Source organism: Canis aureus, chromosome 14 (genome assembly GCF_053574225.1).
Source record: "Canis aureus isolate CA01 chromosome 14, VMU_Caureus_v.1.0, whole genome shotgun sequence".
In the NCBI taxonomy this organism is placed as follows: Eukaryota; Metazoa; Chordata; class Mammalia; order Carnivora; family Canidae; genus Canis; species Canis aureus.
The window spans coordinates 34,177,256-34,249,344 of record NC_135624.1 but is presented as its reverse complement, the minus strand read 5'-3'; positions in this window follow the sequence as shown (position 1 = coordinate 34,249,344).

The following is a 72,089-nucleotide window of genomic DNA, read 5'->3' as shown; positions in this document are numbered from 1 at the left end:
TCTGTCCCTCAGCCGGGCACATTTCACACAGACACGGTGTCATGGAGCATTTATGTCCAAGGAAATCCTGATATAACCATGAAAAATAATTTGAGGTCTCTCTACCTCCCATATTGGAGAATTTACCAATTAAGGGGGGTTGGCAGAGTTTTGAGGTGGAGTAAATTGGTGGGGAGTTAAAGCAGCCAAAGCCTTGGGCCACAAGTGATGCACCTGGTCAGGGTAGCTGACTCACTCTGCATGTATATTCGTCCTTCTGTAGCCATGTCAATGAGCATGTCTCACACACTGGACCAAAACATGAATGGATGAACTCTGCTTCTGTATATGCATAGAAGATGTGTCGTGCATATGTGCCTCTACACATGTGCATGAGTTATAGTCTATATCCTTGAGGTCATCTTTGTGAGTGTACAAAGATGTTACAGGGTTATCTATGCTTGCACGTAGGAATTGAAATGTAGCATGCCTATGTATAGTTAATCAGGACAAGTAACCTCTTACAGCTGCACTCAAATCTCAATGAAGTCACATCAGACCAAGAGAGTCGTTGCTACAATTCTCCCTTCAAGGGACCAAGAGCCCCCTTCTTGTACGCCACTATCCTAATGTACAACTTGGAAAGTTGCTGCAGCAAGGAAAGAGAGAACAGGAGAACCAGGGCATTTTTAAGGAAGTAGTTTATCAATTCTAAACATCCCATTGACCAAAACGCAGTCCATGACCATGGACCATGATCTAACTCCAGTGGAGACTGTCTGTGCCGAGGCATAGGAAAATGAAACCGAGTGGAAATCAGCTAGTATTGTCCCTGCCATGCTGTCCTTCACTTTGCACCATCACCCATCTCCACCAGAAGAAAGGGGAAAAAAAGCCAGTCAAAGGCTTTTTGCGTCCTCCCCATCCTACTGGCAGAGTAAAAAGCCCCTAGTGCCACTGACTGCCAGGTGGTCATTTACAGGAGTCAGGCCCCAGCCTGATGGAGTCATCTCAAAACAGACCCCAAGGGAAGGAGAACTGCTTAGAGCTAATGGACCATTCTAAAAGGGCAGAAGCAGAGAAAAATCCCTCCTTGGTTAATGAGAGGAGAGGGACTACAAGCTCATTGGGAGTTTGATGACAATTTCTCTCTTGGGGGATGAAGGGTGGCACTAATTCATTCCTTATGTCCTCAATTCCCATTGCTTCACAACCTGCTTATCCAGGTAAAACCAGGCTAGAACAAAACCTCTCTGGGCTGCCCTCAAGCAAGAAAAAGTTTACAAAAGCCCCTTTCCTGACCTTTCACATAAAGTTAGATGGTCTCCCCTCTGTAACTGTGAAGCATCTACAATGCCTCTACTATAACAGTAAATTGAAATCGTTTATTTTCAGATCTGCCTTCCCTGTGAAATGCAGGGTTGCTTCCCTTGGGAAGGGCATGGGCTCTGGAGTGTGGAATATGGACCCCATGTTTGACACCCTCTACAAAGAACTAACAGTTCAGACCTTTCTAACCTTTATTTCCACATGCTTAAAGGACATAATTTCCTCTTGACAGTTGCCATGAATGTAAAACAGTGGTTTACAACCCTACTGCAGAATAGTCCCACCTTAAGATTCTGGTTTAATTGCCCTGAGTTTTAAAGATTTCTTACAGCTTTCTAGGTAGCTCTTATTGTCAGCCAGGGTTAAGAACCATGAATGTAAAGAGAAGACACTAAATCTCACCATTCTTGGAGTCTTCATCTAACCAGGGTCCCAACAACACTCTCCACTTAGAGAGATGGGTTGGAGACCAGGTTCAACATTTGACCTGGTCCTTTAAAAAAACAAAAAAACAGAAAACAGAGTTGGAAATTCAAAGTTCCTATTGTTCTTCATGTCACTGGGTGAAATTCTGAGCAAGATGGATTAAGTAAAAAAAAAAAAGTAGGAAGCAATGGCTTCCTACTTATGGACAGTGAAGTACCATAGCAATATGGAAGATGAGGACTACAAAAAAAAGGTGAAAATAAAGTGATTCTGTGCAGTCATGTGAGAGGAACTTGGAAGCAGTCCTCTGATCGCTCCAGATTATGAAATTTGGCAGACCCAGAAAACCCAAGAAACAGGAGAGAGGAGAGAAAAATCACCATGAGAAGAGGGGACTGGGAATAGCAGAAGTGTAGAGTCCAGCAAGAGAAAATTCCTGTGTACTGGGAATGAACTGTTGAATGTTTAGCATCAGTGAATGAGGTTTGACATTTGATTCAAAGTTGATTTCTGCACAGAGTATTTTTGCCATTCTCCTCCAAACTGTCATTTACAGCCCTATACACAGCAAACAGGGAGTTTTGGTGCCCTGAGGGAACTAAAGTTTGCAGATGCACATGCCCAGGGTGAGGTGAAGGGACATGCAAAATTCCTTCTCTGAAGCCAGTGGGGTGGCACCAGCATAGCATCAGGGAAAGAAGGTGGCCCTGGAGTTCTAGGAGGTGGTCACTCAGGATGTAAGTGGAAGTCCAGTGGGGAGATGAAATGGGGAGACAGTGACAGCAGAGATGTGGGGGTAGTACTCATTGTCCAGAGAGGAGGGAGGCCACTCAATCATTCACTCAGCAAATATTTTTTGAGCACACTTATTATAGGCTAGATAAATACTGTACTTAAATACTTAGGATACATCACTAAGCAGAATAAAGACCTTAAGTCTTCTGGAGCTTGCATTTCAGAGGGGACAGACAGACAATAAGTAAACTTAAAATAAGTAAATTATATGGTAGATGAGAAGGTGATCATGCCATGGGAAAACAGTAGAAATAGAAAAGGTTAAGCAGAATGAACTTTGCCATGATAGCAAAGGGGGCCAGGCAGTTGGCAATTTTGCAGAGGCTTATCAGGGAGGCCGTGCAGAGGAGGTGAGGCCTGAGGAAGAGATGTGATGGGGTGAGGGAGCCCATCTGGAGGATCTCTGGGGGATCAGCCAGAGAGGAGCATAGCACAGAGGTCCTACAGGGGGATTGCTGGGTGTGTTTAGAAAACACAAGATGAGTGGGGCCAGAGCACAGCAGACAAGGATAGTGCCCACTGCCATTTTTACTTAAACATACATGAGAATTATAGCTCTTAGCAATGAGATGAAACTAAGTTTTTCCATTACACAGGAAAAACAATTTCACACAGCTGATATACACATTATTTGAGAATTAAATGAAATGATGTGTGTTAAGTATCTGACACACAGCAACTTCTCAGGATGGACAAGTTTCTTCTCCCCTTTAGACATTTTACATGTTTTTGTCAGAAATTGGAGGACAGGGTTCTGTACCCAAATATAACCCATATTCCCCTGTGGGGGTTCTGAAAGCAGATAATTCTTAGGAAATAACAACAGGAATGGGAACAACAACAACAAAAATGGCTTTGAGTTCAAAGCTGGATCAGATGTGGGCCCAGGTGCAACCCACCACTCACAATGCACAGCTCAACCTCAGGCACTGTGGCTTCTCCAGAGCAGGCCCCAAGCTCACTCCCCTGGACAGCCTGAGGGAAATGACTACAAGAAGGCCTCACACCCAAAGCACCAACTGACGAGAGAGAAAAGACCATTCAATGCAATGGTCACGCCTTCCAGTAAAATGTGGATCCGTGAGAAGCCTAGCCTCTGAATGCTCATGGTCATCGCTGTGCCCACCCCCACCCCGTTGCAAGAGGAGGGCTAGAGGGAGGGAAGAGTGGCCAGGCATGTTGGCAGAAGATTCCTCTTCCATGTGCCAAGGCAGGAATGAGGTGGGCGAGGTTAGGAATTCCCGCTCTTCTGTTGCTCATCTCCTACAGTTTAGTGACCGGTGATATTCCAAGCAGCAGAGGGGATACGCATGACAGCCCCCGAAATGGCATCTGGAAAAAAGGAGTGGAACAGGTTACAAATGGTGGGAGATGAATGAATATTTCCCTTCCTCCTTCTTTCCTTCCTTCCATCCTTCCATCCTTTCTTTCTCTCATCTTCATTTTTCTTTTGTGGATTTTAAGTTTGAGATATGTATCAAGTGGAGATAGTGGGTGGGGTGAGTAGGTAGCAGTATATACAAGCCTGGCTTTCAGAGCAGAGCACCTGGCTAGGGATGTAAACTTGGAACATAACCCAGAAGAAGAGAGGATACAACAACCATGCATCCCCCACCCACAGCTAACAAAAGCTAATATTTCTCCTACATAAAAATGCAGAAATCCTCTAATGCTGATTAGAGGTCAAATCCTCCCATTTACTGATTTGACCCGACTGTTGAGAGTCCTCTGCCTTCATCCATGGTTGTAGGTGAAGATCATGATTGTGACCACCTCACCCTCTTCCCCTCTCTGCTTCCCATCGCTCTCACCAAGCAACCAAACTGGAATAAATTATAAATAATATTTTGGTATCAGGAAACACATTGCTAGAGAAATAGGAATGCCAAGAAGTGGACTGATAAGTTCTGCTATATAACTACAAGTCTAAAAAACACACCTTTGCTTCATAAGAACAAGGAAATTTGGACAAACTCCTGGTCTTGAACAGGGGTAGTCATTGACCCAATTGAACTGACAAGCAAGAAGTGATACGGGGGTAGGAGATGAGCAGGGTTGACTTGGCAGATAGAGCGCTGCTCATACCTGCACGATAGCTGGCATCTTTCACCGCAGCTCTGGCTGGAATGGAAACTTCTGTGCTGAAGGCGAAGAGCCAATGTAACCATCTTAAAAGAGGAAAGTGGTCACAGAAGGAAGCAGAGGGAGGGGGACCAGTCAATTGGCCTCTGACCTTAAGAGGTTCTGAGCCTGAAGATGATTCAAAAGAACAGAGCATCTGCTAGTTCGAGTCAGAATTTTAATTGCTCTCTCTCCACAAAAGCTTCACAAAAGGCTGAGTTAGAAGAATGTTTTCCCTGAGGTCGAGGAAGTTCTGTGGGTGTAGTACTGAAAGCACGCAAGCCTTAGAGCAATACGTCCGTGCTGTGACTTGGCCTGGCCTCACTGCTGTGTGATCTTGAAGAATTTTAAGCCCCAATCCTAATTCAGTGCATCGGAGTGTACAGACCTTCACGTAACAACACATACTGTTTCTAGCCCAGGATCTTGCCAGAAAATGTAACATTAAACTTTCTATCTATTTATTTTCAAACTCCTGATAACAAGAAATAATATGTATAGATGATTGCCTAGGATTATATGGTTTACCCATTCCTGGAGATTGAGGGGCGGGCAAACTTTTGCTATGAAGGGCCAAATGGTAAATCTTTTAGCCTTTGTGAACCATTTGGTTTTGGACACCTCTGTTCCAGATACTCAAGTCTGCTGCTGGCCCTCAAGAATCGCCATAAGCAGGAAGTCAACGTGAGAGTGAGGCCACAGCTGGCCCTTTTCTTGGCTTAGACCTAATGTCTCACTGTCCAGGAAAATTGAGTGTTAATAGTTCTGCTTCCAGGAACGGTGAAGTAGCTCGTATTGGATCAGTCTTCCCATAGTTTATACCCTCTGGATATTAGATGACAGACAGATGATAGGTAGATAGACAGACAGAGATGATATAGACACAGACATACGCGTAAGGAAAAACATGTTTGAAGCAATTATCAGGTGCTGGAAAGTGACCGAAGGCAGGCAGAGACTAGACAGGAGCCGACATGTAGGAAAGGAGAAGGACCCTGGATGAGTGTCTCATTTTTACAGCTTTTTGCCTGAAGGCAGGCCCAGTTGGCTCCTCCAGGCAACTCTAGAACTCAGATGGGAACCAGGGCTGGAATTGTTCACGCCCTATAACAATGGCTGATGTCCTTCGTATGCCAAAGACGCACAATCACCATGACTTGTATAAATTTAATTTTACCCCACTTGCTGTCATAGTTCTGACTGAGCGGCCCCCTCCTCCCCGCTCTTAATTCGAATTCTCTAGGAGTTTACCTTGGATGTATGTTTATCTAGATAAGTCATTTCCAATTTCCTACCAATCATACAGAAGGAGTGGTTGACATTTTGAATGGAGAAATGTACTAACTGTGCAGCCCAACACTGAGTTGACACTGACATTTAAATTAATTGACTTAGACTCTTAAAAAGTCTATCTGGCCAAGGTGTGATCATCTTTCTACGGAGTCCTTGCTTCAGGGGGTGAAGATGAAGAAATTGAGAGAACACTCAATCTGTCAGTCATAGAAACCCAATATTTACCTTTGGCGGAAAAAAAGGAGAATTTGGAGAGGTGGCACCAAGAAAAAGGTGCACAAATGCCAGGAAGCAAAGCCCATAGATTTCCCCTGGACAAAACTGAGGCCTGTCCAAAACCGTCTGGTTGAAAGTAGAAGTCGGGACTCAAGAGACAGTAGGTAGACTCCGTGAGCATGTGGGGACAATGGTGGGGAGCAAGATGGGAAAGAAAGGGAGCCTTGATGGCCAGGCCTGGAGCAAACCACTCCTGGGATGGTCCCAAGCCAGGTCTGTCCAGTTACTGCTTCACACTGGGGACCTGCAGAGAGGAAGAGGAGGGCCAGGCTCTGTAAGGCAGGGGGAGCATATTAGCTTCCGTAGGGCACTGTGGCACATCAGCACAAATGCAGCAGCTTCAAACAACACACATTTATAATCTTATAATTCAGCAGTGTAGAAATCCAAAATGGCTCTCCCTGGGCTCAAATCAAGGTGTCTCAAGGCTGTGTTCCTCCTGGAGTCTCTCAAGGTGAGGAGCCTCTCCTGGGGGCCTTCCCAGTATTTGTTGGCTTGTGGCCCCTCCCTCCATCTTGAAAGCCCAGCAATGATGGGCCCAGTTCCTCTCATACTGCACCTCTCACCGTCTCCTCTGCCTCTCTTTCCCACTTTTAAGGACCCTCGTGTTTACCCTGGGCCCACCCAGATAATCCAGATAATCTCCCCCTTTCAAGATCAGCTGATTTGTAAAGGATTCCACTTGCATCTTCCTTCCTCTTTGCCACGTGACCTAACATATCCACAGGTTCTGGGGATTAGACATGGACACTTCTGGGGGGCTGTTGTCCTGCCTGCCGGAGAGAATAGAGAGGTGCTAATGAAGAACATGGCTGCCCAGGACCATGGTAGAAGGAAGCCAAGAGCCACAGGCAGGACAGACCATAGAAACTCGCTAAGATTCCAGAACCCTCCTATTCTTACTCATCTTGGTCTCCTCTTCATGTCATTCACAGTCTGAATGAAGAGACACTCAAGTAAATAGTTATGGTATAAGCCACTGAGATGTGAAGCAAGGCCCAGGTGGAACTGTAGGAGGATTTCGGGGTGCACAGCACCCCCCCATGGTTAATAACCAGGCCCCATGTCCTGCAGGGCCCCAAAGCCCTTCAGACCCACGTGCTGGCCTGGTGTCCTGTGGCAGAGGACCAGACTCAGATGTGTTGTTTACCCCCAGCTGTAGCTGAAATGCAGAAGGTGGTGTTAGTGGCAGTGGTCTTCTCTTTCTTGCTCTCCTCCCCCTACCCCCTCCATTCTTCTCTTCTTCTCCTTCTCTCTCTACCTTCTCCTCCTCATCCCTCTTCATCTTTTCCTTCTGCTTGGCTTCTAGAGAACCAAGAAATAAGATCTACAATTCACCACTGGCATCGTGACATTGCAGTTAATCCAGCTGAGCTGGTGTGGGAGCTTGGCTAAGGGAGAGTGCAGGGGCAGAGTGGAAGACAGACTGCAGACCTTTGGGTGGGAGCCTCAGCATGGCCATGCTTTTCCTGAGTTTTCTCTTCCACTTCTCTGCACCACTCTGGGCTTCATCACCAACTAGGAGTTCAGAAGCTCAGGAGAGCTCTCTGCAAAGTCTGGAGGAGACTGTGTTCTTGAAGCATCCAAAACAAAGTCATTATTTCACAGCTGTCCCTCCGGCCTCCAGTTGAAGGGCACTTTGTAGCTCGCTCAATCCGTCTGCAACATTGTTCTGCAGAGGAGGAAATCCAGGCTCAGAGAAGCAAAAGGACTTGTCCAAGGTCACACCACTCACCGGTGACAGAGCCAACTCAGGTCTCCTTTCTTTTAAGACTGTGCTCCTTCCACCCTGTCATGCTGACATGTTTCTTTCCCTCTCTCATTTCAGATGTCCTAGTGCATGTTCCAACTTAATGGGTAATCAAGCATCTCTCTGCCTTGGAGCTCTCAAGGCCCTCGCTCCATCCAGCCACCTGGCAGAGAGAGCCAGGAAGGTTTAGAGCAGCCATGTGGACCTTTTCCCCAGAGAAGGTATCAGACTTTATGATTCTTCCTGCCTGGGTCAAGCTCTGCAAACTCCTGAAGCACTTGCCATAAATGGGATGACCATGAATCCCAGAGGGTGTGGAGGATGGAGGGAGAGGAGATACAACCAGTGTGAAGGTAACCAGAAGACCTAGAGGGAAACGGGTGGCCCTCCTTAAAATTCCTTTTGTCACTGAGCATTGATTTATATTAGTCTTATCCTTACAACTAAAATTCCCAAGACCAAGGTTGAGGGAGGGGATTTTTTCTTCTTTTCCCAACACATCTACCCCTTTTCCCATACTCCTTCCAAACCAATCCTAATCACCTCAACCTTCAACAAGAAAGAGCTTGAGATCTCCATTGTACTGTGAATCACAGGACTGTGTGTGTGTTTACATGTGTGCCCATGCATGTGTTTGTGTGCATGTGGGGGTGGGGAGCAAAATCTGCCCCTCCTCTGGCCATACAGAGCTCTGGGGAGAAGGGAGTATATTTGCACATGTCCAGATGCCTCCTGAGAGAGATAGACCAAGATCTGCATCCTTTCTTTCCAAAATTCAAAGTTAAAGCCCCCAATTGAATGGTCTCAATTAACAGTGACTCGGAGTCATGGAAGGAAAAAGGAATGAGCCCCTGGACTGAAACAGCTCTGAAGGTTGAGAAAGTTCTGGACCAACACGGAAGTTGACCTACGTTAGCAGACAGGATAAGGGTGTGAGGTGGAGGCTGGACACCAAATGTTTGTCTTTTGCTTGAGCTAGTTTGAATTGGATTTCTGTGGCTCTCAAGAGGAAGATTTCTGACTAACACATCTCATTACAAAACACCAGTGAGTGAATGGTGTTGTTGATCTCATTTCACCGATGTAGAAAAATGACCAAGGATCCCCAGGACTTGCAAGTCTGTCTTCAAACATACCCCATGGTGACCTCATGCTCTGCCCTCCCCGGGCTCCTGGGTTCTGGTGGAGAGACTGTGCTTTTTCCGACCAACTCCTAAGCCAAGTATTTTTCCAGATTCCAGTTGAGGCAACACCCCCTTCTTCTCCCACCACTGAATTAGCCAGGTCCCACCTGGCCAGAATTCACTCCCTGAAAAAAAACAACGTCTGAAGGTGGTCTTGTGGGTGGTTATTCCCATAGAATATTCATCAGTGTTTCACAAAAAACAGTTTCTGGAACCCATAAGTTTGGAAAATTCTGAGTAAAACAAAATTCAGCAGGTAGGAGAGTGGATTTTGCCGTCAGACTGAACCAAGTATGAATCGCAGCCAGGCTATTTATTAGCTTGGTGATTCTGCAAACTATTTCAGCTCTTTGTGACTTGGTCTTTCCACCCACAAAATAGGAATGATTAGTACCTGCATGGGCTAGTCACGGTTCGATGCAGGACACAGACAACATTGCAAGTGTTCAAAGTGGGAAGGATTCAGTATGGGGAATTAGGCGCTTGCAAAATTCCCCAAAAAGCCTGGAGGAGAAAATTCTAGGCTAGACCTGAAGGAGTGATTCCCAGAAGAGAAAGAAAGTGGGAAGCCACAATGTCAACCACAATCAGAAAGGCCAGGGTTCACTGGGCCATGCTTGAACAGCCGTGGTGGCCACCACTCAGGGCTCAGGAAGCCACTAGTGTCATTGCTGCCCTGGCCTGGCCATGGAAAAGTCAGTCCACTGACCCCACCACACCAGCATCTCTGTACCCAAAGCTGGGGTCCAGCAACTGCATGACCACGCCCACTGAATGATAAAAATAACCAACACACAAGTATATAGCTTCAGCCCCACTTCCTCCCTCCCCATCTCACCACAGGGCACTGTGCTGGTGGCACTTTTTCCTCCACTAGAATCCCATGGTAGGAGAGTGTGGACAGGCCATTTTGGAGTCCTGACCTCTGCATTTCAGGAAATTACACGGTAGGAGTATAGAGCTGTTGGGTCCCAATTGACCCTAGCCAGCACTCCCTGCTGGGTCATTGTGAGGCTAATGTGTGCAACGCACTACAACATACTAGAGCATAGAGCACTGGAGCATAGAGCCACGGATGGCTGTTGGTGTGCTGCTGGTGTTATCCCCTGCAGAACTTGTCAGGGCCTTTACTGTACTGACACATGCATGTTTCCTCCCTGATAGTAAACACTGTGTCACGGACCATGTCTTCTGCTCTGTTTTCCCAATCAAGAGACAAATTTTATTTTAATTTTTTTAATTTAAATTCAATTAGCCAACATACAGTACAACATTAGTTTCAGATGTAGTGCTCACTAATTCCTCAGTTGCGTACAACACCCAGTACCGAGAGACTAACTTTGGATTCAAGGATAGCATTTATACACTCTCATGCCTTTCTCACTTGGAGTATCTTTACTTCCTTTGTCACTTTGTAGCTTTATTTCTACCAGTTCCCTTTGAATTCTTCCTTATGTCTTAGCTTCTGGTTAGTGCTTAAAATCCTTTGCGGTACCCAGCCTGGTAGAAACAAACACATTTATTAAGTGAATTAATAAATCACTCGGGCATCAAGGCCATGACTTATAATGATGGAAATCCAGGAGGAAGGTGGTACTTTGGATGGGTCCTTTCCCCAGCGTGCTTTCCCATGGGCTTGGTCTCACATCAGCTCTGAAAGTGTCCTCGAAATGGAGGGTACGGGGGAACCACTGTCAAAGTTATACAGTTCCCCAATTTTGCCCCCAGAGGTGCTGCCCTTGTAGAGCACACCAGTGGTCTTCAGTTTTTCTGGTCACTCTTTCTTGTCAGGCAAAGAAAGTCTATTTCTGCTTTGACTTTGGTGAAACCCTTAACAGCTTTTCCCAAGCTAGCAAAATGGCAGGGCTCTCGCCTTTAGATGATCAAAACCCGTCCGGCAAGGCCAGAAGCCCTGCCTGGTGGATGCCCCAGACAGCAGAGGGTTTTGGTGTGCTCTGGGGCTGGCTTCCTTGCCCCTCACCCCCACTCATAGCATGTAAGAACATTCTGGAAACCCTTCAAAGCATCAGCCCTCCCCAGTTCCTGCTCGCCAAAGTGCCATTTCCAGAGACTCCAGCCTAGAGAGGAGCAGGGGAGAAAAATCCCTGCTCCACCAATGCAGAGTTTCATTTCCAGTCCCTGCGTAATGGGGATCATCCCAGCACAGCCTTGCTCTGTCCACTTCAGGGGGCTCTGTCTTAGTTGAAACCTGTGTGGCACCCCCACACCCCACTCCGCCCCTTTCGGTTCTGTAATGCTTTTCCTCTTTATAAGCAATAATAATAAGTACAGGTGTAAAACTTTATTCTGGATATGGGACTAGAGGTAAACAATTGGATCCCAGGGCACCCGTCATCCGTGTGTACTCGAGGACCCGGGGAAGAAACCAACACGACCACTGATCCTTGCTAGCACGGCGCTGAGTACTGTGGGTTTCCGCTCAGTGAAAAATGCCAGTGGTGCCTTGCTAGGGGTTGCACTGAATACGTAGATTTTCCTGGGTGGCATCGACATTTTAACAATACTTGTTCTTCCAGTCCATGAGCGCGAAACGTTTTCCCATTTCTTTGTGTCTTCCTCAATTCCTTTCATAAGTGTTCTGTGGATTTTAGACTACAGATTCTTTCCCTCTTTGATGAGGTTTATTCCTAGGTATCTAGGCTCTCTGGAGGAGAAAGGCCTTCCTTAGGGAGCTCACAATCAAGTCACAAGCCAAGGGAGCGAAACACAGGAATGATACCAAACACAGCCTATCAGGAGAAAGCAGATGGCAGAGGGGTTGGGGCGGGGGCTTCACATGGGCAGAGGGGCCCAGGCAAGGGCACGACTAGAAGCCAGAAGGAACATTCTAACAACACATTACTAGCTGTCCTTTTGCCATGCCCACCTTCCTGTAGGGGCAGCAGGTGATTGTGGCAAAAAAGTAGGTAAAGGTCAGCCTCTGGGGCTCTCAAATGTGACTCCAAGGAGTTGGGACTTTATCTTTTGGACAAAGTGGAGTCACATTACATCTTTGAGTGAGGGGATGGAGGCTGACGCAGTAAAAGCTAGGTGTGCTGTGTTCAGATCTCTCTGATACAGGCTTGAGGCCGGAACCAGAGCAAGACCCAGTTAATGAAACGCTCCGATTAGTGAAGTCAAAGAGAAAACTGAGCATTGAAAAACTTTGTTTCTTCTAACTACAAAATGCATGGTATTTGAATGGGACTCATGAGAGGGTATTGCCCTCCGTCTATGGATTTATAACAAAGATGGGTCCCCACACAGAACTTGCCCCCACCTCCCAGGATTGGGTTAAATTCCCGACATCCAAAATCCTACAGCTTTTAAAAAATGAAACTTACCTATTTTCCCCTCAAGCATTTGATTAGGAAAATATGATGTTACCTTGCGCTGGAGATGAGCTATGTGAGTTTCCTCCTCATGCGGTTCATTAGTGAAGGAAGATTTCCAAGAACTCCATAAATAATTGCATGCATGTCCTCACAGAACATTTAGATTTGTTTCCTTGCAATCAGTCACTTCTCTTTCTGCAAACACAGCTTCACTTTAAAACGGTATTTCATTCCAATATTTACTTCCTTTCTGTGACCAAAAGCAAACAAATTTAGAGTCATGAAAGACCTACGTCCACTTCCCCTGCACAGGGAGTCCTGGCTTAGTGGGACAAGCCATGGGAGGAGGCATGGGGGATGAGTCATCCCCACACTGTCAAAATGAGGTTAAATCTGGCTTCATTTGGCAGTTGCTTGTTTATGGATTTACTCTTTCCTAGAAAAGGCTGATGCACTGTGCCATGGCTTGGCTTCTGTGATCATGCTTGTGCACTTGTGTTCTTCTTACAGTTGCAAAGATGTAGATGCTAAGGTCTGTGGGGGTGGGCCCTTGCCTGGGTTGCTCATTGTCGTATCTTGCTTAGCACTAGGTGATGCCCAACAAACAGATGTTGAATGAATGAACGGGAGAGGCTGAGTGGTGTCAGAGACGAGACGGGGAAGGGGAGGAGCCAGTACTAGGAACGTAGCATGTGGAGTGCTGCTGTGCAGGAGCATGTGCACACCGGCCTAGATAGCTGTTCCCCCTGGGTCCATCTCATAGTATGGTTTAAAATAAGAATTCCCGCACAGCACCTGGTGGGGAGTCAATGCTAAATAAATGTCAGCAAATTAAGTTAAGGTAATTTGATGAGTTTGATTTCCATAAAGGTAATTGGATGAATTATTTTATGTTTTCATGTTCCTCTGTTGAAGAATTCCCGCAAGTTCACTTATGGATTGCTAATGGGAGAGGTGGTTCCCATCGATAATCGCACTCAAGACTTTGGTGCCAGAGAGGATAGACGAGGCCCTTTCCTGATTGTTGCAGAATGAATGTTTGTCCCTCAACCCCCGCCCAAATTCACATGTTGAAGCCCTAATCCCCAATGTGATGATATATTGGGGGTGGAGCCTTTGGAAGGTAATTAGGCTTGGATGAGGTCATGAGGGTGAGGCCCTCATAATGAGAGGAGTGTCCTTGGAGAAGAGGGAAGAGACTAGACTCTCTCTTTCTCTCTCTCTCTCTCTCTCTCTCTCCCTGTCTCTCTCTCTCTGTCTCTCACTCTCGAGATTGCTCTCCCTACCATGTGAGGACACAGCAAGAAGGTGACCGTCTACAAGCCAAGAAGAGGGTTCTCACCAGACACTGAGTCTGCCAACCCCTGATCTTGGAATTCCAGCCTCTAGAACTGTGAGAAATAAATTGTTGTTTAAGGTCCCTGCCCCCCAGCCCCAGTCTGTGGTATTTTGTTACAGCAGCCTTAACTGATAAGACACTAACCTAGGACTTAAAGATATGAAATGTGCTCAGCTTCATTAATCATAAGGAGACTCAAATTAAAGTTACTGGGACACCTGGGTGGCTCAGGGGTTGAGCGTCTGCCTTCAGCTCAGGGCGTGATCCTGGAGTCCCAGGATTGAGTCCTGCGTCGGGCTGCCTGCAGGGAGCCTGCTTCTCCCTCTGCCTGTATCTCTGCCTCTCTCTCTCTCTGTGTCTCTCATGAATAAATTAATAAAGTCTTTAAGAAAAAAATTAAAATTACCATGGGATACCATTACAACCTACAACAATAGCTAAAACTGAAACAACGGAACATAGCAACTGTTAGGAAGGTGGTCGAGCAATGGGAATGGTCATGCGCTGCTGGTGGGGATACATGAGTCCAACCACCTTGGAAGTCTATCTGGCAGTGTCTACCACAGGGAGATGCGTGCACACCCCATGACCCAGAAATTCCACTTCTAAGGGTGAACCACATAGAACTGCATGCATATCTGTACCCAAATACTACATGCATACCCTGTACCTACCAATACTAGGGACGCCTGGGTGGCTCAGTGGTTGAGCGTCTGCCTTTGGCTCAGGCCATGATCCCGGGATCCGGGATCGAGTCCCACATTGGGCTCCCTGCAGAGAGCCTGCTTCTCCCTCTGCCTGTGTCTCTGCCTCTCTCTCTGGGTCTCTCATAAATAAATAAATAAATAAATAAGATCTTTTAAAAAAAATAAGTATTAAAGTGTTCATACAAGTAACACGTGTAAAACCACAAGCTGGAAACAATCTAAATGCCCATCAGTGTAGAATGGATAAATTGTGACATATTCATATACAGAAGACTATTCACTTCAAGTGAGCTTGAACAACCTACAACCACATGCAAGAAATTCACAGACATGTTGAACAAAAGGGGCTGCCTTGTTCCAAATATCTAAGGCAGAAAACCTAATTAGGCTGTTAGGAATCAGGACAGTGGTGACTGTGGCCCGAGCACCAGAGGCGTCTTTGTGCTGTTGTGTCCGGCATCTTCATCTGGGTGCTAGTTACAGAGGTTTGTTCAGGTTGTGGCATTCATCCAACTTTTTACACTTAGGATATATGCCTTTTTCCATATGTATATTACATTTCAATAAAACATTTATAAAAGACATATCCTGTCTGGAGCAAAATCATTCTGAGAACAACTGTCTCATTGATAATAACTTGAAAGAGGCTTGACTGGCCAACAGGAATCATGCAGCCTGCAAACTGGCTGTGTGCCCCCCGGCCGGGTTGCCTCACCTCTGTACCTTAGCTTCTTCACGGGGACGGAATCTAAAAATATCTGTAAGAGCTCCTCGGAAAAGCCAAAATGAAAGTTAGCTATTGGAGGAGGAGAGAGAATATTAAATAGAAGGAGTCATGCTCATAAAGGGAAAAAATGTAATTTCAATTTGAAATATTCTCTCCTGGGGGATCTCTAGGGGCTTGTGAAGTTGAGAAACCTTCCCTCTTAATAAACTCCAATTTTCCCTTCTAAACTTCATCAGGTGACCTCTACTCTTGGCATGCAGGGCCTGGAAGGTGTATCTGTCTCTATTCTCTCTGATTCCTTGATCTCACTCTAGCTGAATTCCAAGCCTTTTACTGATGACTATTCCAACCCCTTAATTATCCTCCCTTCCTCTCAATCAATCCATTACTTCTCTCATGAACACTTTTGGTCATGAATATTTCCCCTTGCTTATCGGACCTCTGAAGGCTGGAAGTGAATGCGGCTCTTGCCAGCAATTAGCCTCCTGAGGTTTTGAGGACTTTGAATCAATTAACTCCACAAGGTAGAGAGTGCTCAGACTTTGCATCACTCATCCTTGGGAGGTTTCCAGAACTTCTCATCAGTGAAACCCAGGAGCTTCCAAATCATTCAGGCTCCTGGGCCCTGTTCATATTGTTCTAAGTGAATGAGAAGTGGCTGGAATTTCAGGCCATCTTTACTCTCATTGAGCTGCCCAAGACCGTCACCCTGTGTCGTGGAAAGACGTTATTTAATTTTCTACATTGGGGTCTACTGGACCTGTGTGTAATGATTATATGTTGAATAAAATAATGAAAGCGGCAACAAATTATAGCAACACCCCATACTGTAAGTCAGAACCTATGCTGTAACTGTAACACTGCAATGGGTCCAGGTTCTTGATATCCACATCTGGGCCGTGTCGGTAGCAAAACTTTTAGAAAAACTAGTCAGAACTCTCCTCATCCATCCATCCATTTGCTCATTCATTCATCCCCCAAACACCATAATGTCTGTCATGTGTCAAGGACTGGGGTAGGCATGTGGGTTTAGCACTGAGCGAACTTTAGTCCCTGAAATTAAGAAATCCATGCTTTGCTGGAGACGGGCATTCATTTCGATAATGCACAGTGTTGGCTTCATCAGGAATGAAGCCAACTCCCCTCATAGCCTGAGGGGAGTGTGTTTTGCTTCCTTTGGGGTTGAGGTCAGAGCAGAAGATGAGGAAGGTGTCACAGGGCAGGTGACATCATGACTGTGCTCTGGCATTGAAAGGAGATGCCTGGAGGGAGAAGGTAGAAAGCACCTCAGACAGGAGCACATGGGTAGCTCAGTGGTTGAGTGTCTGCCTTTGGCTCAGGTCATGATCCAAGGTCCTGGGATCAAGTTCCGCATCAGGCTCCCCATAGGGAGCCTGCTTCTCCCTCTACCTATGTCTCTGCCTCTCTCTCTGTCTCTCATGAATAAATAAATAAAATCTTAAAAAAAAAAAAAAAAGGAACTCAGACAGAAGGGACTCCCTCAGCAAGGTGTGAAATTATGTCTTTGTTTGGGGCTGGCCCAGAAGTGAGAGCAGTCCCATGATAAGCAATCAGACCTGACATGGGCCCAAGGCAAACAGAAAAGGGTGTGTGTCAGGCAGCAGGTCCGGTTGCCAAGGAAGGGCCTGAATTTCATGTTGAGCTTTATTCTGAATGTCATGATGGAGTTTTCAGCAGGAGACTACATGGTCACGTGTGCCTTGAAAATCTGAATGAGCAGCTCCTAGAGTATGAAATAGACATGGAGAGGTCATGGACTGAGACCTGGCAGGAGGCTCTCAGAATTGCGCAGGTGGTGTGTGACAGAGACTTAATAGGCCAGGGGCAGAAGAGGAGTGCAAGGGAGACTCTGCTGTGTCCTTGCAGAGAGTTATTGGTTGAACTGTATCCTTCAAAAAGATATGTTCAAGTCCTAGCCCTGCGTACCTTTGAATGGGACCTTATGGGGAAACAGGTCTCTGCAGATGTGATCAGTTAACTTAAAATGAGGCCATACTGGGTTCAACCCCGGAGGCTGAAACCCAATGACTGGTGTCCAGATAAGAAGGCCGCAAGGAAGAATGCCACGTGACAGTGGAGACTGAGATCAAAGTGACCCATCTGCAAGCCAAGGAAGTCCCCTGAAGCTGGAAGAGGGACATGGAATAGACCCTCCTCTCACCGCCAGAAGGAAACAATCTCGTGGACACTCTGGTTTGGACTTCTGGTTTCCAGAACTAAGAGCCAATAGCATTCTGCTGTTTTAAGTCCCTCAGTTTATGGTGCTCTGTTATGGTGGCCCCAGAAAGTTAATAAATAGAGAGCATACAGACATAACCTGGCTCCAAGGGGGTGGGAGTTGGATGGACAGAGGACTCCGGGAGAGAGAGGAGGGAAGGGTGCCTAGGTTTACAGCTTGGAGGATGGTGAAGCCATCCAGCTCACTCAGATTAAAAAGAAAGAAAGAAAAAGAAAGAAAGAAAGAAAGAAAGAAAGAAAGAAAGAAAGAAAGAAAGAAAGAAAGAAAGAAAGAAAGAGAAAGAAAGAAAGAAAGAAAGAAAGAAAGAAAGAAAGAAAGAAAGAAAGAAAGAAAGAAAGAAAGAAAGAAAGAAAGAAAGAAAGAAAGAAAGAAAGAAAGAAAGAAAGAAAGAAAGAAAGAAAGAAAGAAAGAAAGAAAGAAAGAAAGAAAAAGAAACAGTTAGGGAATTGGGTTGGAGCAGGGAAAAGTGCCCTTGGCTTTTTGCATATAGAGCCAAGGTGCCCAGAAGGTCAATGAGGGCAGATTGGGCTTCTGTGTGGAAGGATATCATGTCTCAAGATGATGAGATGTTTTCTTGCCTCTTCTTTCCTCAATCCTCCTCCAAACCCTTCTTGGTACAGGACACTTAACACCTGTCTCCAACCCCAATGGAGAACCTGGCCAGCAGCAAGCTAAGCTGATGGAATGCACCTCAAATCATTGGAGGAGAGACCTTGAAACTGTCACCATGATGCTGCCATGTGCACAGCAAGAGTTGGTCAGCATGAGCAAGAAAAAGCTTCTCTGTTGGGTCAACGTTTCACTTGGAAACTAGACCAGCAAACACCATTTTCCTTCCCACTGTGGCAGAGACTGAATTGGCCCCAATCTTACTTTCCTTCCTGCCTTAGGAATATCCCTGATTTTTAGGTGGGCACAGGCTGCCTGACATTAAGATGACATTTCCCAGCCCCTTTGGCCATGTGATTATATTCTGACCACAGAGGTGTCCTCTGGAGCTTCCCAGAAGTGACTTCAAAGGATGAGGGTGTACTTCCTAAGCCCCTCCTTCTGTACGTTGGTAGGAATGTAAACATGATGGCTGGGGCCCAAGGAGCTCTCTAGAATCATGAAATTGCAAGCCAAGCTTGGTGGAACAGTGGTCAGACAAGAACCCAGGTCTCTGATGGCACACAGGCTCTGCAGTGACCTCTGCAGGACATACGCCCATGAGAGAGAAGTAAGTCCCACCTCATTAGAGTCCCCATCCCTTTGGCTTTCTCAGTGCTGCTGAACCAGTCCTGCCCATACACTCTTCTCCTAGGAAGGAGCTGAAGGATCTGAATCTCACCCATGACTCACCTGCTCAGCTCCACTGAGAGGAGACTGGAGGGAACTGATTGACAGAAAATGGATGAGAGAGTGCCGGTGTGGGACAGCGCGGAGCACAGAGCAATGGCATGAGTTGGGGATGGTAAAGAAGAGAAAGACAGAGGAAGATGATCCCAGTACCCATCCAACACACAGATGAAGGAGCAACATGAGGGAGGAAGTAAGGACTCTTTGCAGCATCGCCTGGATGGGGTGTGTCCAACTGATCCTCTAATGGTGGGATTTTCTCTGGTCACAGAGCAAGCTTTCTTGCCCTTCCAGCACTAAGGACACCGGTGGGCAGAGATTCACAAGTCCCAGCTCAGAGGGGATTGCTCTGGAGGAGGAACATGCAGTGAGTCCTGCTATGTGCTGCTTTGGAAGCCAGAGATGTGACTTGTCTGTGGTCACAGAGGGAGTCGAACGATGGCTGAGTCAGGGACAAGCACAAATCATGAACAGTAATGTGGTCCCTGGACACGCATCCCCGGCTGGGGCAATTCTGAGATGCCTCCTCTGCTGCCACTTCTTTCATACCTGTCTGCTTTTGCACACACTGTCTGGATTCCCTCCTTCTCTCCCTCTCAACCTGGTTGCAGATAATGAAAGCTGAATAACTGAGTGGAGAAAGAGTTGATGCAAATGATCACAGGACAGTTGAAGACATAGGCTCCTGGTTCGGCTTGCAGGAGCAGCCCCATGACAGCAGGACTGGTCCGAAGAAGAGACCGTGGCAGCTACCAGCACAGCCAGAGGGAAAGGGACCCCATGCCCGCCTCCTGTGACTTCTGCTACTGGGAAAGTCCAGCATGGGGTTGGAGGGGAGGGGTTGTGGTCAGATGGACTGGCCACATCTAGGTCACCTGCAGCGAGGCTTCAAGGGAGCCTCAGAGGATGGTCTCTGGTGTTGACCTGGAGAAGATGGGACTCAGTGTGGAAAATATTAAAAATGCACAGCTGGACATAGTAATCTGCTTTATGAGGTCTTTCTTCTTGGGGATATTAATCATTCCCCAGGATGTGGCTATGATGCCACCTCTTTTGAATTTTTTTCCTTCCTGCATATTTATGTGCTTGGGTCTGTATGCTGCTTGGGTGTCTGTCTTAGGCTGCCCCCCCCTCCCCTAAGCAGACCCTGAGATGAGAACTTGTGTGTGAGGGATGGTTTATAAACTTTCTCTGAGGGGAGACTGGTTGGAGATAAGGGAGGCAGAACAGGGAGTGGAAGGACCCAAGCAAGGTTGCGATTCCAGGTCAGGTCCTGAGGAGGGTGGACTTAGAGACCAGGGAGCGGTCACAGACTAAGGACTGCTAAATGCCCAGGCCCTTCCAGTCCTCTTAGTACGAGGAGGCAAAACACTTCCAGTAGCCCGAAGGCTGTTCCCTGAGGAGTCATGGGTTCTGGCTGAGGAAGGGAGCGCACCGGGGGCATCAGATGCCAAGGACAGTTGTCCCATGGTAGATTTTCATCGGCACCTGCATTCCCTCCAGGCTCCCCATGTGTGGGGCTGTGGATTCCATGGGAGCAAAGACCACATCTCAGCACTAAGCCTGCTTTGCTGGGCCTGTCGCAGGTGCCCCCTCAACCTGAAGGAAGGAAGAGCGGAAGGGTAACTGCACTGAGGGGTCCTGCTACCAGTGTTCCCCTCCCCACCCCGCCCTCCTCATCCAGATCTCCCTTTCTCTCTGAATCACCCCGAAGCAGCCACCAAATCATAATGTAATTATTCTGGAATCTTTAGGTCAAAGGAAAGGGAAAGAAATTAACGAATCAACAACTTTAATAGACTTCTAGGCATCCACCCAACTCATTCATTAGTGAGAGAAGCAGCCTCTGTAAGCGAGGATGCTGTTCCCAGAACCCAGAACCCTGTCGACAGGGAAGGAGAGCCGGGGACATCTGCCAGGAAAAGGTGGCCAAGGCTGGAAAAGGTAGGGTTCCTGGAAGCCTGGATGCCTGTCCCACCACCCGGGGCTCGGAGATGGCATGCATGCACCTGCCCACTCTCTCGCGGGTCCTTGGCTGGAACAGCTCTGTTGCCAGGAGAGGAAGCTTGGAGTGAAGATTTGGAAGGAGCGAGGGAACATGGGGTAGAGGCAGGGCAGACAAAGAGGAGGTAGCCGTGTTAAGGCCAGCGTTGTGGGCAGATCTCTTTTTCGGGGGGACTGTTCTTCTCAGGAATGCTCATCACTATGAAGCCTGAAGTCATGTCAGGGAGACTGACCGAGCCTGTGTACAAACAGCCAAGCATGGAATAGGTGTCCCCAAACTCCAATTCTCTTTTCTTCTGTTTCCTCATCTTCACATCAACATGTCCCAGGAGCAAGAATGCATGCCCCCAAGTTTCTAGCTCCCGTGACTGCACTTGATGCTTGTCCCCGGGGGCCTGAGGGGAGAGGCGGGGGGGGGGGGTCCCACATGTCCCTTGGGAATATCACGGCTGCTGTGCCCACCCAAGTGACAGAAGAAATAAAGCCACTGCTCTTTCCTGAGCACTGCCTCTACGGCTTCATCTCATCGACTCCCTCACATTCCCCTGTAAGGTAGTCATTACTTCTGGATAAAGAAAACTGCCGTTCACAGACAAAGACACTAAAACTCATAAAAAGTTTAGGAAATGACTATGAGGTCCCAGCTATCTAACTTCCTGGGGATTTTAAAACACTGACTCATTAAAGTACCTTCTACAATTTCCAGTTGCCTATAAGATAAAACCAAAGCTTCTCATCATCATTCCTGACCCTGCAGTCAAAGTCTGGCCTCTATCTACCTCCTAGCGTTTTCAAGCTATGCTGCCCATGGCCTGCCCCAATCCCATTCACCCTACTCTCTGGTCATCAAAGCTTTCCCCTTCTCCAAACACTCCCCCACCTCACCCCAAGTCTGCACTCCTGGGTTTCTTTTTTGGTCATTTTAATGCCACATTGCTATCTGGAATGTCTAGATTTATAACTTCTTACCTTTCAGGACCACTCGATGTCAACTGGAGCAATGTTTCTGAAGGTATGATCTGTCTGAATTCACCTGGGTGCTTCGTGTCACAGTGGACATTCTGAGGTTGCTCTCCCAACTTAGTTATCCAGATTTTTAGAAGCGAGCTTGGGAATCTGCATGGTTAACCCCCAGGTGACTATTATGCTCAACAGCATGTGGGACTCGACTTCAATAGACTCCAAGTTCCAAGAGGATATGCTCAGTCCTACACCAAGTGCCTGGCACGGAGGCTGATCCACAGAAAACCCTAAATATTTGGGAGATCATTACATTGAACAGTCAGGGCCAATTAAGCACAGATGGATTTAGGTACAATTGGGTCACAGGCAGATAAATAAATAAATTGCCCAATACTGCTGTTTCTTCATCCAAGACAGTATCACTGGCCCTCAATTTCCAAGTGGCAATAGCCATGACTTTCTGGTGCTCCCGATACTATCTTGATTGGAAAACAGGGACTCCTGGCCTTCTACAGTGGTCTGTGAACTCCTTGGAGACAGAGAATGAGTGCCTTTTTTGCTTAATCCCAACACTTGACAGAGGGGTCCTGCTTCGGAGTTATTGTTCCATTAATGTGAGTGAATTCAAGCAGCAACTAATAAACTGTTAACTGAACAGATGGACATATGAATGGGAAAGCAAGGATCTGGCTGAAGGAAGAACAGACATAGGGCAGTTCGATGGGAACAAGAACCCTGAGACCTGCAGAGTTTCCTGCATTTGGCAAAAGGAAAGCACCTCTCGTCCTACCCAGTCCCCAGGGGTGGCAGCAGAGGGAGCCTCCATATGGGAAAGTGAGGACAAGATGTCTCTGGGAATAACAGATTTGAGAAAGTGGTGTCCCTAATGTGCTGGCAGCAGGGTGCTGTTGGCAATGCCCAGCTCCGCCCACCAGCCCCCGTGGAGAGCTGTACTTTCAAGAAGTGGAATCCAAAGTCTTCACAAGGCAAGATGTAGTGATGGGAAAAGAGGGCATGAACTTCGAAATCCTACAGATTTGGGTGAGAATCCCAGCTGCTCTGCTACCAGCCCTATGATTTGGGGCTTTTGCTTTCTCATCTGTAAAAATGAGCCCAAGACAGCCCTCCTATACTTCAACATCTGCCTTTGGTTAGAGTGTCCCTGTACCTAGTTTTGCTCCTAAGAGTCCCCGTGGACGCCCGTTATCCCAGTAGCATTATGAATAGTGCCACCTGGCAGCTCCAAAGCTGCCCAAGTTTGGAGAGTACATCATCTGGTCAGCCCACTTTTGGCCTACGCATCCCATCATCACGTTTTGAAGCTAGGAAGCACCTTTCTGCTGAGTCTTCTCTATAAGCTGAGAGTCTCCTCTGTAGCAGGAAATTGGTGGTTCAGAGCACAGGCTTCTGTCTCAGCAGTTCTGGATCTAAATCTAAGCTCTTCTGCTTTGTGGCCAAGTCACAGTGTCCTCCATGCAAAATGGAGGTGATAGTACTTCCCCTTCACAGTTACCAGAAGGGTTCAGTGTAAGGGCGTGAGTCAGGTACCTGGTACCGGGCTTAGCACCACACAAGCTCAGACTCTCTGGGTCTCTCTCTCTCTCTCTCTCTTCCCCCGCTCATCCCTTCCTCTCTTCCTACCTCTCATCTTTTCTCACTCTCTTTCCTTCTTTCCTCAGAGGAACCAGATCAAACTAGAAAGCTCCGTGAGATCCCAAACTTATGATACCATACCGGGAAGTCCAGAACATTACAGGGAAGGTCCTAGCCATAGCTTAAGCAAACTCTGGCTCTTTCTGAAAATATCAGTGGAGTTAGAGAGAACAGCTAAGCTTACATAACACAAGTTCTTACTGCTGAGAGGGAAAAAGTCCCTAACCCTAATTTGGGCAAGGGCCCTCTCCCTCTTTCCTCTCAGACTCAGAACTGGGATGATGTAAGCTATGCTGACCTTCAGAACAGGCTGTCTAGAGTAGAAGCCAACACAGAGAAGAGAGTGGAACTAATGGGGAAAGATAAGCTCTGAGAACATTGTCTGATATCCTGGATCCAGCCGTGCCTGAAGTTAGTTTCATATTTTACTGTTACGTAGCCTGGTAAGTTGCTTGTCAGCATAAGCTCATTTGGGTTGTTTTTTCCTGTCAAAAACAACAAAAGGAGTCCTCATAAACTAAGATCATCAGAGAGTAGGTACAAGCCGCCTGTCCTGGGACTGTCCTGAACACTGAGACAAATGCTTTTAATCTTTCCCCCGATCCTTGGCCTTCAGGTGGGGAAGGGCCAGATAAATTTTAAAGGCCAGGGACAACAGACACCAGCAGGTGACACAGGCACGTCGAAGGTACTTGCCCGGGCCACGAGAGATCCAGAAAATTTCTAAGCACTTCTACAGTGACATTTTCAAGAGTAACTCTCAGAAAAGCAATAATTGTAAAAGCATCACGCTGTTGAATCAGCAGTACTACCTAGCTTTAATTGAGCTCTAATTTTCAATACAGGCAGAAGAAAAGGAGAGCCATAAAGGGATGTTTCCTTTTGGAACTTACCCAGAGGGAATGTTAGGAGGAAAGAAAGAGTTTCTGGCCAGGGAAACCAAGTGGGGCTGTTTTCTGGGATTCTACAAAACCCGGTTTCCCAGGCACCATTCTGGATCCGCACAGTGAGACTCCCCACCCCATACAAGAGGCCAAAGCAGGGAGTGGATGGTGGGGAATGAGCACTCAGGGTTTCAGCCATACAGACCTTTCTTCAAACCCTGTCCTGCCACCACAAACCTTGACACCACGGGCATGCTATGAGCCTCTCTGAGCCCCAACCTCATCCACTCCAAAATGCAGATACCATCCACAGAGCTTGTAGGATGACTATGAAATGAGATGAGATAATTTATGTAATATTCTCAAGGTAGTTCCCGGTAGGTAGTGAGCATCTTATAAATATTAGTTCTTATTACTGTCAAACACAGAAGCTCTAGGCATATAATGTTAAATGAAGAGGAGAAAATCGGGGCTAACATTTTTTAGACAGTTTGATCATCACTATTGAAAACTAACAAAGAAAATGGGAAACTAAAAGCCTACTCACTAAAAAGCAACTAGAACAAGCACAACCCATGTCTTGACAGTGGTTACCTTTTGCCGGTGGGATCATAGGTTGCTTTTTTCAATGTCTTTCTTTGACATTTTTAAGGTGTCAAACATTTTAATGATTGCACCCTATTATTTTTATAGTAGATAAGACTATTTCATTTTTAAGAATTACTCTTCTCCTTCCTCCTTTTCATAGAAATGAGAAGCTTGCCTAAGACGTGACTTTGCTCTCTGTGGCCCAATATGGCATCCCCACTGGACAGGGCATTGGTTTCGGCTTTCACGGCAGAGTTGAGGAATTTATAACAATACCACCAATTGTACCTCCCCTTTCTGGATCCATCCACACGTTTCCAGACATTGTCCTAAGTTCAGCAGCCCAAGAGCTAACTAAGGACGGTTACAACTTCCAGAGAAGGAAATTGAAACACCAGGAGCCTAAGTAATTTGAGAGCATAATCAGACTCACCCAAGCCTCTGTAGTTCCCACATGTGCCCTGTTGGGACGGCAGGAGGGGAATAGAGAGCTGGAGGGAGGGGAATGGAAGGCTGGCAAGGTACATGGAGAGACAGGTGCCCCTGTGGCCCTTCAGGCCAAGAAGGGAGTGTGAATCTCACCTGCCCAACATGGAGAGCTCACTGAAGGATTTCCCACAGGGGACAGACATGATCATGTTGATCTTTTTAGAAGATGGACTGGCTGCTGTTTGGAAACTGAGCAAGAATGTGCACAGACAGCTGAGTAAGAGAGAAGTCAGAGCCCCAGGGGAACAAGAAGGGGAGGATGAGCCCTCCGTGGGTGTCACGGCCTTTTGTACATCTTGGATCCAAAATCCTGTGTGTTTCCAACAGGCTCGTGCTCTGCTGGCCACGTCCACTGTGAGCCCCTGCATTGGGGTGAGCTCACCTTAGGCTCTGTCTCTTGGCAGGGACCTGGAGTGAGTGGGAAGCAGAGTCCTCTTCCGAATCTCTGCAGAGTGAGTACCCAGCTTTAGCCAAGCCCCGGCCAGGCGTGCTAGTGGTAAAGGCCTCCACAGCACCACAGCAGTGCAAATCCCCACAAATGCACATTTGACATGCTAAGTATTTTTTTTTTTTAGATTTTATTTATTTATTCATGAGAGACACACACACAGAGAGAGAGAGAGGCAGAGACACAGGCAGAGGGAAAAGCAGGCTCCATGCAGGGAGCTGGACATGAGACTCGATCCCGGGACCCCAGGATCATGCCCTGGGCTGAAGGGAGGCACCCAACCGCTGAGCCACCCAGGCGTCCCAACATGCTAAGTATAAAAAAGAAAGATGGGCAGGGAAAGGAAAGGGGAGCAGAGGTGAAGGAAGGGAGGCAGGGGAAGGGAAAGGAGTAGGAGGGGAGGGGAGGAAAGAAGGGGAGAAAAGGGAAGGAAGAGGATGGAGAGGAGAGAGGAAAGGGAGGAGGAGGGAGGGAAGGAAGGGAGAGGAAGTCCCTCAGCCTTTCCACAGCTCTCCTCCACACCCCTTCGGGTGCTTCCTTCTCTCGCTTCTCTCTGTAGTCTTTCCTTCCGCTTCTCAAGAGAATAAACCAGATTTCCTGGTTTTCATCTCTAAAGCCATCTGGGCCATGCCCAGAAGAGCCCCTCGCATACCTAAGACAGAGGCTCAGGACCCTGCAGCCTCCCAGGACCAGGCACAGGCAAGCGCTCTCCTCCTGGAAACCCATGGAGGTTCCGCTCTCTCTCCTCCTTGAACGTTCTTCCTAGATCCTTACTCTTCAGGTACCAAATTCCTCCGCAAGAAGCCCTCCTGGCCGGGGCTGGCCTGGATCTCTCCCTAATACTCTGTCCCAGGAGCTGAGTTCCCTTCATTACTCATCATGACTTGAAATTACTTAGTTCTGGATTTCTTGTCCATCCATTTTGGGGGAGTCAGTGGGTTTCAACCTTGCCTGCACAGAGGTATCACTTGGGGTGCTCTGGGGAACACAGGTTCCTGGATACCCCCACCCCCACCACCAAGATGCAGTGGGTCTGGGATAAGACCAGACACCAGAGGCTTTGAAACTTCTGGAGATTCCAATGCACAGCCAAACCTTCTGCTTTAGCTGGACTTTTCTAGGGATTTTTTTGTTTGGTTGGTTGGTTGGTTTTTGTTGTGTTGTGTTGTGTTGTGTTGACACTGCTTCTTGTAGCATTTCAATTTCCCCTGAGTTGCTTTTTTTGTCAATGTTTTGGCTTCTCTTTCTCTTTGGAGGTTTTCTTCAAGCGCACAGTGATTCTTTCTTGCTGTTCATATTTATTTATTTTTAGGGTTTTTTTTAAATTTATTGGACAGAGAGATTGAGCACAAGCAGGGGAAGTGGCAGGCAGAGGGAGAGGGAGAAGCAGGCTCCTCGCTGAGCAGGGAGCCTTAGTTGCAGCCCTGATCCCTGGGACTCCAGTATCATGATCTGAGCTAAAGGCAGATGCTTAACCAACTGAGCCACCCGGGTGCCCCGGTCTGTTCATACTTAAAAGGGAAGCCACTGCAGTGCCAGGGCCTGTGGGGGCGGGGGGCAGGGCTTGCTTACCAGCTGTGTGTCTCAGCTTCAGGAAGATTGGCTAGGGCTCCAGAAGCTCTTTGGGGAGGACGATGATCTCTCCCACCTTCCTGGAGTCCAACAATGGAAAGGGTACGAGAGTTTGCCTCTGTATTCCCTCCAGTGCTTTTCCTGGTGGCTACATCTAGAGAGACTCCTGCAGAATAGACCTCCTTTTTCTGTGAGAGGGGGAAGCGGTGACTTGGTCATGTGAGTGGGACCACATCTGGGAAGGAGGTCCCTGTCCCCAGACTCATGAGTCCCTTGTGCTCATCCTCATCTTTCTCTGCACCTTGTGTCTCTAATTCCAGAGCACTTCTGAGTCTCGTGGAAGCAATTCAGCTTATTCTTTTTTGCAAGGCTCCTACTGCTTGACTGTTTTTGTTTTACTAATTCTTTCACCAACTTAGAAGTCTGGACATTAGTTGCCATCTCTCATCCCATGTCATCACCTCTCCTGGTCTTCCTTCCTGTGGGTTTTGCATATTTTGTTTCTTCACTTTCATTTTAAAACAGTTTGGGGAAGCAGAATAGGTAGGTGCCTATGCGCCTTTCATTGAAAGGAAGTCTCGAGGCTTTGTTCCTGCTCTGGTCGAAGATTGGCTGAGCTTTCTTTGCTGGTCTCACAAGTCCATTTAGGTGTCTTACAATGCAAAGTGGGAATGATTTTTATACTCACTTTACAAAATGTGGAATTTGAGGATCAGAGAGGTTAGTGACATGACCACAGGTCACACAGCTCCTAAACTTCTGCTCCTAGCCCACACTGCTTTTAATAGGCTATCTTCTACAGATCCTATGACCCCAGAATTGTCAACCTATTTTTTAAAAAGACACCAACTACAAAATTCATTTTCCTGTTACGCCCATAGTCTTCTCTTCTGTAAAATGAAGATACTAATCACAGCCTTGCCATCCATGCTGAGAGTTGGGAGGATCCAAAATGAAAGTGGTTTGGGATAGCCTCTTGTCAAAAGGAAAGCAAGATAAGGCGTGATGGCCGTGGATGTATTTTGTTGTCATCGCGATGATTGCTATTGGACAGTTTTTTGGCCCATACTTGTGAGCTTCTGACAGCAGCCAGTTACTTGAAAATACATCAGCTTTGTTGGACAGAGGAAGGAGAGTCAGCAAGGTTTGAGGAGGAGAATCTGAGCTCTGAGTTGAGACAGACATGGGTTCAGACCCCAGTTTTGTCTCTTCCTAGCTGTATGACCTTGAGAAAAATCACATAAACCTTCCCGAGCCTGTATTTGCTTCTTGACAAACTGGAAGACTGGTCCCCCTCCCACCCCCACACAAAAATGATTGAGGAGGATTATGGAGAATCACACATTGTAAGCACCTTGCAGGGAGCCCTGCAGATGACCTTGCCTTACCTCCAGGCTCCCCCATCCTCATTCAGGCCTCCTAACCCTCCCTCGGGCGGACCTTACATGTTGGAAATGAGAATACCCAGGGAAGAGGACATCTGCATTTTTAAAAAACCTATATTTTTTCATTAATGTTTCTAATAAAACCAAAACCCCAGGGAAAAATGAAACGAATTGGCTTTACTTAACCCAATAGAGAGAGGACTTCAGTGGGCCTCATAACTGCCCTAGAGTGTGGGAAGGAATATCAGATCAAAGCTGATCATCAGCAGTAATGCGCCTCAAGAATCCAGGGACTCAATTACAGCCACAAAACTCACAGACAAAAGGGAAAGCAAGGAACACAGAACGCAAGGAGAATCCTGAGGTAGAGAGCTGGGAGGCCAGCGGGGGACACGGCTGGGCAGGTGCTTCCCACCTGCTCCTGCTGTATTCCCGTCATTCAGTCGCTGACCCCATCTCCTGGCCAGGATTCTGGGGCTTGCCACTCTCATGACAAACTTGTGACCTCTCGTACCTCTGTGCCTCTGCACACAGTGCTCTCTGGCTACAGCAGCCTCCCCCTTGCACCCCGTCTGGTCCTGGCACACTCTTCCTCATCTTGCAAGTGTTCTCTGTCCGTCACTTCCTCTAGGATTCCTCTGGCACCCTTCCCTTACTCCTCCCCAGCACTCTGTACTCACCTCTATTCCAGGACCTACTATTCCAGTAAAATATGGTGTATTCTATTGTTTGCTTGCATAGATCTCCCTCACTTGATTCTGGGCTCCCACCATGCTAGCTAATTACTTACTATATGATGGAAACTCAAAACTATGTGTTGAAGGAACGAATGAGTGAATTCAGCAAGCATGACTGTCAAACTCAATGAAGTTGTCTTTCTTTGAAATGAAACGATTCCTCCTAGACTCTCCCCTCTGGCTTCCCAGATTGCAGGAGTGATGGAAAGGGGTGAGTAAGAAGTTTGGTTTAATCATTCAGGTGGGTTGTGAGCTCAGGTGGATTGTTAGCTCACTTGCAGAATTTCTCATCACTCCATGTGCACAGTCCCCATCTGCCATGCAGCCCCCGGAAGGATCCATGGAAGTTCCCCCTCAGCAATGCTGACTCCTCCTTCTAGAAAGCTCATTCCACTCCTCTCTGCTTGAATCACATCTCATCCTTCAGGACCTGGATTTGGCCAACATAACCTGGACAGAAATGGCAGTGTGCCAGCACCAAGGCCGGACAGTATGAGATCTCATGTGTTTCCTCTTTCCCTTCTGGCCACTTCAGATTCCCACCTTGGAAGGACATGCTCTGCGATTCAGCTTGGCCTGAGAATGAGAAACATAAAGGAAGCCATCTTCCCTAAGTAGCATCTGTTCCAGCAAGGATGAGTGATCCACGGAGAAGGCCTAGTCACAAGTACAGCATTAAGCCTAGAGCCCAGAGCCTACAGCCCAGCCCAGCATAGCCATGTGATGGCTGAGTGGCTTCTGGGACACAGTTGGCTCATCTCACTATTGGCCCTTCTTGCAGACCACCTATGAGTTCACTCTTGGAAATGGGGATCAGATGTATGAGTCCCTGGATCCATGGCCCTAACTTTTCTATGTGTCTGCTCCTCATCTATAAAATATGGGTACCTAATAGCATCGTGGAAAGGATAATATGATTTGTCACATGTAGAGCACTTAGAATGTGCTTTTTATGTTGTAAAATGTTAAAAAAAAAAGCAATGACTATTGTTACAGTACTATTAATATTAGGAGTATTTGATAAATGGTATATTAGCTGCCTATTGCTGTAAAACAAATTACCCCAAAACTTAGCGGCAGAAAATAACATTTATTTATTTGACAATATCTGTGGGTCAGGAATCTGAGCGTGGCTTGGCTGGAGTGTTCTGACTCTGAGTCTCTCACAATGAAGTGCAAGGAAGTGCTTTCTGTGGCTGCATTCACCACAAGGCTCACCTCGGGCACTACCTGCTTCCAAGCCCGCTCCTGTGGCTGTTGGCAGGTCATGAGCTCACCAGCTATCTGTTTAAGACCTCAGTTACTTGTCAAATGGGCCTCCCCAACATGCAGCTTGCTTCATCCAGAGGGAGACAAGAGTAGGGACAAAGTACCCATGACAGAAGTTCCCTCCTCTTTGCAACCTAATCTCAAAAGTGACATCCTGTCATTTTCAAAGCTAGTTACTAGGTCCAGCCTACAGACACCATGAGGCAGAAATGATTGGGGCCATCTTAAAGGCCTTATCACAAAAGATAAGGTACTAATCATTAGTACCTTAAGTAAGATCACTAATCTTACTAATAAATAATGATAATAATGGTGAAGGGAAAGAGTGGTGCTTTCAGTATTAGAGAGAATAGGATTCAAGTCTCAACTCTACAACCCATTTAACATGGGACCATAGGACAAGTCACTTACCTGCTAACGGTTCTGTTTCTAATTTGCAAACAGAGGGTGATTCTGCATTTTGTGAAGAAACTATGTGACATAAGTAAAATAATGGATATGAAATGCACATCTACTATTTGGCACAAAGGCAGATGGAAAATAAATGATGGCATCATTATTGCATTGTGTGGGGTTTTAGCTCCAGCTAAATGTAATTGCATTTTCTTGGCATATTTTTTCCTAAAGAATTGGCTTGTCTAAGATACTGGCCAATATGTTAGACCATAAAATAAATGCTTCAGCTGTTCCCAGTTCCTTAGACCTTAGGACTAGAGATAAACTGTCAATGATGAGGTCACGTATGCTACAGAAAACCCTAAGCATGTGCTATCCCAGGCCCTGAGCTCAAAAGCTTCCTGGAAGGCTCCAGGCCTAAAATACCACCCACCTTCTCCCAGGGAAAAGAGGGCTCCATTAGCCCAAGGTGGCACCACAGCCTCCAGCAAGGAGACCAGGAGAGCAAGGAGGTCTGTTCCCCAAAAGTATCAGCTATTTTAGTCTTAACATTTAGAAAGATACAATTATCGTGCTTTTGATATTTGTGAAGGCATTTCTCATACCCAGGTAGCCTGAGGCCATTGCAAAGTTCGAAGGATAGAGTCAATTTATTGAATCAGACATTAGAAGGGGATTTATATGCAGCTCCGGATAAAGACCAAATATTGATTTTTAAAGGAAAAAAAAATGAAATGTTTTTCCTCTTATCTAAGAAAAAACTGAAGTTGTGTAGATTTCTCATAACTTGGGGGAATTCATCTACTCCCAAGAACTTGGGGTTTGGTGTTAAAGCAGAACCAGCTCTTGGGATTTTTATTTACTTCCATGTCAGCAACAGTAGATGAGCTGGGTCTATGTGGAGTAACCACAGGAGCATTAGAAAGGCCCAGGCCCTCAAATGTCAGACCTGATTTCTGAGTTTCCACCACTTGAGCCACTTGAGAATCTTTCCATCGAAGAGACAATTTGGTCCTGAGACAGAGCATATGAATCAAAAGATAAAGGGATGAGTTACATCTCAGCTGCTTGCTGGCTATGCCAACTGGGCCTCTTGGATTTGGTTTCCTCATCTGAAAAATCAAGTGATGATAACATTCGCATCCAGAAGCTGATTATGTCAATGTGGAAATGCCCACAAAAGCATTTTGTCAATGGTGAAAAATCGATTCAGCTGTTTGTTAACTAACATTTTGAATTCTATCCTTGATATTCACTGCAATTCTTCTAGAAAGAGTAGGGTTCCTATGATTACCCTTTTACAAAAAAGAAAACTGAGGCTCAGATGGGCAATTCACCTGCCCTTTGTCAATACTAAATTTTGTGATTGTTCCTGTTGCTGATGTTACTGGATTCAATCATTACATTTCTGAGAATTACCTATAAAACACAAATGTTGCCATTGTAATTACCTTGGGTTGGTTTTTTTTTTTCAGCCCTTACCTTTCTGGTTTAAATGAGTTTTTCTCAATTTTCATTGATAATTGAACCAAAAGAATCATATGAAATGGTTTCTGAATCTACTATGAAAGTACTATTTAATGTATTGTTTATTATATCATTAAAAGGCTTTTACATACAGTATTGGGTAATAAACTCCTTTAAGAATGTCGTGTCAGGATATAAGCTTATACTTCTTTAATAACTGGTCTCCTTTCTTCTAACAAATAATAAGAGCATTTCAATCCATTGCATTTTCTCTTTTGTCTCTACCACCAAAAAGCATGTAAACCAAATGTAATCTTAAGTGACTCAAAAACACCATTCATTCATTCATTAATTCATCTTCTCACTCATTAACCAAATTTTTAATTTGGTTGATTAATTAACCTCTGTTGCAAGCATTGTTGTATGGGGTAGGGAGAACACAATGAAAAAAATCCCTTCTCTTTTAGAGCTTATATTTTGTGGAGAATACACATAAATAATAAACAAATATGTTATATAAAATACTGATAATTTTTGTGTATATTTTTTATTGGAGTTCAATTTGCCAACATATAGCATAACACCCAGTGCTCATCCTGTCAAGTGCCCCCTCAATGCCCGTCACCCAGTAACCCCATCCCCCCACCCACCTCCCTTTCCACTACCCCTTGTTCATTTCCCAGAGTTAGGAGTCTCTCATGTTCTATCACCATCTCTGATATTTCCTACTCAGTTCCCCTCCTTTCCTCTACAATCCCTTTCACTGTTTTTTTATATTCCCCATATGAATGAAACCATATAATGTTAATCTTTCTCCGATTGACTTACTTCACTCAGCATCATACCCTCCAGTTCCATCCACGTCGAAGCTAATGGTGGGTATTCATCGTTTCTAATGGCTGTGTAATATTCCATTGTATACATAGACCACATCTTCTTTATCCATTCATCTTTTGATAGACACTGAGGCTCCTTCCACAGTTTGGCTATTGTGGACATCACTGCTATAAACATCGGGGTGCAGGTGTCCCAGTGTTTCACTGCATCTGTACCTTTGGGGTAAATTCCCAGCAGTGCAATTGCTGGGTCATACGGCAGATCTATTTTTAACTCTTTGAGGAACCTCCACACAGTTTTCCAGAGTGGCTGCACCAGTTCACATTCCCACCAACAGTGCAAGAGGGTTCCCCTTTCTCCACATCCTTTCCAACATTTGTTGTTTCTTATCTTGTTAATTTTCCCCATTCTCACTGGTGTGAGGTGGTTTCTCATTGTGGTTTTGATTTGTATTTCCCTGATGGCCAGGGATGCGGAGCATTTTCTCATGTGCATGTTGGCCATGTCTATGTCTTCCTCTGTGAAATATCTGTTCATGTCTTTGGCCCATTTCATGATTGGATTGTTTATTTCTTTACTGTTGAGTTTAATAAGTTCTTTATAGATCTTGGATACTAGCTCTTTATCTGATAGGTCATCTGCAAATATCTTCTCCCATTCTGTAGGTTGTTTTTTAGTTTTGTTGACTGTTTCTTTTGTTGTGCAGAAGCTTTTTCTCTTGATGAAGTACCAATAGTTCATTTTTGCTTTTGTTTCCCTTGCCTTCATGGATGTATCTTGCAAGAAGTTACTGTGGACAAGTTCAAAAAGGGTGTTGCCTGTGTTCTCCTCTGGGATTTTGATGGACTCTTGTCTCACATTTAGATCTTTCATCCATTTTGAGTTTATCTTTGTGTATGGTATAAGAGAATGGTCTAGTTTCATTCTTCTGCATGTGGATGTCCAATTTCTCCAGCACCATTTATTGAAGAGACTGTCCTTTTTCCAGTGGATAGTCTTTCCCTGCTTTGTCGAATATTAGTTGACCATAGACTTGAGGGCCCATTTCTGGGTTCTCTCTTCTGTTCCATTGATCTATGTGCCTGTTTTTTGTGCCAGTACCACAGTGTCTTGATGATCACAGCTTTCTAGTACAACTTGAAATCCGAAATTGTGATGCCCCCAGCTATGGTTTTCTTTTCCAATATTCCCCTGGCTATTCAGGGTCTTTTCTGATTCCACACAAATCTTAAGATTATTTGTTCCAACTCTCTGAAGAAAGTCCATGGTATTTTGATAGGGTTTGCATTAAACGTGTAAATTGCCCTGGGTAGCATTGACATTTTCACATATTAATTCTTCCAATCCATGAGCATGGAATATTTTTCCATCTCTTTGTGTCTTCCTCCATTTCTTTCAGAAGTGTTCTGTAATTTTTAGGGTATAGATCCTTTACCTCTTTGGTTAGGTTTATTCCTAGGTATCTTATGCTTTTGGGTGCAATTGTAAATGGGATTGATAAATGTTATTTAGGGGGAAAATGCAGGGAAGAAAAATTAAAGTGTCAGAATAGAGAAGGGGAGGTGATTGTTGCAGTTTCTATAGGGTGTCAGGAAAGGTGTCATAAAGAAGGTGACATTTCTCCCATTTGCAGCTACTGCCTAGCTAGCTTAGATCATACCAAACTTCTCCCTGAAGACAAGAAGAAAACCAGGTAAAAGTATTTTAAATATTTCATTTGAAGGAATTAGAGAACTACTTAACTTAAAGGATCAAGAACTCAAGGGGAAGAGAAGCATAGCATCCTGAGCCCTATGTTCTGTCTTCTCTTGAGGTATTTACCAATTAGTAAATGGCGACTGAAAGGCTAAGAAGCTGAGAAGAAACTGGTAAGAGACTGGGATTTCAGCCATCTCAAAGGGCTGTGGAGACAAAAATTGCAATTCAGAGCATGTCACAGAAGACAGGACATGGTAAATACCATAGGCTTTCAGTTGTGACCACTGATGTTCTACACCCCAAAAACTAAGGGCAAACTGGAACTCAGCAAAGTGTCTGAAAACTGGAAACGTTTCCACAAAGACTGAAGTCATGGCTTCAATTTGGCCCAATTCCAGACTGGTTCATTTTTATCCACCCAAATGCTAAATTCCTGCGTGAAGATAACTTAATTTCAGAATCTCATACTAGTTCTAGTTTTTTTTTTTTTCATGAAGAATGGCTGGAATTCAGTGAAATTTAAAACTATGCAAACCTGAAGACAGACCAAATAACCAAAACCAAGAGGAAAAAAAAGTAGGCAATAGAAACAGAACCAAAAGAGATCCCAAAGTGATTTTTTAAATGACTGATTAATGTGTACAAGAAAATATATGATTAAATAGGAATTTGACCAGAAAATTGGAAAGTATATTTTAAAAAGAATCAATGGAAACTCTAAAACTGAAAATACAGGATCTGAATTTAAGTGCTTAATGGATGAAGCTAAAGAAAAGAGAAATGAATTACAGGTTAGGTCAGTAGAAAATATTCAGATTAAATCATAGTGACACCAAAAGGTGGAAAGCACAGAAGTAAGGATAGAATACATTTGACACATAATCAAAACATTTAAGAGTAATTAAAGTCTCAGAAAGAAAGGACAGTGAAAATTGGCTCAAGGCAGCATTTGAAGAGATTGTGACTGCCAGTTTTCAACAACTAATGACCTGATAAAATATATCAAGCCACAGATTCCTGAGCAAAGACCTGAGATGGCTGAGGGAGGAGCCATGAAGTTATCTAGGGGAAGAATATTCCAGGCATAGGAAACAGCAAGTGCAAACATCCCAAGGCACAGATTCTAATCTGCCTGGAGGTGAGTGAACAGGAGGTAAAGTAATAAATTAGGTCAGAGAGGTGAGAGAGCTAGATGAAGGAGGGCCTTACAGAATCATGTAACATCTTTTTTTTTTTTTTTCGATACGATATGGTAAACCACTTCATAAAAGAAGACAGACATGATTTGACTGATCTGTGAAAATGAGCAATTACCATGAAAAGAACAAGTTTCTCATTCCCAGCATCAGTTGTCTACTGTTGTATAACAATTACCTCAAATGTAGTGGCTTAAAACAACACACCTTCATTATCTCACAGTTCTGTGGGTCATAATTCCAGACAGGCTCATTTGGCCTCTCTTAGAGTCTTGTGAGGCTCTAAGGCATGGGTCACACCAGGATCTTTTCTGGAGGCTCAAGGAAAGAAGTTGCTTCCAAGCTCATTTCAGGTTATTGGCTGGTCCAGTTCCTTGTGGTTGTTGGACTGAGATCCTCATTTTCTTGTAGACTAACTCTCATCTCCTAAAGACTACAAGTATTGCTCTGTGTGTGGACCACTCCATCTTCAAAGCCAGCAATGACACATCAAATTCTCCCCATGCTTCAAATCTCTGAATGACTCCTGCCACCAGCTGGAGAAAACTTTGTGCTTTTAAAAGGCCTAAGTCATTTAGTAAGGCCCACCTAGTTAATATCCATATCTTAAGGTCTGCTACTTTAGGATACTAACTCCATCTGCAAAATCCTTCACAATAAAGCTAGACTAATGCTTGATTGAATAACCAGGAAATTGAAATTTTGGGAGGATGTCTTTAGAATTCTGCCCACATTTCTATTTTGCAAAGGAGAAAATGAGACATAGAAAGGTTGTGACTTGCCCAATATCACATTACTAGTTATAATTGCTATTGCCTTTTTTCTTGCTGACTAAAGTAGTAATAGACTAGATAGGGAAGGAATACAAGCAACAAAAATCAGAATTCTAATGCTATAGTCAAAGCCAAAAATGATTGCAGCATCAATGAGGGAGGTAAAAGTAGAGATTGTGAGAAGTGATTAGTTCTGGATATATGTCGAAGGTATAGTCAAGATTTGCTGATGGACTGGATGTGGGATCTGAAAGAAGGTGTCAAGATGACTTAAAGGGTTTGGTCTGAGCAAATAGAAGGACTTTCACTGAGAATACATTTACTAAGTTTGGGAAGTCTGGAGGATGAACAGGTTTGTTGGGGGAAGATCTGGTTTTAGACATGTTAAATTAAGATGTCTCTTAGGCATTCAAATGAGATGTCTAGTAGTATATAAATTTGGAGTTCAGGGGAGGTTGTCAGTGGATATATGATATTTAAAACTCTGAGCCTAGATGAGATCACAAAAAAATATAAGTATAGTTAAAGAAGAAAAGAGGTCCAGAAACTAAGCCCTGGATATTCAATGTTTAGGAAAAGAGAAGGAACTCAAAAAGATGATCAGGAAGGAGCAGCCATTGATGCAGGAGGAAACCCAAGAGAGTGTATTGTTCTAGAAGCCAAGTTAAGTATTTTACTAAGGAAGTACTGAGAGGCTATCTGTGCAGAATAATGCTATTTAGTGGAATAAGATGAGGACTAGGAACTAACCATTGTACTTAACAACACAGAGTTCATGATGACCTTGAAAAGAACAACTGTGATGGAGAAATAAGGGTACAAGACTTACTGGAGTAGATTCAAGAAAGATCAAAGGGAGGTACATTAGTGATTGTGAGTATGGAATCTCTTTCTAATTATTTTGCAATAAAGACAATCAGAGAAGTCAGGCCTACGATGTAAAAAGCTAGGAAGAGCATCCCTTCAATCCTAACAAGAAAAAGTGGGATAAACTACAAAACTATTACTTTTCTTGAACTTCTCAGACAGGTGAAAGCACAGGGCTAACAAGTAACCTGAAATTCGAAAAAAGACTCTGAAACCTGCTTGCCTGTAGCAGACCACAGAAGGAAGAGATTCTGGGCACCAGACAAGCAGCTAAGAAGTCTAACAAATTGCTAAAGGCTCAATGTGAGCTAGTTTGGGAGTATAAAACACTGAGAACCACAAATAAAAGAGGAGCACCCACTCTCAGGGTTTTCTTCATAGACCTCTACTGGATATTCACAGGAAGATTGGAAGAATAGCAAGACACAGAAGAAAGCCTTCCTCCATGGTGTCCTGTGGGAGGAAGGGGCAGCTGCCTTGAGGAGAAGACATAAAACTCTACCCAGACTCTTGTCTTCCATGAACCAAAGCCTTAAAATGCTGAGGAGAAAGACAGCAAGCCTGGAGCCCCAGGGCACAATTAAAGACACTTTACTGCTTGGTGAAGATTAAAAAACAAACTTTCTACCATGGAAAAGGGGCAGAAAATAGTCCAGGGTCCAGCATCCTATACCAATATAATTGGAGGTCACCAATCATGGAGAAAAAAAGCAGGAAACTGACAAAAAGAATCACCAAAGACACAAGCAGATTCTGGCTGCATGGGGGAGGAAGAGCATGTGGGTGAGAAATCCTGATCCTGAAAGCCAGATCCACAGGACCTCTCTAAAACTGAAACTGGGCCAAATGCTGGGCCCCCTATCCACCAAACAGCCTAACCAACACAGAGTAACAAATAACAGCAATCTAGCTTGTGGAAGAGAATAACACATGAAAAGAGACTTCTTCCATCACATAAGCATGAAGGGAAAGCCAACATCTGATGATACAACAGGAACATTGAGAAAAACCCTCCAGGACCCAAGCTGCCATCCTAAGTACAAACTAACATCAGAGGAATTTGAAACCACTGATGCCCTGAAGGTAACCATAGCAACAACTCCTGACTATATTGACTCAATCCCACACACCCAGGATTTAGCAGAAAAAGCATGACCATTTCCAAGCATAAACACTATTTACATTTGTTCCTGCTATTCTACATTGAGTGTCTGGTGTTCAACCAAAACTTACACACACACACACACACACACACACACACACCACATAAAAACATCCTACTCTCTTGAGACATATTAATGAACAAAACTAGACTCAGAGGTGACCCAGATGTAACCATCAGGATATTTAAAATTGTCTGACTAACATGTCAAAGGCTCTAGTGGAAAAACTGGGCAGTACGTGATGGATGGAAATTTCAACAGAGAGAATAAATCTATAACAAAGGATCTAATTAAAATGCTAGAAATAAAAAGAAAACAGAGTAAGATACATGAAGAATATTTTTGATAGGCTCATTAGCATACTTTATATAGCTAAGAAAAAAAAGTCAGACCAGCCTTGAAGTTAGGTCAATAGAAATTACCCAAATAATATAAAGAAAAACAGGAATAAAAAATAAAGGCATATCAGTTCATCTAAGATCTGTAGGACAATACCAAATGGTCTACTGTTTGTGTAATGGAGTTCCTGAAGTAGAAGAATGAGAGAAGAGAATATTTAAAATATTGGAAGGAATAATCACCAAGAATTTTCCCAAAATGATGAATGACATCAAACCACAGGTCTAACAAGCTCAGAGAAGCCCCAGAAGATAAATGTTTTTTTTTAAGAACATGTTTATCATATTCAAGCTGCAAAAATAGAGGGAAAAAAATTAATTATATTAAGAGGACCAAATATGAATTACAGCCAACTTCTCATCAAAAACTATGAAATCCAGAAGGGAATGGAGTAACCCTTTTGAAATATTCAATTAAAAAAAGAAACCTCCTAACTCTGAATTCTATACCTAGTAAAAATATTGTTCAATAGTGAAGGTGAAACAAAGACTTCTTAATAAAAATGAAAGCTAAAAGAATCCATTACCAGGAGATTTGTGCTAGAAGAAATGCAAAAGGAAATTCATCAGGCAAAAATAATTATAATAGACACAAATTTGCATATACATGAAATGAAAAGCTTAGAGATTGTTAAAATAAAAGTAAATAAAAGAATATTTTCCAATTTCAATAGCTCCAGAAGATGACTGCCAAAGGAAAATTAGCAATGTGTTGTGTGTTTATAGCACATATAAAAGTAAAACATGCAACAAAACAGCACAAAATATGAGAGGGAAAATTGAATATATTTTTAAAATATTTTGACAGCAAAATGTGAAGCAATATACTATTATATAAAAGTATTCTGTAATAAATTGACAATGTATATTTTTAAATACCAGGGTGATCACTAAAACATTTTTTATAGGTTTAAATAACAAGCCCATAGTAGAAATGAAATGGAAGCACAAAAGACTCTCAATTCATACAAAAGGAGACAGAAAAAGAGAACAAAGAATAGATGGAACTAGCAGAAAACTATGAGATTTAAATTCAACCATATCTGGAATGTCTGGGTAGCTTAGTGGTTGAGTGTCTGCCTTTGACTCAGGTCATGATCCCAGGTCCTGCGACCAAGTCCTACATTAGGATCCCCACAGGGAGCCTGCTTCTCCTGCTGCCTATGTCTCTTCCTCTCTCTGTGTGTTTCTCATAAATAAATAAATAAAATATTTTAATAAATATAAATAAATAAATTCAACTTTATCAATAATTACATTAAACATAAATGGTCTAAACACTTAAAAAAAGATTTTGTCAGATCGATTCTAAAAGCAAGACCCAACTATACACTATGTACAGAAAAACTCATTTTAAAACCCGGGCAGCCCGGGTGGCTCAGCGGTTTAGCACTGCCTTCGGCCCAGGGTGTGATCCTGGGGACCCGGGATCGAGTCCCACGTCGGGGTCCCTGCATGGGGCCTGCTTCTCCCTCTGCCTGTGTCTCTGCCTCTCTCTCTGTCTCTCATGAATAAATGAATAAAATCTTTAAAAAAAAAAACCTTAAGGTTAAAAGGATAAAAAATACATGCTATATAAATACAAAAGAAAGCTATAGTGGCTATATTAATACCAGATGAATATCTGAATAATACCAGACAACTTCAATACAGGGAAAAATATTAGGGATAAGGGACATTATATAACGTGCTATTGGTGAATTTGAAATGTGTGTGCACTAAACAACAAGGTCAGTTTCTTTTTTAAAGTCAGAAAGAAGAAAGAGAGCAGCTGGAAGAGAATATACATTTAAGAGAGGGTTTTTTTTTTAAGGTACCAGAAGGTAGCAAAAATTATAGCCTATTTCATGCTGATATGAGTGATCCAACTGAAAGGATAAAATTGATGGCTTAGGAAAGAAGAGGAATTTGTGAAATATGCAATGGGGCATTCTCTCTAGGACACAGACATGGAGGTTAGTTTTACCTTGAACTGGTCATAACCAGTAACAGGAGAAAAGACAGTGCGGTAATTCCTTTAGGATTAGCATGTAGTTTCTCTTATACCATTTCAAGATTCCCTTCTCTATATTCACTTTTTAAAATTGTGTTTGCAATTTATTTAGACTAAAAAACATAAATAAATAAAAGAAACTAGTTCACCTATTTCTGTCATTCCCCACTCCAGCTCTTAAAACCACCAGTCTGTTCTTTGTACCTATGAACTTAGTTTTGGTTTTTCCAGGCACAATAAATAAGCACAGACTCTGCTCAGTGGGTACGGAATCGTAACAACAAAGAACTGCCCTGAAAGGGACAAAGGTTAGTGGAGGAGAATCTTTCTGTTACTATTTTGTTAGCTGGAAAATTGTGGGGGTGGAGGCGTGCAGAAATAAGGGCTTTCCTACTTCACAAGGTCTTTCTGAATATCATGCAACAATTGTTAATTACAAAGCCTTACACAGAAATTTTATATTTTATGGGATGAAATAGAAACTAAGGCTACTCTCAACCCTGACTTCTAAGTTTCCACGATTATCTGAGAGCTCAGTGATCCGACTGAATGGAGAGCCTTTGTGTCTTTATATGAGTGTGGCTTTCAGGTCACCTGGATGGGATGAAAAATCTCTTCCTTCACATCTTCCCATGGCTGACCACTATTTCTCACATATATGTCAACTCAAATGCCAACTCCATGGAGAGGCTTTCTTGAAATATTCAGTCTAAAATATCCCCCATCCCCACCCTAGTCACTTTCATCTTCCTAAAATGTATCACTATGTAAAATGATATATTTGTACCTGCTTTTTGCTTAATGTCTGTGTACCTCTCCTACTATAAAGAAAGCTCCATGGAAGCAGGACATTTGTTGGTCTTTCTTAACTCTGGGAGTGAATGAACGGATGACCAAATGGATTGAAAGAGCACAGGTTTTGAAGCAAGACAGACCTGGATTCAAACCTGACTAACTGGGTGGGTGAACTAGCTAGCTTCAACTTCCTGATCAGGAAAATGCAAACAGTAATTCCTGCCTCGCAGTTATTGCAAAGACCAAAACAAATGCAAACAGGGGGGATCCCTGGGGGGCTCAGTGGTTGAGTGCCTGCCTTTGGCTCAGGGCATGATTCTGGGGTCCCGGGATCGGGTCCCGAATCGGGCTCCCTGCATGGAGCCTGCTTCTCTCTCTCTCTCTGCCTGTGTCTCTGCCTCTCTCTCTTTCTCTGTCTCTCTCATAAATAAATAAATAAAATCTTTTTTAAAAATGCAAACAAGATGTGTAAAGTGCCTGACACTCTCAACAAATAACAGCTCCAACTTGAGTTATGAAGAGATATTCCATCGGCCAAAGGAAAAGAAATTAGCAAGGGGGCTTCAACTGTGCCCTCCCTGCAGAGAGCATGCTCTGCAGTGGTTCCTGAGAAGCACAGGTGTTTGAGATGGCTGTTCTGATGCAGCCTAGCTGTCTTACCAATTCCTGGCCCCTTTCCCTTCTTTGAATGACTGGGACTCCATCTGTGGGCTTTCCCGCACTGTGCCACGTCTTGGAGGCGGAATAAGAAAGGACTTGCCATTTTAGGACATCCACGGTGAACTTCTTGGCCAAACTTCACCCGCCTCTGAGAATCAGCATGCCCAGACTGTGCGACCATCCTCTTTCCTCTCCTCTCCCTCAATCGGCTTCCCCCTCCTGCCAGCTGGCCTTCCTGCCCCCGACCAGCTGGCATCTCCAGCCAAGCAAGAAGATGATACCACCTCAAGTTCTTTGGACTATCTTCCAAAGAGATCAAGGCAGGGAGGGAAGATAGCAAAATCCCACAGGCTTGCTCAATGTCTTGCTTGCTGCTAAATAACTTGCCTAATTTTACAGAGCTATGAATGAGGGAGCCAGAATCTAACTCAGGCACAACTCATCCTGGGAGCACTAGCCCTTGGCCATCCTATGCTTCTTTCATGATGGATAAACATATACATACCTGGCATGCAGCATAGGTGCAACGAATGTTTAATGGCAGGAAATGATGAATGGATGGATGGATGGATGGATGGATGGATGGATGGATGGACAGATGGACTGATGGATGGAAATAAGGAAGAAAGAAAATGGAAGAGTGGGAAAGATTAGAGATATCTAAGCTTAAGATCTGAAGAGAATATTGAATCTTTATCAGAATCAGGATGTTTCCTCAGGATTGAGATGTGATTGGTGGGTTCAAAGTAGCTGTATCTTAAACTACTGGGTCAACAGAAGGGATAGGAAGAGGTCTTCATAACTGATAGCTAGCCGGTCATATCTTCAGAAACCTCTTTCTCCCCCATCAGTCCTAATCCAGGCATGGAGTAAGGTCACTCTGATTCCCCATAGCTAACCTCTCTTTGCCTTACTCTCTTTTGTCCCTTTCAGTTCCCAGAACACCCAAGCCCTCACCTGTGGCAGGTGTTCACAAAATATGGAGCTCAACTCAGAGGCATTTTTCTCTTGCCATTGCTTTTTAGGTCCTTATTTGAAGTTCAAAGTGAGACATAACAGAGATGCTTTCCCAGGGGCCCATGTGTCCCTTAAAAACTTTCTATTTTCCTTTTTTTTAACTTAAGGAAGAATTTAAAAGATCAGTTTTTCATTGGACTAGTTCTCATTAGCTTGTTGACAATAACACAGAGAGAAGTTGTAGTGAATTTGGAATCTCTAGCCCAGAGGTGGGTTCTAGCTACACTGAAGTTCCTGAGACACTGTGGGTGTGGATCTCTTCCAGGATAGAGGCCAACAGACTCTTCCAGACATGGGGGTTTCCAACTTAGTCTAGACTCCATAGGAATTACCTAGTAGAAGGACCCAAGCCCCAAAACTCAACACAATAGACTCTTGTGGTCCTTCCTCCTACTATTCTACTAGGCTCATCTCTTACTATTTCTTGCCCTTTACACTTTAATATAACTGAATTTATGGGCAATATCCACACTCCATACTCCCTGTTCTCCACCAGTCCCCAACATTGGCTCATTCATCCTTCTCTGCCTACAACATCTTCCCACCTTCCCTCCTTTGCCAATGCCTATTCAACCACCAAGGTTCTGCTCACATGTCACCTTCTCCATGAAGCCTTCCCTTCCTCTATCCCTCAATTCAGGCTAGACTGTACGTGTTTTTCCATCTGAGTTTAGTTATTACAAACAGAAGCAGTCTAGGTATTTTAAGCAGAAAGTGTATTATGTTTAAAGAAGCTGGAAGTGTCAGAAGAGCAAGTTTCAGGCACAATCCCATCACTAAATGGCCACTGCCTCTGAAGGGAAGGGAGAGGAAATTGCACAGGCCACAAGGCTGGCTCATCAGTGAGCTTCCACTAGGAGCTTCCCTGTGCTTGACATGCTGGGGATGAATCAAGAGGAGGATGCCCTCCACCCACCCACCCCTGGCCAACACCTACTAGAAACATTTGCCTTTAGAAAAGCTTCCCGATTGCCCAAAACTCTTCTAGACTTTAAAGAAGAATACAATCATGGTGGTATTTCTGGAAACTTGGCAAAGAGATGAAGATATTTTAAAACAAAGGATTCTTACTGGGAATTCCTTGCTAGACGCCCACTTACTTACCCTATTCTCACAGTGATTTAAAACAAAGAAGCAAAACAGAGGTATAAAGAACACATGTCATCAAAGACCTGCTAATGCCTGACTTACCTGTATGTTGTTGAGAACAGCAAATCCACTGCCACCCAAAGAAGTCTGCACCGTTGATGCTGAGAAATTATCTTTCAAAATGCTGGGCAGTTCGGTCCTTCCTTGGTCATCACTTATATTCCCAGAATTCAGGATGTACATATTACATTGTAACTGCTCAATACATACTTGCTGGATGAATAAATGAATGGATGAATGAGGTATTCCTGTCATTTCTATTCATTTGTCCTCAAGAGCACAGTAAAATAAGTGAAGTCTGGTCTTCTGTGGTCCTTTTGAGAAAAGCCTGGAAACTCCTCAGCCTAGATAAAGGTCTGGAAGCAGAGGCCCCGGAAGCAGAGCCCAAGACACGGCTCCTGTGCATTCAGGTCATGAGAGCTGCCATTCCAAGAATGGATGAGGGGCCAAGGAGGTGCAGTGGGCAGAACTGTGTTCTCCAAAAAAACATGTCCAAGTCCTAACCACTCTGCGTGTGCTCGTGACCTTATTGGGAAATAGTCTTTGTGGATGTTACCAAGTGGAGTTTCTTGAGAGCATACCATCCAGGATTTAGGGTGGGCCCTAAATCTGATGACTGGGGTCCGATACAAGAAAGAAAGGGGAAATTTGAGATGCACAAGGCAAACACCAGAAGAAGAGCAAGGCTGACCCTGACATGACCAGGAATGCCAGCAACGACCAGAAGAAGAAAAAGAAAAGGAAAGATCTGCTCCAAACACCTTCAGAGCAAGCTCGGCCCTGGCAACACGTTGGTGTCAGACTTGCAACCATAAGCTTGTGAGGGACATTTTTGTGTCTATGGTTTTAAACCACCCAGTTTGTGGCACAGCAGAGTTTGCTGTGGCAGCCCCAGGAAACTAACCCGGGACAGGAATTCAGCAGGAGGAAAAGCTGGTATAAGGGGTGTTACCAAACTGAGCACAGCTAAGGGGGGCTTGTGAGTGACCACCAGAGGCTCCTCTCCCCTTCATCAGGGATGGCTTCAAAAGGGCCACCTCCCCTGCACACGTGAGCCTGAGCAGGTGATCATGGGCATTCCAGAGAAGTCCCAGGACAGGAAGTAAGAGACAGAAGCCCACAGCTGCGGGAAAGCTCCATCAGGTTGCAGCAGCTGGAAATGAAGCTGGTGGGAGCTTGTGCAGAAAAGGGGCCGGGACCAGAGGGGAGGCTGGGAGCATTTGCAGGGGACAGAGATGGTGTCCAACATCATTCCTACCTCCAGAACTGCCATGTATGCAGGTTCTATGAGACATGCCTTCAGCAGCCTTAGGAAATGAGCATCTGCCCCTTTCTGCGGAGGAAGAAACTGGAGCTCAGAGAGGGGAAGTAACTTGCCCTGGTCATACAGCTTGTAAATGACAGACCCAGGATTTAAACCCAACTTCTGAGACCACAAAGCCTGTGCTATTTCCACTGCACTGCCCTGCCCCACTGTCTCTGGAGCAGAAATAAATTTGACCCCAAGTATAAGGCTCCTCCCACAGTGGTCTCTGGAGTTTAACCATTTCATCCAGTCCTTCCCACTCATCTGGAGGTTAGACATCTGTCCCAACTTCAGACTAGGGGCTGCTGCAATGATACCCGCTTCTACCTCTTGGGGTCTCCATAGACTGGCATGGACCTCCTAGGAGGACCACAACTGCTCACATAGGGAAAGCGTTCCATAGTTTAAAAGAAAAATCTTAAACAACTGTAGCAAATATTTACTGAGTGTTCTTCTTGTGCACAGGCTTCTTGTACATTGAGCTAAGGAATGAAAATGACGAACAAGACAGGGATACACAGCCCTCCTTGCAGAGATCATAGACTAGAGGGGGAAATAATGAATTAACTCTGCAATGAGAACTTGCCGTCTGCTCAACACCCTCCAGTAGCTCACGTGACACTCGTGACACTTGGGGAAAACCCACATCTCCACCAGGGCTTAGAGACCTCTGTGACCCACCCCCCCACACCCCCGGGGCGCTCTCCAGCCATGCCCACCTCTCTCTGGTTGGCTCTCCCAGGACTCTTGCAGTCCCCGGATTATGCCAGCCATCCTGCTTTAGCATTTGGGGCTGACTGTTCTCTTGCCTCCTTCGAGGGTGCTTGGCCATCTTCTTTCATGAGCACCTGTCCTCCTTCCACATTCCCCTTCCTTCTTTCCCTGCTCTGTTTAAAATATACCAAGTCACAGTTTCCCCAATAATATATCACATATGTATTCATTTATTATATTTATTATTTGTTCTCTGTCTCCCCCCATGAGAACATCAGCTCTGTGGGGGCAGAGATTTTTGTCTTTTTCATCCCCTAATGTGTCCCCAGCAGTTCCCAGAACATGGAAGTCTTGTTAAGTGAAAATGAGCCAGAGGAAAGAGAAAGAAGGTGATGAGAGTGGTCTGTAAAGGGAACCTGGTGGAGCTTGGGCAAGTCACAGTCAGCCCAGGAGTGGCAGATGGGCAGAGAAGAGGGGTAAGGGGCAGGGAGGGCAAGTCCCTGGATAGGAGCCCAGTGAAGACAAAGGTCTGAGATGGGAAGGAGCTTGTGAGCTTGGAATATAAGAATTTTTAAAAACCAGTATGGCTGGAGCATAGTGAAGGAGAAAGCACATGCGTCCGTGCTGGTAAGTGGGGCAGAGGGGGCACTGAGATCTGCTCCATGCAAGGGGTTCACCCTCCAGCCTCTTGACTCTATGTGTGGGCCATCCCAGGAGAGAGCCCAGGCCAGCATGGCTGGTGGGGACTTGAAGCAGGACAGGTGTGCAATGGAAGAGTGACATTTTTTAAATTTTTGATTAATTTAAATACAAACTTAAAAACCAATACTCAATTCAGGTATCGGACAACTTTTAAGAATGTTTGAAGCAATCTGGGTTGTTGTGAATCCACTTTTTTCTGCTGCAAATTTTATGAAATTTAAGTACAAATCAAGTAGTTCCAATGAAAAGTTAGAGTTCAAATAGAGATGTGCTAAATGAGTAAAATATACACCCTTCCAAAACTTGGTATAAAAACAGAATGTAAAATATCTCATCTTTTTTTATATATTAAAAAATGTTGAAATGACATTTTGAATTTAATGGGTTAAATACCATATATTATTAAAAGGAAATTTGCCTGTTCCTTTGTACTTTTTTTAATATAGCCACTAGAAAAATTTTAATTATATAGATAGCTTGCATTGCACTTTTGTCGGGCAGCACTGCTCTCTACTATCAGGTCCTGAAATGCTCAAGCTTATCTTACGTGTATTTGTCTCCCTCTAGCCCAGCCTGGGGTGGGGGTGGGGTCTGGTATGGAGAAGGGACTCCAGGGAGGCTTCCTGTGACTTCCACAAGCAGAGTCCCCAGCCAGCCCTCTCGCTCCCAGAATCCTCTGGCAGCATTCAATCTTCCCTGGAATAATGCAAGCACAGGGCTTTGCCAGCCAGCAGCTCACTACCTGGAAGGCACTGCTATTTATAGATGATGCCATCCGTGGGAAGTAATAGTCCCTCAGAATTCTCAGAAGACTTTGCCTTTCGATTAGAGCCCAGGCTGGTTAGGAAAGTGAAGACCAATTTATGAATATTTTTAGTCCCATGCAATGTACATTCGGGAGCACCGAAATTCCAATCCATTCTTTCCCAGGAGGCTGAGCACAGCTGCAAAGTCAAAAGTGGGCATTTTCATGAGGGAGCATAATTAGCTTCCCTGCAAACAGGCTCCATGGAGTAAGTAGGTTCATGGGTCTGTCTGAGGGAGGGAGGGATGATACTGGGCAGGAGGGAGTGCCTCAGAAGTCAACATAAGCAGCATTTCAAAGCAGTTTGGTGGAAGCTGCTTGGAGATTAGATTTCGAGCTCATTCTCTTGTTCTCTCACTGGCCATTTCTGAACATTGCTTAGTGCCAATTGAGAAAAATTACAAAAATAAAACCTGTCTTTGGGAACACCACAAAAGGCAGATTTCTCTGAGTTCAGAGGCATCGATTTATAATCCTGTGTCCCCCATGTAAAGACTCAAAGATAGCAGCCTCTTGTCTCTTTCTTCTCATCAAAATTATGTCTAATGTATGTCAGTGAAAGAAACAATTTGGCAGGAAGTGACCTGCCCTCACTCTGATCAGTGGTGGGCAGCCCTTACCCCATTGACGGGACCCACTAAAAGAGAGCTATGGCCAACGGGAAAGCATGGAACTGCAAGTCAGACACCCTGGCACCAATTAGCTGTTCTGGGGCACAGAGATCTGGGTTACCACATCCACAAAATGCAACGTTTTTAAGAACTGGAGAATTTCCCAGCATCCATGAGACAACAGGATGTGGGTATCTCCCTTCCCATTTTGTCTTTTGGACTGCCTGACTCCCAGGCTCACAAGGGGGTGTACACAATAATAAGGTGTACCTTATTATTTATAATACTTATCAAAGAACACGTCATGATAACATCAAGTACCTGCCATCATTGTTCAGGTTCTCAGATGAAGAAACGAAGGCTTGGGAAACTTCATTGACTGGTTTGAGTCAAAGAAGGAGAGAGAGTAGCCATCAGTATTCAATGCAGTTCATCTTGAATTCAGGCTTAGGATGTTTTCTGGGTATGACAGTCTTTCTTTAGCAAATACCCCTGAGTGTCTGCTACTAATAACAACTGTGTGCCTGCCACATTAGCTCATTTATTCCTCAGGCAACAACATGAAGTGGGTAAATCTCAGGAAAGTTCACAAGAGGTCCAGCTAACTACAGAGAATTGAACCAGGGTCATCTTACCATCCTTATGGTCCATGAAAATCATGATGAAGGACATTTTCGAAAGGTTGCTATGAGTGAGCTTACTACATGTCAAGTTCTATTTTTTTACCTGAATTAGCTCCTTTAGTGGTCACAAAATCCTACAAAGAAAGTCTTATTATTATTCCCATTTTATAGATTAAAAAACTGAGGCAGAGAGGAATGCTAGATAGCTTGCCTAAAGATATACATAAAGGAGTGACATTTTCTGGGCACTCTGCCTTCAGACCCTGGGCTCTTCACTCTTATGACTAGAAAGGGGTAAAAAGTAACAAGGAACCCACAATGAAGATATTATATGCAGAAAACCCATCAGCACTTGATGGACTTCATCCAGGTTCTAGGAAACAGCACAGAGAATGGGAATGGATGTTACAGGGTAGATGGAGCCTCAGTCCTGTGTGTTAGCAGTGAGGTGTGTGTGTGAAAATTTTACAACTTATAACACAAAACACTGGAGAGGTCTAGGACTTAGGAGTGCTAGGTGAGATTGGTAGGAGACTGGAACCAAGATTCACCAACATAGGGGTCTGGAATCATGGGAATTAGCTGAAAAACTAGACCCCAACTAGTTTCCTTTCCTCCTCAGCTACCCCTCTGTGAGTGGTGCATTGTCAGCCAGGTGCGGAACCTGCCTTCTTAACCTCATACCTCTGCTTCAGGCAGAACATTTGAGGTTTTCATTCTAACTGAAGACACTGGGACCCCCTCCAAGGAGTCCTATTTGGGAATTTGGGATTCTTTAAGCATGATACCTGGCAATATAAAGAGGAAAAATATGAAAGGGAAAAGACATACCGATGTGGTCTAATATCTTGCTAACTGCTTATTACTTCTTAAAACATCACAATAAAGAAAAATCTCTAAAAGCTTCTATAGAGGACCTCTCGTTTTAGGATGGCAGGGTAAATACCCTTCTGCTACCTTTTCCTTCCCAAAATTTCTTTCAATAACAAGAACTAAAAACAAAACAAAACAGACAAACAAACAATGCATTTCATCTTCAATAAAACTAAGAGACATCTGAACACACTATATCGGAAGATGGACCACAGAAGGGGGAAAACAAATGACTTAGCAGAGAACCTTTCAGCCCTTTGTGCCCACAAGGAAAGAAATCAACCCAATCTGCCCTTCCAGCAAGAGAAAGGCCTAGAAACTGAGAGTACTGGGTATCAAAATGACAGAGGAAGGAAGGATAGATCAAGCAGCTGAATACAGAAGAGTAGTTGAAAAAGGCAATTTTTTTTTGTTGGAATAAATTTATTTCACCTGTCTGTAAACAAGGTGTATAATAGTTGGGGCATTTTTTAAAACGCATATTAAATCAGATGAGTTAGATTGTATCCCAGGTATAACAAAGAGCAAGGAAAGAAATAGACAAATCAGCAACAAGATCTGTTTTTAAACCTGTATATTATCCACAAGGACCAAACAATAGAAGCAAATACTGGAACTTCCCTAAAGTAGTGCCATTCAGAAGAAACCTTTAATAGGTCAGTTAAAATCTATCATGCAGTGACAGCGGTTCATTCTAACAATAGTATGGCACAGAACACATATGGAAATTCAGGCACAAATAAAAACGGGTCCTATGAGGAACAAACTAGACACACTCCAGATGGTTATGCTGGGATACCTAATGTCCATAATGGCAGCCATTTACAATTTTATAAAGAGTAGAGCTGTTGTACAAAGAAAAAGATAGGCACAAAAATCTGAGCTACTGCAATAATGGAATGTCCCCGGGGATTCAATCAGTGTGGCTATTGTAAGGTCATGGGAGGGAGTGCCTTTTGCTCCTGTTTTGCAGCTGCACTCCTTATATATCCCATAGACAAGAGGTTGTCTCCACTCAGTATAACAACAATACTAGCGTGAACTGCTGCCACTCTCAGCAGCTCATCAACAAAAGGGATATTACTTGGTTAAATGAACTAGACACTAATAAAAGAAGATGGAAGCAAGCCAAATACCCATGTGAAAAATTTAAATGATTACAATTTAGACACTTAGGTCCCCATCCCACCCCCTGTCCTACTCTCTAGGACACCCTAGGTTTATTCTCTTGGGTACCAAGTTGAGCATTGACTCTGTACTTTGTTGAAAACAATTCAAAGAAAAAGTAACTTTATATGTACCTGGGGTGGAGTGGGGATCTATGGCCGCTTGATTTGAAGATCTTTCTACAGAAAAATAAAGCTATAACAGGAAAAGACCTACAAATCTTTAATGAAAATGTCATCTAGCCTTCTACTGCCCTATAGTAGAGTCCACCAGTACACTCAGGACTTGCCTCCAGTTTGGAAAAACTTAATTGTTAATATGAACAGACAATTAAGAATTACTAAAAAAAAAAATTGGAGAAACCATCCTCCTTGAGAAAAGAGGACTGAACAAAGAGCAAAGAATACAGAAGCAACAGAATTAATGCAGAGAGCATAAGAAACTTCAAAGAAAATGTAATTAATATCCTCAGAGAAATAAAGGGAGATACTATAATCCATAAAACAAGAAAAATGCAATCATAAGAAAGTGCATTCAGAGAATAAGTGAGAGTTCTTGGAAATTAAAAATATGATGACTCAAAAAAATTCTTAATTCAAAATAAGTGCTTGACAATAAAGTCAAGAAAATTTCCCAGAAAGTAGAATAAAAAGATAAGCAGTGAGCAGTAGGAAAGAAAGGAAAAGAAAATTAGAATTATCAATCTAAGAGGTTGAACATCCCACTAATAAGAATTTCCAGAGAGATCAGAGAAAATAGAAGGGAGGACATTATCATACAAAAAAGAATGCAAGAACATTTCCTAGAATGGAGGTACACAGGTTATCTCTGAGTAATCAATAAAAAAAAAGAATTATAAAAGTTCAAAGTCCCAAAGTAAAATATATCACTGTAAAATCTCAAAACAAACAATCAAAAATTATGTAAAAAGGTATGGGGATATGCACGGCATTGGACTTTGCCATTGGAACCTAAGTAGCTAGGAAAATGGAGCGACTCCCTCTGAATGCTAAGAGAAAATAATTTACACTTGAGACTACATAGCTCTACAGACTGCAAGTCAAATGTGAGCCTAAAGTGGAAAAAAATGTTTTAATGTGTCAAGTCTCAAAAATGTAATTCCCACTCACTCACCATTTCTCATGAAGCTGCTGGAGAAGAGGTTCCAACAGAACAAAGAAGTAAACCAGAGAATGGAAAACCCACTGCAGGGGAGTGGGGATGAGAGCTGCAAGGATGATGGTTGGCAGGTGTCCGGGAATATGGCTAAGGAGCTCATTTAGAAAATGATTAGTCTTAGATAGGAATGGAGGATGGAGGCTCTAGGAGAAAAGTGGAATAGTTAGAGTACTAGACAGGTTTGACAATGTGGGAAGTTGACCCAGCTCTACATCATTTAATTGAGGTGCTATAAGGTGTGAGAAAACCTAGCCAAATGAAACAACACATTAAGTAGTGCTTTTCTGGACACTGTAAAATCATTTTACATCTATGAAACTAAGTAAATGAAAAAATAGGCAATTATTCACCCCAGAAAAAAACTAGAAATTTTGTAAAAAAAAAAAAAAAAAAAAAGAGAAAGAGAAAGAGATAGAAAGAAATGTGGTCAGTGCACATTACTAGCTCAGCAGTGGACAGTGTTTAGACAATTATAGTAATAAAACACTTAATATAAATTTGAATTTAAAATGTGACATGACTATTTTGAGAGAATAAGGTAGAAGCAGTTAAAAATAGCACAATTCCTCACTCACCATAAGAGAAAAGTCAGTAGAAAATGTGTAAAATTTGACCTAGCAAGTAAACATAAAATTAGAATTATGAAGTTACCTACTAGAAGAAGTGACTAAAAAAATTCAAAGTGGCCTGTGGGGATGGATATAGGTACAGGTTTTGACATACACATTTTAGCACCATGCTACATATTGTTGGTCCTTTGCCCAGAACCCCTTTCCTAGGAAGTGAATCCATTTCATATCTGCTTGCTAATATCACAAACATCCTTTTCCAGAAAATTTCATTCAGCCAACAGAGCAGCTGCATGTGAAAATGTCCTGGAAAACTGTGATTTTGAGGACCACCACTAGCCAATGACTACCTGATATGGAGTACAAAAGCGTGTTCCACACCCCTCCCCCCCCCCGCCCCCGCCTTTCAAGGTGAGGAAACTTCAGGGTTCCAATAGTCCTTCAGAACCTTCTGTGCTTATGCTTCAGTTGAAGGTACCCTTTGTTCAACTCCTTCCCCTGCCCTATCCTGTTCCTTCACTTTCTGGCAGATTTCTCCTGAGTGTACTCCCTCAATAAATTACTTGCACAAGAATCCTTCTATCAGGCTATGCTTCTAAGGAACTCCACTAACTCTGCACGTTAGTGCCAGTGGCTCTATGAAGCCAAGAATGGAGCTGGATCACCTGCCAGCTGATAACCACCCATCACTGGTTTTAGGTGGCATATTGATAGAAGACACATTTTTAAATATGGAACTAAAATATTTCCCTTAATCCATTTGGCCTGCAGAAGTGGTCCAACCTCCTTTTTAAAAAACAGAGCCCCTACTTGGTTGACCACTCTACTGAATTCTCAGTTGAGGCTGGTGTCTTTATAAGACAATGTTGGTCCTCCTCAACACCTGTCCCCACTTTTCCACTTAGCCATCAGACCAATAACTTGGATCGCATTTCCTCGTGACTCCGGTGGATGGGATGCACTCCATACACTAAACAAGGAGAGGGATTATACATCAAAGGAGCTTCAGGACATGTTCATCCACTTAGCATAGAGAGAAAAATGTCCAGAGGAAGGATACACAAAAATTACATAAATTTATAGGCAGGGGCAGATAGTTTGACTGGTTTGATGAGGGCCTAAAAGAAGCAATATTAGAAGACTGGGGGATAAAGAGATCCAGAGATGAGGGAAATGGATGGATCTAGGGGAGAGAGTCTTTGTGAAGCCTGTCACAGGCCCACTAAGGAGTACCCTGTGGAAGAAGCACTAAACAACTGTGGGAAACAATGACTTAACAAGACATATCAACCATGCTTTGCCTCTGGCCACTCCAGTTCCCTGCAATGTGTACAAGAATAGAGGAGCCACAGTGGCAGAGATGGAGGCATGCATGAGCCCAACAGCATAGTCTTTTCCACTGAGCCTAATCTAGCTACTGACATATGGAAGTCTGAATTGCCTACAACAGAGACTTATGCTGAGTCCCTGAAAGGGACTAACCAAGCTCTTGAGAGCTGTTCACACCTCAGCCCCCTCCAGTCTGGAGAGGGTAGTAATTTGTCCTACCCTTTTTACCATATACATTGTACAAGATGGACACATATGCTGAATATGAGCTTACTTTTCATGCCACAGGGCCTTGATTAGCATCACCGTCTGAGGGCTTATGAAGGGTTGGTCTGCTGAAATGGGATCTCCTGTAAATACTGCTCAGACCACAAGACACACCATGTAGCAGAGAAATTGTGGTGCCCACATGACATGAAATCCACCAGACCACTTTATCCCATATACCACACCATCCAGTCACTGCATGCCAGATACACCAGTTGAATGGCTTCTTGAAGGGACAACAAAAGCACGAGCTTGAAGATGACGCCATGTGAGGATGGGAGATACACTTAAACCAATAGCCATTGCATGGCATGTATCCCCAACAGTTTATACATGTGGGCTGGAAATCAAGTGGAGGAAGTAGGAGTGGCCCCATTCAGTATCACTCTCAGTGACCCACATGGGGATTTGACTTCTAATCTCTGCAAATTTAAGTCCAATGGGACTAGGGGTTCTAGTTCCCCAAGGGGAGGAGGGGATACATGTAGCTGAAAACAGAGTAAGATTCTCCTACCGCTAAAGCTATGCCATTGCCTGGTCAGTTTGATCTCCTGGTGATAGTAGGCCAGGAGACTAGTTTATTACCATGCAGGTGGAGGTCATTAGCCATGACCTTTGTGAGGAGAAAGTAGTCATGCTGCTACAAGATGGGGGCAGGGATAAGTATGGACAAGTGTCTATATCACCCCACTGAGGAAGCCACTTGGCCCAGCAGAAGTGCTATCTGAGTGAGAGGGGCTAGAAGGGATAGAGAAGGGGTGATGGGTATAGATATGGCCTAGGTCCAATTGCAATGGGGGGAGGGACTATTGTCCATCTCATTGACCCACCTCATGGAAGTTTCCCCAGAAATTATGACCCATCAAAATGCTGGAAAAATTGTGTACAGATGAAGTAAATTTATTGTGAAAAGCCAATATGTCTAGGCAGAGGAAACATGGACTGGGATGGATGCTGGTAGTACTTTGCCAGATTCTCAACACTGGCCAGTGGCTAGCAGTCATGGCTGCATCCCTCTAGAGAGAATTGCTCTCAGCTGGTAAGAGCTACTCCACCCGGAAATACCTGGGAGGTGATTCTGGTCCCACCAGCAGCAAAGGGCAGATGCCAGACAAAGACTGATGAATACAGAGATGCTTCCCTCCAGGAAGACCAGCTCTGGGACATTTCCAACTTCTCCATGGGAGCAGACTGAGGCTAGACTCCAGGGACAATCACCTGCCCAGTTCCTTTCCTGCTGCCTCCTGTTCCCCTCACTTTCTGGCAGTTTTTTCTGAAGGCCGTTTCCTCAGTGAATCACTGGTGAAAGAAGTCCTTTCTCAGGCTCTGCCTCCAGAGATCTAAGGAATTTGTCCTAAATCAAGGACTATTTTACTTTTAAAACTGTCTATATGTAATACTTGGATAATGATAATTCATTTCTAAAACACAAGTTTCTGAAGAGCTAAGAAAAAAAAATTTCCCTGTACTAGCTTCCTTAGGGTGCCGTAACAAAATAACCACAAACTAGGTGGCTTGAAACAATAGAAACTTACAAATATCATATGATTTCACTCATATGTGGAATTTAAGAAACAAAACAAATAATGGGGGGAAAAAAAGACAAACAGACACTGAATTCTAGAGAACAAACTGGAAGATGCTGGATGGAAGGCAGCCGGGGATGGATGAGGGGAGTAGGTGGAGGAGATGAAAAGTACATTTATCATGATGAGCACTGAGTCATGTATTGAAATGCTAAATCATTATATTGTACACCTGAAACTAATATAATGCTATATGTTAATTATACTGGAATATAATAAATAAATGAATACTTTTTTTAAAGTTGAAACTTTTTATCTCATAGTTCCAGAGGCCATAAGTCTGAAATCAAGGTGTTGGCAGGGTCATGTTCCTTCAGCTCTAGGAAAAGACCCTTCTTGCCCTTTTCCAGCTTCTGGCAGCTCCAGGAATTCCTTGGCTTGGAGCAGTATAATTCCAACCTCTGCCTCTGTCTTCATATGGCTGTCTTCCCTCTGCGTCTCTTGTCTATGTCTACATTTTCTTCTTAGAAGAACACAATCAGGGTTCTATAGACTATAGAACTGCCCTGGAGCTCTGAACTTGGGATGAATGAAACATTTCCTCTTTTTATTTTTTTTTTATTTTCGAAGTATAGTTGACATATAATATTAAATTAGTTTCAGGTGTACGACATAGCTATTTTATGCTTAAGCCTCCTGGGTGGCTCAGTTGGTTAAGTGTCCGACTCTTGATCTCAGCTCAGGTCTTAATTTCAGAGTCTGTATGAATATAAGCCCCATGTTGGGTTTCTTACTTAAAAAGAAAGAAAAGAAGAAGAAGAGGAAGAAGAAGAAAGAAGAAGAAGAAGAAGAAAGAAGAAGAAGAAGAAGAAGAAGAAGAAGAAGAAGAAGAAGAAGAAGAAGAAGAAGAAGAAGACAGGAGGAGGAGGAGGAAAGGAAAGAAGGAAGGAAGGAAGGAAAGAAGGAAGGAAGGAAGGAAGGAAGGAAGGAAGGAAGGAAGGAAGGAAGGAAGGAAGGAAGGAAGGAAGGCCAATCATATTGCATTAAGGCCACTCTACTTCAGCACAATCTCATCTTTCTTTAACCAATAACATCTGCGATGACTCCATCGCAGTACGGTCATGTTCTGCGTTACCAGTGGTTAGGACTTCAATATACCATCGGGGGACACACAATACAACCTATAATGTTCCCCCTAAAAGGAAGGATACTCAGAATGGTGGTAGATGTCTTGCCAGCAGCACTGAATGCTAGAAGATCAAAAAGCATGTTCTAACCACTGAAGTCAAAACACTTCCAGCCTTTATCTAACCCCAGTAGGATACAAATTCATGAGCTTTTAAAGTTTACTTACTCTTGAGGACATAAAGAAGGATACGCTCTAGCAATCTAAGGGAATAACCCAAGGAAGAAGAAAATGTAAAATGCAGGAAAAGAGGCTCCCACTCAGGTGAGCGTACAAGAATGTCCAGAATGGTGGCTATGCCACCCAGAAGGGAAACTGGTTCAGCCTGGATGGGAGCACAGTGACTTTAATAAAAAGGACAACATTTGATTGCCTGAGGCTCTTGAAAAATATATATATGGAGGAAAATTATAAAGAAGATATTGCAAAGTGAAAAAAAAAGAATAATAACTATAGATTTTAGGAAAAATAAAATCAAAACTATACAAGAAAAGAAATAAAATCATAGTGTACTACCTGGAGAAACTTCAGTCATAATACTGAAAACTCTGTTAAAAAGTTAAATATATGGTATTGTTTAAATTTGTCAAGTGAATGCATATATATATGTATACACATAATATATACTATATATATAAAATATATAAAGAAGTTAAATCCCAATAATTATAGCAATACATCAGTAGATAATATCGAAATATGTCATACAAAAAGAGCAACGTAAGCACATTGTTCAGTGATATGGAGAGAACCACCAGAAGAAACACTTCAAAGAGTTAACAGTGCCCCTAAACGGCAGGACAGACACAGGGAGAGCAGGTGATGGATGCTCTGTTATGAAACTGTTTTATTCTACTTAATTTCTTAAATCCATGTGACCTATTCAGATTATTTGAAAGGCTTAGGTAATTCGCAACTACACAACCAGTAAGCATCAATACTGGGATTGGAACCTGGAGCTATTTTATGCTTAAGCCTCACTCTTTTCTGTACACTTTGCTGCCTACTAATTAATAGGCACTGTGACTTACCCTCAGGACACAGGGGTGAACAAAACCATCTCTTCCCTAATGGATTTGTACGAGAGCATGAAGACAATTATTATTTTATATAATTAAAATATAGCACAAGAAAGTCCAAATTGGAGGCATGTATAAAACATTGAGATTTTTAAAAAGAAATCACCTTGAATGTAGCTTTGAAGACTTTCATGATCTTTCTAGAAGGACAGATTCCCCAGGGCAGGTGGGTAGTTCTACAGGATCAGGAAAATAAATTCCTGTCTCCTAAAATTGTTTACCCCTAAGGGGACTCTTTGGACATAGAGGCAGGTAATTCTGCTACTTCAGCTTCTTGGTAAATGGAAATACCAAAGGTCTAGAGCCTGGAGCACAATGGAATCTAAGGTGTGGGCTGTGGCCAAGGAAAGGGCTGAGACCTCTGGTGTTGGGTGTTGGGTGTTGCTAAGATATCCTGGAAATGAATATGTTGTAAAACCAAAGGAGGGGAACTTTCTTAACCAGGCTGCTCCCACACTGGCAGAGGAGGACAGGTCTGCTTTTTCAGGAGCGAGCTAGGAAGACAGAGGGAAATAGAGCTGTAAACTCTCTGTGGGTAAATTCAGAAAGATGAGCAAAGGCTGGCAGAAGGATGGATAATTCTCTGCAATAGGTGTACATATTCTGAAGCCAGAAAGCAACCATTAGAGCAGTGTGAAAAATGGAATGTGGAACAGTGGGGAGGAACGTCAACAAACAGAACCAGGTCAATGAAAGATTATAATCCAGCAGAACCAGAGTTACGATGGCAGATAGATAGGATCCATCCCAAAGCTCGCCATTTGGTCTGCAGTGCCTGGAACAAAGGCCTGAGAAAGATTTTAACTCTGGGCTTGGCAGGAAAGGGCTCTGGGATCTATTAGCAATACCTGCTGCTGGCCACAAAGGGGGAGATGCTAGCCTCAGACCCTCTCAGCAGGTGGATTTTCCCCTCCCCGGGGATCAGCATTCTACAATGATGAAGTGTGTGTTATAAAACATAGGAAACAAATGACTCTATTATATTCTTTTCACATGGCCAAGGTGCTTATTTGTGTTACCTTTACAAAATGAATAGATTACACCCAAGTGATACTTCTTTGCATAAAAAAAATGCATTGACATTTGCAATTTGCATCCAGCTTTATGTATATGAATACCTTCTCAAACATAGGATCATGTTTCAATGAGAAAACTGTAGAGTACATAGTTTTTATTCCATGCTTTGGGTTAATTAAGTTTCCATCCAGCTGGGGGGTTTCTTTTATTTGTAACCTATCTAATTGGTACAGGTTTAGTTGGAAGCTGAAGCAAAGTGTTGAAAGGGCCATGGAGTGAACGTGTCTATAGGAAGACTATAGAACTGCCCGGGAGCTCTGAACTTTGGATGAATGAAACATTTCCTCTTTTTAATTTTTTTTATTTTCGAAGTATAGCTGACATATAATATTAAATTAGTTTCAGGTGTACAACATAGTGATTAAACAATTCTGTACATTATGAAATGTTCATCACGGTAAGTGTATTACAATATTTTTGACCACATTCCGTATTGTACTTTTCATCCCCATGACTTGTTTCTGTTATAATAGGAATTTCGTACCTCTTAACGCTGCTCTGAGACAAGATGAAGACAACCAAGGTTCCCAAGAAACAAGCTTTTGAGACCCCTCGCTTGCTGCCAAAACACACCCACTCACACATACCGCAAAGCACTTCAAACTGACACATCATTAAAACCAGTGTTTGGTTAATCAGGAGATTTGGTAATTTTCTGAAGTGCTCCCCCTACAAAATCATCAACCATGGAGTTGGGTTTCAGTGAATGGATTTTCACTGAGGTGAACTAGAGCCCCCTTTAAAGACTTTGAAGTTTGCAGAGATCTGGGGTAGAAGTGGCCATTTCGCACAATGAGCTAGAAGGGAAATACCTCAAACTCTCATCCCATTTAGAAATAAAAAGCTAGGGGTGCGTGGGTGGCTCAGGGGTTGAGCGCCTGCCTTCAGCTCAGGACGTGATCCCAGAATCCTGGGATCGAGTCTCACATCAGGCTCCCTGCATGGAGCCTGCTTTTCCCTCTGCCTCTGTCTCTGCCTCTGTCTGTGTCTCTCATGAATAAAAAAAAAAAAAAAAGAAAGAAGAAAGAAGAAAAAAAGAAAGAAAGAAAGAAAGAAAGAAAGAAAGAAAGAAAGAAAGAAAGATAGTTAAAGCAACTTGTTGGGTGGAAAATGGGATAGCCCCAGCCAATGTCTTGTGACCGGTAAGGACACCAAGGATTCTCATTCTGAGGATGACAGCAGAAAGGACTGGACTAGTGTCCTGAACAAGAGCCCAGAAAGAGGAAGAAGAGAAATGCTTGTCTGGGGTCACAGTAGAGCTACACATGGAAGCCACTCCAGATCCCTCATCACTGCCCACTTCCCCAACAACCACCTCTGGCTCCCCTGGGGTGTTCGCCCAGTGACACCCACGGAGATCTGGACCAGCCAGAGAGCCATCATGACAGGGATACAAGTTCCTGTTGGCAGCAACTTCTGACAGTGACAGGAGAAGCAGATAGAGGCCCAGCTTCCCAGTTCTCCCTCCCCCCTGGAGTTCATGGGCAGACCTGGCCTCATGGATCCGTGCAGATCCTCGGAGTTGACTCTGGAGACCCCGTAAGGGACTATGGGCTTTCTGAGAAGTGTGGGGGATCTCATGATTAATTCACTTACAAACATAAAGGGGTATATTTGCACCCCAGCTGGTGACACAAGCCAAACCTTTTCTATGAAGAATGGAGTCTGCATAAAGTTTTGTCCTGCGGGGATGTGCTATATGTGACAGGTGAACATGGATGCTCAACAGGTTTCTGTCGTTTTGCTTTGGAAACACAAGAAGAAAGGATAACTGAATCCTTACACTTTGCTTTTACTGAGGAGAGAAGGTGAAAAGAGAATAATAGGGTGAGATCCTCAGACTTCTGGGAAAAAAAATGTCTCGGTAGCAGATTGATAATACCCTTGCTGATATTTATCGAAATTTAGGCCTTTGCAAATGACCGTCATAATTTTTGTCATATCTATGTACTATGCTATCTATACTAAAATTTATTTAATGTATATTTTCATTGGCTCATTTTTTATCATTTACAGTATTTTTTATAAAAAAATTCTGTATTATGCATTTATGTGCTGGTTATTATTTTTCTAATTTACATTAAAGTTTAAATGTGCATTTACGGAGCACCAAAAATTATCTCAAATACCACCTTTGGCGTGGGTCCCACACCATGAGAAACTCTGGGACAACACAAAGCAAGTATTTTGGGGGGAATCAGATAGTCATGTGTTCAAATCCCCATCCTGCTGGCAGACCACCTGCATGACGTCATGAACTGGGGCTCAGTTCCCTCACCTGCATAACGAACGTGATGGACACCTGATCCATTCTCTGGGAATGACTGCATGCCTCCCCCTTCCTGCCGTCCCTACCCACAGGAGGTTTGCAGCAGGCACCTTGTTGGTGAATGACCTTTCCCTCAGTGGCAGCTGGTCACTCCCTTCCCTGGGTGTTCTGAAATGGAACAGAGAAAGGGGTCTGTTGAGTTACTGAATGCATGATGTGGAAGCTCAGGACAGCTGTGTTGCTACCATGTTTATTTTAGTGGGGTGCAGGGCAAAGAAGAGAGAGAGGGAAAGAGAGGGAGAGAGAGAGGCATAAGGCACACAATGAGATGTTCAAAGAGCAGAGATGGTGCAACAGGGAGAAAATGCACCCAGGTTTGCACCCTGTGGTTTAAGAACCTCCCTGGAGTTTGCTAGCTCTTGCTCTTGGGCTGCAGGACACACTCGTTTATCTTCTTAACAACCCCACCACATTTTCTGGGGTTTAAATTAGTTTGACTTCACTTCCACAATTTGCATGCACGAGATATAAAGCTAACACATGGTGTCAATAACTCCCCATCCAGGTTCTTTGAGGATTCTGTGAGAAGAAATACCCAAGGGGACTCGAGCAGGCTCTCAGAAAGAGAGGGTTATTATTATCTCTGTGACATCTGTCAACCTTCAAAATAAAACAGCCAGTTATTATATCAGCAGAATGAGTTCACTCAGGACTAGGAGAACCACAATTTAGGACAAGCAAACTATGGTGAACCATGGGCAAGTCCAAAGGGACAAAGGGAAGGTCAGCTTTTATTAGGTTTTAGGAGGAAATTGGGGAGGATTGTTTGGAACAGAAGTTCACCGGAGCAGAACTAGAGCTGGAGGTCATGCTGGTATCTCATTGGCTGCCAGGGGTGGTTAGCGCTTTGTTCCTGGGGCAGGAGGGATCTTCCTTCCCTTTCTCAAAGGCTGGAGATGTAAGAAGTACCCTCCCTTGTCAAGATAATTCTCATGGGCCTCCACCTGCTGGTGGTGCAGCCTGCCAGGAGCAGTACCTGCGGAAGAGTGCCCCATGCAGGGGTCCCCACTCCATTCTGAAGGAGGCCCCCTGTGTTCCCACACATACCCATCCCCCACAGCCTCTTTCCAAGTCCTGAAGACCAAAGAGGAAACAGCTCCGGGAGGTGAGAAAAGATAGTAACAGGAGAGCAGACTGTGGGTAAGAACGCCTGGGCCCTGGTGGAGAGGCAGGTAGGATGTGTGACAAAGCCATGATGAGGAGCTGCTAATGAGCCTGAGGGTGCTATCAGCCTGGAGGCAGGGGGGCCTCTGTGTCTGCATCTGTCCGCAGCACACTTTCTAGAGGAAGCACCAGGAGGGTGAGAAGAACACAAAACCAAAGACCAACTCTTGGCTCCAACACCCATGGGCTTGGTCACCCCGGCATCCGGGCTCCGCTGGCTCATTGCACAAACTGGGCAAGTCCCACGCAGGCCCAGGATCTTGGTGAAGGATCGTGCAAGAGCCTGGGCCTGCATGACCCCTTCTCGTCCTTCCTGCCCTGGCTCCCGCCTCACTTCCCCTACCAAGCTCCCCTTCCTTGTGCATCAACCACATCATAATTTGTAATTACAGATTGATTTGTTTGCTTCTTGTTCAACTGGTGCTTCTCCCTCTTTCTGAACATCTGTTTGGACATTCCTCTGCTTGCCCTCGCTTCCCAGCCCTCGGGAAAGCCTGTTCTGCTCTGCTTCCCCAGTGGCCCTAAAGTCTGACTTCCTTCTTTTCACCCTCGCGGATGGCCAGCCAGGTGGAGGTCCCACTGTGCCTTGTGAGTGTGCCTCTTCCAGTTAGGACCGCGGTAGAAAGGAGATGAGTGGGGGACAGAAGGGTTGGCCGGATTTCTTCAGTTTGCCTTCTCTCTGGCCCACCCTCTGGAGGCTCTTCTCAGCACACATTGTCCGATGTCCTTGCCATGAGCTTAGTCACAGAGCTCCCACCTAGAAGCAGAAGGATGTGCCTCACCCCACCGAAGGCTCTCAGACACTTAGCCCCCACCCCAAACTCACCAACACAAGCAAACTCTCTGGAGGAGGGGGCTTCAACATGAATACTACTGGCTCAGGAGGCTGAGCAAGAAGTCCAAGATGACTCATAAAGGTGGGGACAAAGCAGAGAGGTGAGCCCATGACCTCTGAAGTCTTTCTCCTGCTCCATGTTGCCTCTCACTCAGACCAGGCCTTGAAACCAAATCAAGACATCACGGGGACAGCATATTGGCCCGCGTGTTAGCCTGAGGGGTGTCCATCTGCATTCTCCCAGAGGCAGGCCCTGAAGCAAAGATTTGAGGACAGCTAGTTTTTTTTTGGGGGGGGTGGGGGCAATCCAGGAAACTCAAGTACAGCAGAGCAGACTCAGGGGAGGGAGAGCATCCGACTTTCAGATGAGAAGGTGGAGACCTGGCCATAACCTCACAGGTCACATCCAGACCAGTGTGCAGCCCAAGTGTTCCCTCCTCAGTGTATGCCCTGGTGACCTAGCAACGGCTTCCCAGAGTTCACAGGACATGCTTCTCACAGTAGCTCTGCAAACTGCCGTGGGAGGGAAAACTATGAGCTACATCCAGCCCTTTATTCCTTAAAGTGATCCACGGTGAAGTCCACCTTTCCCACGGGGCTGGGAGCAGGGCTGGGAGGTGAAGGGCAGTAGGATAGAGGACAGAGAACCTTGGAAGTGTTTAAGGAAGGTGCCAGCCAACTGGGAATGTGTGAGGGGCTGGGGTCCAGAGCAACTACCCACCTTCATCCTCCTCTACCCACTTTCCTAGGAAATGTTTCCTGCCCATCTACCACATGCTAAACCCCACAATGCACCCAGCCCCACGGGAGATAAGGCGACAAGTCAAGTTCCCAACATCCCAGACTCAGATAGGCAGTGAATGAAAATTTGTGTTTTGAATTAAGGAATAACCAACTTTCTACAACAGTTCAAGAACTTTCACAAACAAGAAAGATCAACCCGACCAAGTCCTCAGTTTCCTAAGATTGAGTGGCCTCAAGTTTATTTCTAGAGAGATCTCTAGTTTCCTGCCAGCTACTGAACACGAAGCACTTCATTGCTCTGACTGAAGCTGGAAGGTTTTTGCTTTATTTGTTATTGTTGTTTTTTTAACAGATCTTCCCCCCCGCCCCTGCCCCCCCGGCACACAGACATCTGGAGAATGGAAAAAAGTCAAGAAGGTAATCTTACCTGGTTCTTAATCATTTCCCCCATTTCCCCACATAACCTTTTACCTGCTTTACTTCACCTGCAAATGGAAGGGGGAAAAAAATCTCTTTTTTTGAAAACGGTCTTGCCTCTAAAAATGTCATCTCCCTCATTTCCTTTTCCTCCCAGCTCCCTTTCAGTCCAGCCCCTGGGAGTCCGGAGGAAGGAAGGAGATCTTTGGAGGATTTTAGGGAAGCTCCGAGAAAGGGAGTGGGTGAGTGGTAAACAGCAGTGAAGCAGAAGCACGGCCGCTGCAGCCCCAGTTCTGCCCTTCTGGCCCCGTAGCCGCCAGCAAGTCACTTAATTCTCAGATGCTTGCTTTTCTCATCTGTAAAACGATGAAATGCATCTTCACCTCCAGAATGTTGCAAAGCTCCCTCGCCCGGCCTCCCCATGTACCTTGTTCACGATCGTGAACCCAGAACCCTTACCGGGCCTTGATAAAAACGTGTTGAATGAAAAGCAACGATGTCTGTGAAACGTGAAATATTAAGGCCTGATGCCAAAACATGAACTTCAAAAGGTTCAAGAAGCAGTGAAGTTCAGACACTGGCTGAGTGTTTGAGTGGGAACAAGTTGGCCAAAATTGGCTCAGGCGGTAGTAGGAACAGCATCACTGCTGTCACTATGGCTGGTGTGGAAGGCTGGTAGGGCTGGTTACGGCATCAGTCCCCGTGGCTCATCCCCAGTGGACCTTTCAGCTCAGGAGGGCAGCACCAGCAGGTTCTGCTCCAGTTAACCCCCGAGTCACCAGTTAGCTAATAACCACATGGAAGTTCCTGATCCCAGCGGTCCCAGCTGGAGCTGGAGCACCTGAGTTTCTAGAGAGAGGCTGGCACTGCCGACTATCCTCTGAGCAGAGCCGGCCTAGGCCATCCTGATCACGGCCTCCCCCTCTTACCAGCGACTGGTGCAGGGATGGGCGAAGCACCCTATTCCGGCCACAGAGAAATGAAGGGATCTGTGGGCGTCTTCTGGGAAAGCTTCCTTCTTTCCTTTTCTAATCTTTCTTCTTCCTCTGAACGGTGTCTTGTTAGAATGTGACACTTAAAGCTTATGCAGCCATCTGGCTCCTAATGCGAAGATGGAGCCAGCCTGGGGAAAGCGGGCGGAGAAGTAGTCAACATCTGGATCTTCCACACCCACCTTAATGGGAGGGGATCCTGTGGCTCTGACTAGTGGGGAGCGGGGAGGGATATGTCAACCATCATGGAAGTACAAGGCTAAGAAGGAACCTGGTGCCCCCCTTGCCTTGAGCAGAGAACGGAACAAGGTGCGTACAGAGTGCCCCGAAAGCCAACACAAGGAGAAAATCCTAATCGGTGAAGAAGGTGCCATTGAGGTTCCAGATTGGGCAAAGTCATGGTGAATGAAGTGATGACCTCTGTGAGGAAAGAGAAAGAACTAATATAATTATCATAGTAACCCTCAATGGGCACCTGTGGGTGTCGGGCTGTCCTCCATCAGTCCCCCTCTCCCGAAAATCCAAGTCGCCAGGGCATCACACATGTTAAGAGAATCCAGCTTTCCGGCCCTAGAAATCCCCACCACCATCCTCAATCCCATTGCCAGCTAGAAATTTCACATGCCCCAGGACTCTGCCCTGACCTATACTCACCCAACTATAAACACCCAAACATCGTTAGGACCCATCACGGCCGCTTGACAGAAACCTCCTATTAGTCCCCATAACATGTCACCCACCTGTCGGGAAATAGTCCTCCTTTCTCCCAGCCAATCCCTACCTGCTTTTGAAGGAGCCAGGAACCAGGTGGCAAAATGTACAGCCTCTGTCTCTCTTTAGGCAAGATGATTTCTTTTCCTTCGCTAAGCACTTGGAGGCAGCAGGGTATTTCTGGAGAGTGGAAAGAAGGGGTGAAGGAGGAAGATGAAATTGTAAAGGAGGAAGAGGGAGGGTAGGCAAAGGGAACAGGGGAAAGGACCCTTGGGATGAATAACGACAAGCAACGCTTGTATTGGAGGCAGTTTCTGGGGCAGGCCCCGTACCAGACTCCTGAGCTCACACGCAGGCCTGTTCCCTTCCTGTTCCCTGTAAGGACCCCTCCCACGGCCAAAAAAGCCAGTTGTGAGCTGGGCCCCTCCTAGCTCTGCACAGTGCCCCACCTGGGCCGTTTGTGGCCTCCTGCCCTGCGCTGCAGACCCTCGGACCTCTTCCCAGGCCCCTGTCGATGCCCCACTGCGTGCAGACAGCCCTGGAGTATCTCACACCCATGGGCGCTGATGTTCATCCGACACCCTCTGCTCCTCCCTACATCCACACCTGCTCGTTGCTAGGCCAGTCTCTTCCTGATTTTCAGATAACACCTCCTCCAGGAAGCCTTCCATAATGCCCCAAGATGGGTCCTGGAGCACCTCTTCGTTTCCTTGAGGCCCATCCCTGCATGTGTCTCACACATTGTGTTGTGTTTACCTCTATGCTCATCGACTTCCCCATCAGGGCCTACAAGCTCCTCGAGGACAATGTTTGGATGCTGCCCGAGGTTTATCTTGGTGTGGGACCCCCCAAATCAGCCTGAGACAAAGGATGGGGTGCAGGAAGTTTGGTTAGGAGATGATTCCAGGAAGGAAGGATATGGGTTCAGGGAGGATGAGACAGAGACTTGGGAAAGCCAATGTCAGGATGCATCTCAAGGGTGTCACTGTGGCAAACAGGCGCTGGATTTGATGCGTGGGTTCAGAACTTCTTCCAGAACCTTCTCTCTGAGGGACATGGGGAAGGAGAGTCTACCCACCATTTTCTCCCCCCATTGACACCCTGAGGATGTCATCCCTAGCTTAAAATGCTGTGGTGCATCCCCATGGCTGCCAAGAAGCTTTCCCCTTGGGCTGAGCACTGGAGGCCTCTCTGGTGTAGCCCCAGCCTCCCACAGGCCCCCACCACGGACTCTGCCCCGCGGCCACACAGACTGGCCTGCCCTCCCCGACACGTCCTGTGGTGTCCTCTGGACTTTCTGCCTCACCTTTCCTCCAGGAAGGCCTCCCTCGGCTCCCGCTCCTGCCCGGCACCCGCTCTGCCCTCCTGAGAAGCTTTCTCAGGTCCCTAGTCCACTCTGGCTCTCAGGCCTTGCTGCAGAGCATCATCTCCTGGGGAGCTTTAATATAAAAACCCTGACACTCGGGTCCCAGTACCAGAAACACTGAATGAATTGATCTAGGGCAGGACCCGGACAACACCATTTTTTAAAAGCTCCCCCGGTGGTTTTAATATGCTGCCTGGGCTGAGAGCTGTTTGTGTTCCTCTGCTTACTTACACATCCTCTGGGCTTCCACAGCCCTGGGGTCCCCTCCTTTGGCTCTGTGCTGTCATTTCTGCTTAGTTCCCCGACTCCCCGCCTCACCCCCCAAGGCCTGCGCTCACATCTCCTCCCCCGGAACCCCCTCCGCCGTGCTTGGCTGGGACACCTGTGTGGTGGCCTTGGTCCTCCAGGCTGGGAGCTGATCCCCGCATGCCCCCCTTCCCCCTGCCCCCTCTGAAGCCTTGTTTCTCAGTCACCTCTAAATGCAGCCCTTGACTCAGTGCTGCCACGATGATTGGATGAGTAACAGCTTTCTTGGGCATCTTTTTCCTTCTCTCTCTGCTCTCCCCCACTCTGACACTGGGGCTCTCGAGCACTGAGCTCTTACAGTATCAGGTCAACAGGTGCTGCTGTGCCTGAAAGCACTAGAGTGAAGGGCTGGGAAATCCCTGGAAATCGCTTCCCAGAAGCCGCTACCTCCTTCCAGTTCCCTGTGTTGAAGAGGAAAGGCCTTGGGGTGGGGAGGGTGGGGGAGCAGGAGTCCCCAGGGGGCCGTCCTCTGGGCCGGGACCCTGTAGACCTCAGAGGCCAGGGGCCTCAGGACTCTTCCTCCAAAGCACATCCCAACCTTTGCACCCATTGCATCCTGCATCTAGACACCTGGCAGTCACTCTCTGCTCCCAGGCCTGATGTCAACACCAGGGTCTATTCTGAGCCTGGCAGACAGAGCTGGCCTTCCCCTGGGAGCTGTGTGGTCCTGTCTCCTCACCGTGAACAGGACAATTTAGAATGCATTCCTGGCTTCACGACCCTGCTTCCAGCCTCGCTGCTGAGTCCACTGGGGCAGGTCACTGACCCTCTCGGAGCATCTGTGTTCTCGGTCATCCTGTGGAGCTCCTCGGCCCTGGCACAGAAGGCAGCTTTATTCTTTCCCACCCATGCCTCATCCCTGCTGGATTGGATCTCACATCCCTGGTTTCGGAGGAGGAAGGACTCTGACTTTCCAGACAACTCTAAGGTAGTTCCATTTTGCAGTTTTAAACTTTGCAGTTCCACCTAACGCCAAAGCCTAAAGCCTCCCCTTATTTAAAACCTCTTCTTGCCAGCGTCCTCCTGCCCCAGGCTGAGATGTCCGCTGTGAGGAAGGGGCTCATCATTATCTCTCCTTCTCTCCTCCTGCCTCCGGGTTGCCTCTGGGTCCTCCAGGGTGGGTTGGAAGGAGGGAGGGGTCTCCAGGGGGAAGAGATAAGGGACAGGAACTGGCGTTGTCATCCAACACTGGAGGTCCCATGGGTGTGGCAGGTCACCCCGTTCCTCCTGGAGCTCTTTGGGATCCCCATGGAAGTCCATCCACTGGGGGACTCTGACTGTAGTCTAGTCCTAGCTTAGGTGATGCCATCTCTGGCTCGTCCCTTCCACCCGTGGCTTAGAGCTACCATCCCACACACTCTGGGCCCACGGAAAGACAGCTCATGGCTGGCTTCTCTGCCCTGCAGGCTCCATGTGTCACTTATCCCACCCCCCAGTGCCACCCCTACATCCCCCCAAATGTCCCAGACCAAGCACTCAGATACACAGAGAAGCCCACCCTCCCTCACCCACCCTGCCTACCCCATGGGGAGGGCACAGGATGCCCCAGCATGCTTGCACTTCTTACCATCTCCCTGTTGAGCCCCTGCCAGACTTTTCTATAGCCTCCAGCATGGTGAAGGGCCAGGGCCTTTGGACTGATTTGAGGGCCACACCTTAGCAGTTGTTGCTGGGCAATCCACCCTCATCGTTTAGAATCTATGAGCACCTAATGCCCTTTATTCTCAACTTTGGAGTCTCGGCCAAAATTTAGGGGAAAAAAAGCACTGTAAGTTCCCACAAGATTAGGGACTCCTGGGTGGCTCAGCAGTTGACCATCTGCCTTCGGCTCAGGGCATGATCCCGGAGTCATGGGATTGAGTCCCACATCGGGCTCCCATCAAGCAGCCTGCTTCTCTGTCTGCCTGTGTCTCTGCCTCTCTCTGTGTGTCTCTCATGATAAATAAATAAAATCTTTAAAAAAAAAAAAAAAGTTCCTACAAGGTTCACCAGAGCTCAATGAATCCTTTCACTTGAACTCATGGGACCCATGGTTCCTGTCCCTTCTCTCCCTCTGGTGCTGATGTAGCCTGATCTGTGCCACGTGTTTGTCTCCCCAGCAGACCACAGGCAGCAGGAGGCCAGGCCTGGGCCCCCACCTGTCTGTGTTCTCAGGACCCGGTACCTCAGAGGCAACCAGTACACCTCTGTTCAATGAACGAGTAATACAGTTCACTGAACCATCAGGTAGCAGTGGAAGGAACAGCTCCAGGTGCTATGGAGTCCAACAGTAAATGGAGATAATATTCTATCAAAAAGTGCCATGACAATGATAGAAACAGTCATTTCTTTTTTTTTTTTTAATTTTATTCATTTACTTGAGAGAGAGAGAGAGTGAACAGGAGCAGGGTGAGGGGCGAGGGAGAAGCAGGCTCCCCACTGAGCAGGGAGGCTGACGTGGGGCTCCATCCCAGGGCCCTAGGATCATGACCTGAGGTCGAAGGCAGACGCTTAACCAACTGAGCCACCCAGGGGTCCCAGAAACAACCATTTCTATCACTAACGTCTATGGACCTGGTCTTTCTGCTAGTTTATGCAACTCCAACCTCAGTCTTCACAGTGGGTGCACTGGGTACTGCTAAGATCCCATTTTACAGACGAGTAAACTGCAGAACCTGGAGCTGAAGCATGAGCTAAAACATGCAGGAATTACAAAACCAACAGTTGAAAGAGCTCTGAGAAGAATTCAGAGATGAGGGACCCTCTCTCCAGAATGCATTCAGAGAAGTCTTCCTGGAGGCGGTGACGTGGCGTGGTGAGTGTGACTCCCAGCAGACACGGGGAAGGGAAGGCCAGGCGGTGGACAGCAGGAGTTCACCACTGCCGTTGGGGGCGTAAAAGCAGACGGCTCGCTCCAGAACCAACCACGGGCTCTACGGAGGGGTGGCACGTGGGGTTTGTGAAGGCGACGGG